The 71,289-nt window shown below is 38.1% G+C and overlaps 6 protein-coding genes and 1 pseudogene across 13 annotated transcripts in view; 3 read left to right on the top strand and 4 right to left on the bottom strand.

Moving 5' to 3' along the window:
* Positions 1-12,726: 12,726 nt before the first annotated feature.
* Positions 12,727-13,633, bottom strand: NFD2 (Ribonuclease III family protein). Its single transcript, XM_086598043.1, has 3 exons — positions 13,488-13,633; positions 13,357-13,421; positions 12,727-13,281 (listed from the first exon to the last, which is right to left on the bottom strand). The coding sequence occupies exons 1-3, from the start codon at positions 13,554-13,556 to the stop codon at positions 12,873-12,875; spliced, it is 543 nt and encodes a 180-aa protein (XP_086454169.1). The 5' UTR covers positions 13,557-13,633; the 3' UTR covers positions 12,727-12,872.
* A 370-nt stretch (positions 13,634-14,003) lies between these two features.
* LOC147523275 (NHL domain-containing protein) lies at positions 14,004-17,931 on the top strand. Of its 3 annotated transcripts, none has more exons than XM_086598035.1 (6): positions 14,024-14,191; positions 14,256-14,444; positions 14,543-14,707; positions 15,497-15,693; positions 16,927-17,033; positions 17,114-17,931. In XM_086598035.1, exons 1-6 carry the CDS (start codon positions 14,125-14,127, stop codon positions 17,181-17,183), a joined length of 795 nt encoding a protein of 264 aa, XP_086454161.1. In that variant the 5' UTR covers positions 14,024-14,124; the 3' UTR covers positions 17,184-17,931. The 3 variants fall into 3 exon arrangements, with proteins under 3 accessions (XP_086454159.1, XP_086454161.1, XP_086454156.1); XM_086598030.1 differs by having other exon boundaries at positions 14,026-14,191; positions 17,110-17,931; XM_086598033.1 differs by lacking the exon at positions 14,256-14,444 and having other exon boundaries at positions 14,004-14,191; positions 17,110-17,931.
* Positions 17,932-19,245: 1,314 nt separating this feature from the next.
* On the bottom strand, positions 19,246-22,777 carry LOC147523276 (uncharacterized). Its single transcript, XM_086598068.1, has 7 exons — positions 22,332-22,777; positions 22,165-22,245; positions 21,886-22,062; positions 21,075-21,245; positions 20,466-20,678; positions 20,288-20,376; positions 19,246-20,072 (listed from the first exon to the last, which is right to left on the bottom strand). Exons 1-7 carry the CDS (start codon positions 22,414-22,416, stop codon positions 19,407-19,409), a joined length of 1,482 nt encoding a protein of 493 aa, XP_086454194.1. The 5' UTR covers positions 22,417-22,777; the 3' UTR covers positions 19,246-19,406.
* Positions 22,778-24,248: 1,471 nt separating this feature from the next.
* LOC147523277 (putative alpha,alpha-trehalose-phosphate synthase [UDP-forming] 9) lies at positions 24,249-29,811 on the bottom strand. 5 transcript variants are annotated; one of them, XM_086598062.1, is made up of 4 exons: positions 29,633-29,811; positions 25,587-27,664; positions 25,199-25,472; positions 24,249-25,109 (listed from the first exon to the last, which is right to left on the bottom strand). In XM_086598062.1, the coding sequence occupies exons 2-4, from the start codon at positions 27,266-27,268 to the stop codon at positions 24,795-24,797; spliced, it is 2,271 nt and encodes a 756-aa protein (XP_086454188.1). In that variant the 5' UTR covers positions 27,269-27,664; positions 29,633-29,811; the 3' UTR covers positions 24,249-24,794. The 5 variants fall into 5 exon arrangements, with proteins under 5 accessions (XP_086454188.1, XP_086454174.1, XP_086454185.1 ...); XM_086598048.1 differs by having other exon boundaries at positions 25,587-27,667; positions 29,633-29,787; XM_086598059.1 differs by lacking the exon at positions 29,633-29,811 and adding an exon at positions 29,190-29,542 and having other exon boundaries at positions 25,587-27,667.
* A 14,116-nt stretch (positions 29,812-43,927) lies between these two features.
* Positions 43,928-44,269, bottom strand: LOC147523278 (uncharacterized). Its single transcript, XM_086570243.1, has one exon. It carries the CDS (start codon positions 44,267-44,269, stop codon positions 43,928-43,930), a length of 342 nt encoding a protein of 113 aa, XP_086426369.1.
* Positions 44,270-49,853: 5,584 nt separating this feature from the next.
* LOC147523279 (uncharacterized) lies at positions 49,854-50,360 on the top strand. Its single transcript, XM_086570248.1, has one exon. The coding sequence runs from the start codon at positions 49,854-49,856 to the stop codon at positions 50,358-50,360; it is 507 nt and encodes a 168-aa protein (XP_086426374.1).
* Positions 50,361-69,023: 18,663 nt separating this feature from the next.
* LOC147523280 (uncharacterized) overlaps positions 69,024-71,289 on the top strand; it is a 16,040-nt pseudogene continuing 13,774 nt past the window's right edge. The window contains exons 1-4 of the transcript XR_015200895.1: positions 69,024-69,284; positions 69,355-69,934; positions 70,047-70,148; positions 70,206-70,262. The product of XR_015200895.1 is annotated as an uncharacterized LOC147523280 (transcript). The remainder of the gene's footprint in view (positions 69,285-69,354; positions 69,935-70,046; positions 70,149-70,205; positions 70,263-71,289) is intronic.

Below are 71,289 nucleotides of genomic sequence, written 5' to 3' on the forward strand. Positions count from 1 at the left end.
AACTCATGATTTCACAAATGTTATAAAGGAACATAACATGCTCCAAGAAGAAAGCAATAATATTCCTGAGTTTCAGCCAGAATTCTTAACTTAAGCACCAGATAAGTTTGTTGTCTACCTCAACAAGAACAGTACATTGATCAGTAGTCACATTGATTCCGAGTCGAGTTAATTACTCAGTAGAATTAAGGGCATTTCAGGTTGGAGATCTAGACATTTCTTTTAGTTCGTATTAATTTATAATGTGTCTTTCCCTCTTGTATTCTTCATGTGCTCTTTTATTCATCAATAGAATAGTAACTTGTCAACCAAAAAAAAATAAAAGAAAAAGACAAAGACGAAAAAGAATAGAGTGACTCCTGCTGGGAAACTAGTGTCGTTACTATAGTGAATATAACTTGTCTGAACTAGAAGGTATACAATCACATCTCATCGCAAAAAACAAATATATACATAAAAAAAAATACCTGAAATAGAGACTGCCGGAATCCTTCGAACTTGGTTAGTTAGTCACCTTCAACAAAAACAAATGTGAAGAAGAAGATGTTAAAAGAAGTAAGTGAAGAAGACATGGTTAAAATCAGCAAAAAAAAAAGTTACTATTTTTATGAGAATAGTTATCTCGAGTGATTGAATAGTGAGGACGATGACGAGTTGATGTGAAGAAGACGAGTTGAGTTGTAGTTTTATAGGCACATAACAACCCCCACAACTAACTTTGCGATAATTCTCCCAAAATCTAATTCCCGTTTCTCACGAGATAAGCGAGACTTTGAAGTCTCGCTGAGTGTGGGAGTCCAAGTCTGATGGCAATTCTAATTCTAGCAGTTTTTTTATCCAAACGGGCTGTGAGAATGGTAAAACCCACCAATTTCAGTTACTGTGGGTTTTCTCACTGTTGCGGGAATCTTAAGAGTCGTAGAACTGTAGAAGTTGTGGGGAGAGACCGAGAGAATAGTGGGAATCCAATTTGAATGAGTTTCGTACGTGTATTTTTTTTTTCGTGTATTTGACTATTTGGCATAAACCACGGTAGAAAGTGGAAAATTTATATACCACTGTTTATGTTTAAGGTAGTGGGGATATGGAGTACTCTCATGCTAAAAAAAAACTAACCATGGTATATGGCCCAACTTATCCCACGGTTTTCATGTAATTGTGACATATACTAGTAAACCAATGACCAAAGAAGTTTCCGCCGTGGTATATAAGTATTTCCCACGGTTTTTGGAAGAACCGTGGTATAAACGTTCTTATTGACCGTGGTATATGTGTCATTCTGTAGTAGTGAATGGATCTGTTAGAGTCTATTCTGAACCAAGACCAGAATGTGGTACGTCCTCTCTGTTATCCTATTCTAGTTTGAGTCTAATACCTCGGGAATTTTCGCTAGAAGAAGTAAGGAATATAGGAGATGCAACACCTTATATGGTAGAACCTCAAGGGGTAGGCTCAAAATTTTACAGAGACAGGAGGGGTGCGGTCCAACCGGAGATAAGGAAGGGTGATGATCATACTAGAACGATGGATGTTACTGCAGTGGAGAGTAGTCTGTGCACTTGCCAAAACATAGAGGAGTTTGGTGAGTGGATAAAGTATATGGTTGTTCCAATTGAGAGAAATTTGGGACTTTTGTCGAGTTTGAATCAAGCAGGATTAGAGAAGTTATTTGGGGATTTGATTAAAAAAAATAAGAATTAATCAGGTCATATGGGCGAATTTGGTCATCAACAAGGAGTGTCACTAAGGGAGGAGGATAACGAACATGTCGATTAAACTAATCACATGCAATGTAAGGGGTTTGTATAACGCGGAGACTTGTAATAATTTGCGGGTGATTATGAATGAACACAATCCTGTTGCTCTTTTGCTCCAGGAGACAAAAATGGGGGTCGAATCTACTGCTTTTTTTACTGATTTGTGGTGACATCCGTGGAGGTTTACTTATGTTCCAGCTATGGGACGGTTAGCACTTTCTGGTGGGATTTTAATTGCTTGGAATTCTGAAGTAGTGGAGGTAACAAATGAATTACAAGGAGCTTATACTCTGTCACTGGTGTGTGTGCTTAAGAGCACTGGGTTTTCCTGGTTGATGACAAGTGTGTATGGTCCAAATGGTGACAGTAAAAGATCGCACTTTATGGAAGAGTTAGAGGATGTGAGGGCGTGGTCGATGCTGTCATGGGTGTTGGGAGGAGATTTTAACCTTGTACGGTTTGTACATGAGAGGGCTGGTGGATGTAGGGTCTCAAAGTATATGAAGATGTTTGATGAGTTTGTTACGAGAAATTCTCTTATTGATTATCCTTTACATGGTGCACCATATACATGGTCAGATAGAAAGAGCCTCAGCCGTATCGATTGCTTTCTTGCTTCTACAGAGTAGGATGACTACTTCCATCAAGCCAAGGAGATAGCTTAACCTAAGTATATATCTGATTATAGAGTTATTTTGTTGGACTGCTCACATACAAACAGAGAGCCGATTCCCTTTAGGTTCGAATTGATGTGGTTCGAGGATCGCAATATTATTTGGCTGATGGAAGAATGGCGGTTTTCGTTCTCTTTTGAGGCTATATTTGGTGGTGTAAGATGAAAGAGCTAAAATATAAGTTAAGGGTGGAGCAGCTTATTAGAAGTAAGACAAAAGAGATAGATGATCTGGACCGCCTAGAGGAAATTTCTTCTTTGACGTCAGACGAAGCTTATAGGGCCAGCTTAAAAGGAGAATTATAGGAGCTCATGAAAAAAGAGGAGATATCGTGGAGGCAAAAATCAAGGACCAAGTTTTTCAAAGAAGGTGATAGTAACACTAATTTCTTTCACAAAACGGCAAACGCGAGGAGAAAAGGCAATAACATTTGCTCGCTGGTTATTGATGGGGAGGAAGTGAAGGATAAGAATAGCATCAGAGAACATATTATGTCCTACTACACAGCCCTTTATTCAGAGGACCCCCCTGGTCCTGCCAAAAGTGGATGATTTGGAGTTAAACAACATCACACCTGACCAAGCAATAGGTTTAGAGGCAGATATCACAGAAGATGAAGTAATTTCAAGAGCTTACTTCTATGGATATAAGGAATAACTCGACCTTTATCACACTCATTCCAAAAAAGGTTAAGGCTCTTGAGTTAACGGGCTTTAGGCCAATAAGTCTTGTTGGTGGAATATATAAGATAATCTCCAAAGTCCTTGTGTCTAGAATTAAAGTGGTGCTGCCTTTTATTATCTCAATGCAACAATCAGCATTTGTGGGTGGTCGACAGATTTTAGATGCTCCATTGATTGCTAACGAGTGTATCGACTCCCGTTTGAAAAGCAGAGATAATGGCATCTTGTGTAAGGCTGATATATCCAAAGCGTACGACCATGTAAATTGGGAGTTTCTCGATTATTTGTTGAGCAGAATGGGGTTTGGTGTAAGATACAGGAAGTGGATCAAGCTATGCATTAGTTCTGCATCTTTCTCTGTTCTTGTTGATGGATCTCCAGCTGGGTATTTCCGGAGTGATGAAAGGGGTTTGCGGCAAGGTGATCCTATATCGTCATTCCTTTTTAATATTGTTATGGAGGCCTTAAGCAGACTGGTAATAAAAGCAAGAGATATAGGATATGTTAGAGGATTCAAATCAGCTGTAAACGGTCCAGAAGTTGTCGTTCTCCAATTTGCAGATGACACGCTGTTTTTGCTCAATGCTTTGGTGTCGCAGGTTCTTGCTATTAAAGCTATTATGTTCATCTTTCAGGCGGTTTCCGGTTTAAAAACTAGGGTTAACCAATATTACACCCCACTAGATGGGAAATTAGGGTCTCCCCCCTAAATACACACAAAAAAAAAAGTCAAAGTGGGTTGACCAAAAAAAATTTGTGTGTATTTAGGGGGGAGACCCTAATTTCTCATCTAGTGGGATCCTAATTGGCTCATCTAGTAGGGGGGTAACAGTAGTTCACCCTAAAAACTAATATGGCTAAGGCCTCACTGCTGGAGGTGGGAAAGGTGGAACATTTGGATTGTTTGGCTCAAATTATGGGGTGTGCTGTAGAAACACTCCCTTGCAAATATTTGGGTCTACCACTTGGGTCCAAGTATAAGAACCACAAAATATGGGATCCAGTAATTGAAATAGTCCAAAGGCGACTTAGAGGGTGGAGATGCAAACTGATGTCTAAAGGGGCTAGACTTATCTTAGCAAGTAGTGTTCTCTCGAATTTACCGGTTTATTTTATGTCCCTTCTCATTATTCCCAAAGGGGTTGCAACAAAAATTGAACGGTTAATTCATGACTTTATTTAGGGGTCTTCAGGGGAGCACAGAAAATATCATTTGGTGTGTTGGGAGAAAGTTTGTTCCCCAAAAGAAACCGGTGGCCTCGGGTTACGCAACCTGGCATGTATGAACCAAGTTTTGCTCGGACGTTGGTTATGGAGATATATCACAGGTGAAAGCTTGTTGTGGCGTGATGTAATATGCGCTAAGTATGGGCATGATGAACATAGGTGGTGGCCTAACCAAACAACATAGGCTCATGGATGTAGCCTTTAGAGAGGCATTATGAAAGCTCTACCTTTGTTCAGGCAGGGTATAAGCTTCACTGGTCGGATAGTTGGATTGGTGGAAAGTCATTGGCAGAGAAATTCCCAGAGATTTTCCAAGCCTCTAACAATAAAAGTGGCTTTGTATATGAGTATGCTCATACGCACAATGATCGAATGACTTGGAACATGTTTTTAAGGGGGCATAATACTGTTCGAGTTGTACAACAGTTGGTTGTTTTGTCCAAATTATTAGATACAGTGGTATTGAACACAGAAGTGGATAGTTGTAGCTGAAAATGGACAAAGAACAATGTTTTCTCTGTTAGCTCCTTGTACGAGGCAATTACTGCACAAGCCCGACATCCAGAGACAACCGTGACCACTTTTCCTTCAAAACTGGTATGGAAAACTCACTTACCTTTGAAAGTGAAGACATTCTTTTGGGAGGTTATGCTAAGGCGAATTCTGACAACTGACCAACTAATTCGCCAGGGTACTATCGTGTCCCCTACGTGCTCTTAGTGTTCTTTGTTGGCGGAGGATATAAGTCACCTATTTCTACACTATTCATTTGCTTTGGAAATATAGACAATCCTAGTACACCCTATGCTTATGGCTTTCCCTCTACTAGCTCAAGCAGAGACAATAGAGGAATTTCTTTCTTATTGGCCAAGACGGAGAGACAAATCATTTAGTGCGAACTTATGGAATATCTACCATATGTAGGGATATGGGCAATATGGAAGGCGAGGAACCATCATATTTTTCGGAGCACGGAGCTTTCAATTAGTAAAACTGTGCTGGAGGTAAAGGGTTTATGTTGGTTTTCGCTATCTAATATGGAGGAAAGACGTAACTTCCACTTCAGAGAACTGGTGCTAGACTGGACAAAAGTGCTTAGAGAACCCGAGGAGGGACAAAGGTGCTAGACTGGAGTTATTCGTTTTCTTGTTTTTTTCTATGTAATTCACACTGTCACATGTGAGTTACTCACTCACTCATGTACTTGTGTGTTTTTACACTCTTTTCCAATAAAATCAACTTGTAAAAAAAAAAAAAAAATCTTGCCTGCAGCCTCTGCTGCATATTCCTTTTATCTGAGAGTGTGATATTCTAGACTTATTGATCTGCCTAATTGCTCTCTTCCATCTTTTGCATCAAGCCAAGAAGGACCCTGTACCTAAGCAAGGACCATGTCTCCGTGAAATTCATAGCCAATGTAACAAATGATAAAGCTCATTATGGCGTTTGTTTATTTTTTGCTGGGAGGAATGGTAGGAGGAAAAGGGCCCAACTTTGGCATTGACAGCAGTTGGACACCACCAAAACTAGGACTTGCGTAATTCTCATATAGCACAGACTTTTTTCCTCAATCCATTGTCGTACATCTTGAGCTACACTTTATGATCACCACCACCAGCCCGGTAACCTTCACATGGAGAAACATCATTGCATCAGCTGTAATTTTGGGCTTTATGAACTTCCAACTTGAGTGACATCCTTGCTTCAGTGCTAACTTTTGCATTCTGATTGCAGTTACATGTTTGGATATACTACAAAATTTGGCCCCATGCACCAATAATTGTTGCCAATTTAACCATTGATGGGTTTGGTTTGGGTTTTGTTGGCCCAATACTGTGGATTAAACCCAAACACAGGCACACAACAATACGCCAATAATGGGACTTTAAATTTGGTTTACCGACCACGTCCAACCACTGCTTTGGGAACAAGCTGATCTAACTCTTGGAGGTTGAGAACTTGAGATTATGTTGGACTAGGGGAATTTCCTATTAAACAGCTCAATGCCCATTGGCGCCAGGAGAATGATACTGAGATCCTGAAGTCCATCCCAAAGTACTTTGCAGAATGGAAGTAAGACATGAAATGACTCACAACAGGAAGTCAGGTTGCAACACTTCTGACTATTTACCTACAGTACAAAAAACTATTTCTGATAAAGGTTGAGAATATGTCCGGCGTCAAGAGAAGAATATGAGTGCAGAACTTGTGCCTTAGCCCGTTTTGGACCATTTCTCGATTTCTATCAACATGCTTGTTTTTTATCTCTATCAATGTGTTTTTTGGATTGACAAATCTGTTTTAAATGAGATCGATCGGTAACTCTTTGATAACCCAAAAATTTTACTAACTTTGCTAGTCTCGGCACCTGCATATCTCTATCAATGTTGAAACCCATGGTATTAGTGCCTTAGTTGTCCTAACCTTGGTTAGTTGAATTCCAAACTTAGTTTAAATTACTAGATCACACAAATGTCAAGCTTGAAGCATGCAGATTGTTGAACTATCGTATGCGACTGCTGGCTAATGTTAGACTTCTTGAAAGTCCGTAACTCCGTATCATATAAGTACGTGGAATAGTGGATGACGGATAGAAGAACAGACATACTTGAGTAGAAATATTTCATAGAAAAAGAGTGATTTTGTCCTAGTCCTACTTAAAAGTTCAGGTCAACTAACCCCAAATACAATTCATAATCAAGAAAAAAGTTGAATTGTTTTTGCTTTTTACTTGCGGACATATTTTCAAGTACTCTCATTAGTCATGTTCTCTACATTACACATGAACCACCACCTCTATAAAAGCTCGTTTTTGCTTTCAGGTTGGTATTCGTTTGAAGTACTATTTATCTGAAGCGGCATTTCCTCCATGAGACGCATCTTCATGTTGCTTGCTGTGAACTTAATTTTAAACATCAGAACTGAGGAAACTGCTAAGAAGTCGGTTCGCGTAATTTGGTTTCGCTCCAAAACATTTACACATTAAAAAGGCAATGCTCATTATCTCTATTAGATTGTACACAAGAGACATGCTAATTAGATTACTTTTCTTAATGCCTTATTCGACTACATGTAACATATATAAGCTAGATAACCCAACTTGCTTAATAGGGAAGGGCGACCAGACAGGTTTTTGGCATGCTATAACATGACTGTTGGCATGGTAGCCGGGAATGCATAATATTGACCATTAGTCCATTATATTACATATCGCTTAAACGTCACCAAAATTCCGCATGTAAAATACAAGTATACATAACAAAAATGTGACCAAAATTATATTAATAAGCTACATATATCTCACCGTATATATCCAAATAACCTTAGAAAACTAGTCAATGTAACAATATAAAAGAGAAACAAGATTTCAAATATGATGTTCTATGATTCCCATTCTTCAACAATTTATCATTTTGGTATGACTTCAAAACTTCAAAAAATTCCTCCCCAAGTTTCAACACCAAGAACTCACTTTTCTTTATTCTACTCTCTACACAAAAAATTTACACTAAATTCTATATTCTTCATTATGAATCTCATAGGATGGTTCCTCAAACTAAATCCTCTCACGTGTTTGAATAGAGCATTTATCACCCTGCCAAGTTCCACAGTCAAATAAAAGCATGTTAAACAATACTATAAGTACAAATTCACTTGACCATCTTTAGTTCATAAGCTCTAAACATCTAGCAACAAAACTGCACTTGAAGGATTGAAAAACCTACTACTATTCATGGCCAATGTATTCAAGTTTTTTGGGTTTTTTCTGCTTGCTCTCTTCTTAAGTTCCATTCTGTTCATCCCCTCAATCCAAGCTCGACCTTTTAGTGTTTTAAGGGGTACTAGCTGCTTTGGAGAAATCTATGAATTTTCGGACAATTTTTGTTTAGGTGCAATGAAGCAATCAGGACCAAGCTCCGGAGGGAAGGGTCATCGGTCAATTGATGTTCAAAGCCTGGGAGGAAAGAAGGACTCCGGCCCAAGTCCTGGACAGGGGCACTCGTTCATTACGGGTGATCATCAGTGATTAAGAGCTGTTAGCCATTTTTTTTAATAGCGCAATAATGTGTGTGGTGCACGCAAATAGCATGCATTTTATATATGCATATATAGTGAAATTTCTCTTCAAATTGTATCCTTGTATAGTGACGATGGAGTCTGTGTAAACTAAATATACTCTTGTGTATCTCCATGTCCACAGATTTCTGTTTCAAACGCAGACCTTTCATTTGCAAGTTATGTAGTTATATACTCACTGTTCTTTTCATTTATTCTCTTAGTGAAGCAATATAATGGCTAGCATCTCATTCTGTATAGTAGCATGTTATGTCAGCGGTAATACACGTAAAATTCTGAAGTTACAAGACAAACTAAATAACCAGACTGTTTTAGTGAGTCAGGTGGTGGTGGAATCCAGTTGACAGAATGAGATATCTGCTGAGTGTTGGGACTTGGGAGTTGTATTGGGTATATTAAAATCAGCAAAGGAGGAGATGGCGTTACTGATTCTAGTCAGGGATGGTTACTCTTGTTGTGCGGACTGTTACACCTGTCCATCGAGATGTTAGAGTAGAGAAGAATACAGAATTTTGTCCATTCTTCATTCTACAGTGCTTGGAATTGAACTTGCTTGTGAATGTAACTTCGAATGGATAAAAATTTAGCCACAGCCATTTTGTGGTGTATAATATTTAATCATGCATGTATGCATTCTCATATTCTTTTCAAGCCACATCGGGCTTCAAAGTTCAAACCCGAGCTCAAGCAGATTAGCCAGTAGTGTACCAAAAAATTCCGACAAATTCAGGGAAAGACATTTCAAACCTACCTTCCTAGTAAGGCCATCTGGTCTCTATTACATTTCATGCGCATAATGATTTAATATACGATTTTAACATCATTCAATTAGGTCTAAACTCAGATTTGAAAGTGAGATTAATTTTGTTGACCAACAAAAAAGTGTTTAAAGAAGGGTTTTCATACGGTGGTTTCCCACACCCAAAACAAAACCAAACGGATTCTAAAACCAAATGGGCACCACTTGAAAATTGAATTGACACCACCTAAGATTTTTATGTTTTTATAAAAAAAAATTGTTTAATTTTGATTAGTTTGGTTTTATCTTATGTTCTATTGAATCAATGTACCTTTTCAATGTTGACAAATTCAAAATTTTAATCATCTTCTATAAAATTGAACAAATGGTATATTCAAATGCGCGATTGAATAATTTCATTAAAAGTTTTGTTTTGATTTCAACTGTAATAATGTGGAGAAAATATTATAGATTTGATTCGTAAATTATTATGAGACTTATTTGTTTTCATGTTGGGGTTCCTCCAAACTTTGATCAATTTTATAATTCAATCATTTTAAAATATATATATATATATATATAATAATAATAATAATAATAATAAATAAATGTATCTTCAATTGGAAATAAATTTTATAAATCTTTTTTGTTTGATTTTGAATATTAGAAAATTTTGCAAAAGAATAATTGTGTTTTGATTATTAATAAACTATTTTAAAAAAATTATTCTTTTCACTCCTAATTCTATGACCCATTTGTTTTGTGGTTAGCGTGTGGTGCCTTTGGTAAAATCAATAGTGTCTTTATGAAAACCTTAATGAATCAACACTTAAATATCTCCTGTCAATTTTATCTAGGAAAAGAAATATATGATATTTTTTTACTTGGACTAACCAAATGTTTTGGTTGATTCACCAAAACCATGCACTTGCCAATAAAATTGGGTTAACTAAACTATAATTTTAAGTTATTTCTACATGAGGTTTTTAATGTTTTTCTATTCTCTGTTCTTTACTTTCTCAAAAAAAATTCTTTTGGTTGGCAACGAAAATTCTCAGCTCTTAGGTCGGGATTTTAAAACCCGGATGCCGGAAATGGTCTATAATCTGAAGGCTCCTAAGCCGTTCTGTTTGAAACCAATAAATGATAAGATAAGTGATGCAAATCCTATTGTTCATGTGGTCCAAGACTCCCAAGTACCTTTTTTGTCTAGTGTACTGGTGTATGTGAACTCTCTATGTTTGGTTGCTATTAGTTAGGTGTTGTGTTGTGTTGTCTGTTTCTGGAGTGAGTCCACGTTCTGTGATAGTGGGAATGCCCACTATGGTTTTCTACTACTCAAGGCTGTAGTGCCAGTCGTGATTAGTTAGTTGTTCCCTGTGGCTGTGTGGTATTATCAGTACAAAGTTTTTCTTCAGTGGTCTTTAATAAACTGATTTCAATTCTAGTTCTCATTCTTTCTCTACAGTAAACCTCAATAACCGAGGGTTCCAACGAGACTAACTCTGAGACCTTTGCAAACGCTGGTGTACATCAAACCAGCTGAATTGTGTCGGGGGTTAGTTCTTGATCTGTTTCAATTCTAGTTCTCATTCTTTCTCTACAGTAAACCTCAATAACCGAGGGTTCCAACGAGACTAACTCTGAGACCTTTGCAAACGCTGGTGTACATCAAACCAGCTGAATTGTGTCGGGGGTTAGTTCTTGATCTGTTTGAGGATTTGATCTGTTTCAGAAGTCTTGTAATAACATTAATCAACCACGTTTTCTACTAAAAGCAGAATAATCGAGTCTTGAGCTCTCTGTTAATTGGCAATCTCTTGAGGGTGCATTGTCAGGACATCTCTTCTAAGGGCCATCTAAGAGCTTATAAACTTTAATAGGATTGGGAAAAAACACTAGACTGGATTGCATTTGGGAGAAAAAAAACAGGCTAAGCTCCCAATATAAACTCAACCAAGGACCCCAGTTTTTTGCAATAACTAAAAACGTTGCCCAGTATTGGAACTAAATTAATGCATTATATGATACAGGGAAAGAAGGTGCAGGAAGAATGCCATGACTATGTATTCGACTACTTGCAGCTATGTGGCACTCATAGGCGCTTAGCTAAGTTCCCTAATATATCTTGCATGAATATATAGAATAACAGAGATGTAAGAAAATGACAACAGCAAATAGAAAGAATATACACAGATTTATAATTTACACACTCGCGCACAAATTCCCACACTTCAGCTATACAATGAAGATCACGGTAAGGAAGCAAAGTACGAAGTACTTACCATAATTTCTAGCCCTTCTGTTACTGCTTGTTCTCCCTTGCCCTCTAGTTGTTAAACTTCATTCTCAGAGATTGAGCCCGTCCATTACTTTTTCTAAATGACGGTGATTACATAGGGTAGGAGAGTTTGTAGTTCAGTGATAGCCCCAGTGACTGATACTGATGCTAGCCACCAAAGTCATAGTTTTGCTAAAACTAATGCTCAGTTCAATAACTCAGTTCCTAGCCGTAAGGCACTAAACGTGACTGATTGATCGCTCTAACATCAAATGAGTCCAAGTCCAACTATGAAAATATTTCAAAATATAGAATATAAACATGTGGTCCAAAAACCAATATTGAGTAGCAAAAATACGAAGCTAAAAGGCTGTCACTACCAATATGATACCATTATACCAACTGGCAAAATGAAAATGTGCTCTCCATGCGGAAATTTTTACTAGGACATGGACATGACCACACCCTATGACCCTAACCCCCTCAAAGCCTAATCTTTAACGAAACTAGTCAAAATTTGCCTGTAACGTTTTGTTGTGTCTCAGTAGTGTGATCCCATCACCTAAGCAAACTAAGCTGAAAATCTCAGTAAAAAATTTCCAGGTACTACCAAACTAGAAAACCTTGGTCGTATTCAGCCTCCATGCTGATAACATTGAAACTATCCAGTTAAAGATGCAAGAGCTAGCTAGGCGCAGCGGCCGAACCTTAGGGGCTAGGTGTTGGGCCTAGGTGACAGTATGCGGCCTTAGGCGCGAGGCGAGAGGCACAAGGGGTTGGGCCTGTTGACTGCATATCATAGAAATGAGATTTATACCACTTCCTATTTACACCCTAAAACCAAATATTTAAAGGGGACAAAACTAAAAAGGACAAAATTCCGAAATAAAGAACCAAAAAACCCACCCGTTTCAAAACTGGACAATAGTTGACTTTTGTCCGAAAAGAGATAATAAGATTACCAATCTAAGATATCTTATCTTAGGCGCCAAACATCACAAAAGAAAATATTATGCACAAGTGTCGGTGCATACAACCTCTTGGTATCGCGAGGTATCCATAGAGAGGCCAAACATCAGGGGTTGGGCCTGTTGACTGCATATCAAACATAGAAATGAGATTTATACCACTTCCTTTTTACACCCAAGCCAAAAAATGTCCTTATCAATGATTCACCACCTGATAATGATATTCAGTAACGTAGAAAGGGTAAAATTGGAAAGTGTAAAATAAAAAAGTCAACCCAGCAAAAAATTTAAATATTTAAATCAGAATATAACTAGCAATCTAATGATAAACTTGAGGCATAGAAAACTTTGCACAAAACCCATTGTAATTCCAAATACATGTTTACTGTTAGAAAAACCTATCGCTACTTACTAATAACTAAACACAAACATACTTGGAAATCAGTCTTAAAGAAAAACCCGTAACTTACATAGCAGAAGCACCTCCACCACCACAACCATGATGATTAACATTCCAAAACACCTCCCCAGCATCATCAGCATTCCCAGCATCAACACCAATAGCACCAAACACGGCCCTAAACGCCCCGCAAACAACCGAAGGAACCGTAGAATTAGTCTTAGTGGAAACTCTAACAATTTTGTCCAACCCAAGTCTTGTTCCATCAATAGCACAAGTACCCACTTCCGATATCTCCTTAACTTTACGGCTCAACTCTTTGGGTGACATCTCAATATTCCTTTCCAAGCAATGTAGTGAAATCGAAGTCTCAATCGCATACAAACCCAAAATGCTTAACGCCCTATTGTTTTCTCCGGAGAACGATGGATGGGTCATTGCGCGTCGAAGCAGGTTCACAGTTTTGAAGTTGTACCTAGACAGAATATAAAAAGAAAAGCTTATATACTGTACAGAGTTGGTTTTTGAGGATGAAGAAAAAAAGACTTGCCCAAGTTGTTGTTGGAGAGTTTGGAGTGCAAGTGAGAATGGGGAAGTTGATTCCATGTTAGTTTCCTGCAGTAAAAAGAAAGTATTGTTACAGTCAAGTATTCGTCTACAAGAGTAACGAGTTTTATTTACCTTGGAACAACTGAGTGAAAATGAGGACAAGGAAAGTATCCAGAGAAGAAGGAGAAGACGGCCCTTCATTTTTTTTTGGTACTGCTTGTGCTGAGCCTGATATTTATGAATTTTGGCAACTGTGATTTTTCTGATATTTTGCCTGAAATAATTTCCCAAAATACTATATACACCGGGTCATTTTTTATTATTATTTTGTAATACGGGTATACTTGAATTTTCATTTATCCGAACCATTTTTAATTTCACTTCAAGAATATACTTAACTTTTCATCTATCTAGTGGTCTTTGTGAGTGATTTTGAAAGAGTTACTTTTTCCCCAATATAACTCCCGTAATGATACTAGTATACTGCGTGGCAGTGGAGAGTGAGCGGAGCTGCGGAGGGAGAGAGAGTTGGGTGATACCGGGAGAGAGAGAGAAAATGAGAGAGAAGGTGAGGAGAGACAGACAGAAACCAACCTCAGTATAGCCCCTCAATATATCCAAACAATGTACATTGAGTGTGTGCATGTAACGGTCCACCCAGGTCTGAAACAAATTTCTAAAATTCGATATCCTCGACATTCCGAATTGAAAGAGTAAAGTTAGAAAGCAGAAAAGAGTAAAGATTTGGTGTCTGTTCACGACTTGTTCAATGGCAGTTGCACTCTCTTTTCTGTTTCTCCTTCTCATCACTCTCTACTCTTCAACACAACAACAAGGTACGTGTTTTTTTCTCTACTTGTCACTGTCATTTTACATTTCCCTAACTCATTACTTTTACAGTATCAGCCCAACTCATATTAGAACAAGGCTACACTGTATCAACTGTCCTTAATGCCAACAAACTGCCCCATCCTATAAACCCTTCATCACTACTCCCTACACTTAACAATGCCGGTGGGACCCACAGTGTCTTCGTCCTCGATTCTCCCAGCAGTGTGTTCTACACTGTCCCCTTCCCCATTTCACAAGGTACTGCATGTATATATACTTGTTTATGAATGAGTCTACTTGTTATGGGTTTTAGAGGGGTGGTTTAAGGTTACACTTTTGTGTTTTGGTTTGTGTAGATGGAGATGTTAGGAGATATGCTGGTAATGGGAGTGCTGGATTTGTTGATGGGGAATTAAGTTTTGCAAAGTTTGATCGGCCGAGGAGTTTTGCTGTTGATTTTAAAGGGAATGTTTATGTTGCTGATAAGAGTAATCACGCTATTAGGAAGATTAGCAAGTCAGGTATATTTTCTGAGACATTTTGATTCATTAGTTTGCACGTTGTTGATTCCACATTGTACTGATCTATATAACTTGGTTATGTGAGACTTCCAAGACATGTCGGGGTTTGATGAGTTTCATTTTTTGTCTCTCCTGTGGTTGGAGTGAGGGAGTTTTATGGTGGAACTCTTGAAATCGCTTGTAGTAAATAATATCTCTATGCTTACTAGTGTTCTGAATCGATCAGTTAGGGGACTGTCAAATTATAAATGACTAGAAAAATTAGTCAGAGGTGTGTTGCCTTGTAGTTTTCTAATTGACCGGAGCAAGTTAGAAATCTGTTTTGGGGAACCATTGTCATGTATAATTAGAAGATAAGTATGAAGAACAGTTGTTGAAATTAGAACCATTATCTATTTTCGTGTAATAGATAATGTTGTTGAAATGGCTTGGGCTCAAGTTGTAATAGTCTAGAGTCTAGACCAAGTGGCTTCCTTCTAAAGGTCATCTCTAATCACAAGCATCCACTGTACACATTGACCTCCATCGGTTTTATTTTGAGTATAAACGAGCCACAATATTTATGAGAGTGGGATCACAAATGATTATTATGAGAAGAACTTTATTTGAAAGAAAGCTTATAACCAAATGATGTACATAGTTCTTTGTCATGTGAAAAACAGCCAACCACTGTTTGGAAGGAGCTTATTTTGCATGCATCTGAATATGAATTGTGTAATGGGAGATGGGTGTTACCTTTATAATTATATTTTCTAAGTAGTCGACTGATGCATTGCATTTCTATTTAAGGTGTGACTACAATCGCCGGAGGCCACTCAAGGAAGCCGGGAAATGTTGATGGACCTGCACAAAATGCATCATTCTCGGAGGATTTTGAGCTAGTATTTGTCCCTGGAGTATGTGCCTTGTTGATCACGGATCGTGGAAATAGATTGGTTCGCCAGATGAATCTCAAACCAAACGACTGCAAAGTGGTTCTTATTGGCGTAAGATATAGTACCTTTCTAAGTTCTACACTTCTAGTGAATTCAAATATATTGACCAAATTGAATGCCCTTCAACTGTTTTGCTTAATTTTCTTGTATTTAGCTTTTTAGTTGCAAGGTATAGTTAAATCATCTAAAGTACGTTATTCTTGGTTTTCCAATTATTTATGAGTGCTTCGGTGCCAGTAAAGGTGATAGGTTGCCAGAAATGGCGTGGATAGGTCCCATATACAGATGAGATTGCCAAAAATGGTGTGGACAAATTTGTTATGGAAAGATATTGACATAGACTCCTTACTAAGTTGTGACTGATGTAGCCGGTGAGTTTGAAAAGAATATGTTTTCACTATCAACATTAACAAAGTAAAAAACCAACAAACACTTCTTGTTAGATGACCTGACATTTGAGATTTTGGATACAAAGCGAGGATTATAATTGTCACACTTAGGATGACCATTGAAATGTCAATACAAGGTGATTCAAATTATCGTGGTTTGTCTAAAAGAGATGGGTGCAATAAGGTTATGACCTTCGATGTTATCTTTGGCAAGTGGAAGGGGTTCTGCTTGACACTCCAAAATGCGCTGCTTTGTGGGCCTATGATTGTGGACCACTGTTCTTTCTTTAAGGTCAACCTTGTGTATATCTGTATAAGGTGAAGCATGAAACTGTTTCTGCTCACAACTTAGAGACATAGTGATTGTCCTACGTATGGAATAAGCCACATTCAAGCTTTTCACGGTTTCCATATTTTGGGTCCAGGAAGGGGGGTGCCACTTTGTGCCTTGACCTGCATGTGAAAGAGGTGCTCGTTTAGATACTACAAGAAATAGATTTAGGTCTCTGTTGATTATGTTTCCGAACATCTTGGGAGGCATGTTGATGGGTTGAATTCACATAAGTGTATAGTAAAATTATATTACTGATAATAAAGAAGAATAAAAGAGAGAAACTGGAGAAAAGGATGGTACAGCCTTAGTTAGTTTCGGTCTTGTATTACTTCGATATATATAAGAAAATATCAGGGCTTTACATAATACAACCTTCCTATAAAGTTCGGATCTGCGCCCTATAGCCCCTCGGGAGATGCCCCTTACAACTCTAACGTGTATAAAGTTGCATAGTCAACTTGAAATAATCCAAGTTCCAGCCTTTTAAAGAGTTGCATGTCATTGCAGTATTGTATCATGCATATTTTTCTTTCATATTTTTATATTTCTGTTTCATTTCAGAACTTGGATCAACTGGATCTATTTGGTTGGGGGTTATATGCTTCATCCTCGGCTCCATCATTACCTTGGTTGTCGCCTTTGTTGCTTATCCATTCATCATCTCTTGTGTAAGTATCTCTATTTCCCTGTCATAGTAAACTGAAAACCCGATTTCTTGCACATAGTAAAAGGATGGCCTTGTAGACAGGAAATCATCGGCTACCACTGGTTCAGCGAGACATGGAAGCATTGCCAAATCAATCTGGAGAGACAAGTAGTGATAGTCTGCTCCGACATCAAAAGCGTAGTTGTTAGCTTTTACTTTTTGGTGGGCAGGCTTGTTAGGATGAGCCTGTCTCAGTTATCTCTGATGTTTAGGATCCCTAGAGTAGAAAAACAGTTTTTGTGCAGGGAGCCGAGTTCTTTGTTTAGTATGGATGGTGCAGTTAACCATGAGATAACAAAGCCACAGATATATGCTGACCAGTTGAAGGATATGATGAGTTTTGATGAAGACCTGGATGTGTCAGAAGAGACAGACAAGACTTTCAAGCAAGGGGATGAGGATCATGACAAAAGTGATGTCTCAACTTCTAGCAATGGAGCCATTGATGCTGCAATACATGCTAACTTTGTGGAGTTCGCTAATCAAGCCAGACAAAAACACCCAATGGATGGGCCTTTCGTTGGGAATTCAGGTTTAGTCAAGAGGAAATGAACAGAAGGTATCTTGGCATTTTTCATGTTAATGTGGTTCACTTGGTTTCTGTGGTGGTTTTTTTAGTGTGTAAATAAGTGATACGAAGTCATGGATATGTCGATCTCGAGTTTATGTATGATGCATCATCCATTTCGTTTCCGTTGTTTCTTGTCCAACTGTCAGCCGGCATTTCTGGTAAGTAAACCATGGATTAGATGTGTATATTAGTGGATAGAGTTGCTCTATTGACTCTCTTCGGAATGAATTGACATTATGTTTGACCCATTTTCCTTCATCAAATTAAATCCATGTTGTAGTTGGCATTACCTCGTTTTTTCCTACTATCTATTTTGAAATCACTGGATTTGATTTACTCGATCAATTGCAAAGTTAATGTATTGTGGCCTATAGCATCCTTCCTTTGCTACTTGCTAGTGTTGAGTTGTTGACTGTCGCCATAAATCAGATTCTCCCATTTAGACCCCTGGAGTATGACAGGTTATCTCCTGCCCCCATTTTGTTGTTTTGATAAATGAATATAACAGAGGGGTGCGCCTAACAAGGCAGAAAATCTGACAAGTTGGTGATAGAAAGATGGGTGAACTAGTGTTACCCCTACTAGATGAGCCAATTAGGGTCTATCCCTAAACACACTGTCAACTGGGTTTGACTGTTAATTTTCAAGTCAAACAACTGAAAATGACATAAATGCTCTTATTATTTTAAAAAGAAAATATTCAATTTTAATTAGGTGGGAGCATTTGTTATTTTCAATTGTTTGATTTGAAAATTAACAGTCAAACCAAGTTGACTGTGTGTTTAGAGAAAAGACCCTAATTTCCATCTAGTGGGGGGTAATACTAGTTAACCCTAGAAAGATTAGAAACCAGATAACGAAATAAAGAAACAAAATTATACTTCATAGAATCTTCCATCTTTAATTGCCGGCATCCACTTATGAACGGAAGACATGCTTAGCCTAAGACAAGCGTTTAGTTGCGGATCAAATGTACAAGTTGGGGCAATTAGCTTAGTTGAAGTGAAAAAGTCAATAACGTCTTGCCTTCATTTAGCTTAGTTTATAATGTATTCTTTAACAAACTAGTGCCCCTGCAGTTTCTCTTGTATTTTTGCTTCACTTCGATCCGTATCCTGATTAGGACTGGCCACTGAGATAACAAACGGATCACCACAATCCAACTGAGGCCACCCTGATCTCGTACAAATTTAGTTAGATAGCCACCAGTTATGGTTATGACCTCTAACAACCTGAATAAAAAATTTAGTTAGATAGCCACCAGTTATGGCTATGACCTCTAACAACCTGAATAAAAAATTTAGTTAGATAGCCCACCAGTTATGGTTATGACCTCTAACAACCTGAATAAAAGAAGTCATCACTACTTGCAGATTTCACTGTTGCTTCTGACGAGTCTAGCTTGTTGAAAGAATTGTACATACTTATATTCAGAACCGATTCGGAGCCGAGTCTAAACGTTATCATTGGTAAATTAATTGCTGCCTTAAGCATCACCAGACCAGAATATGGACATTCTCTTTTCTTTCGCAGATTGTACATCCCAAAAGTTTCGTACTATGGTAGACTTGCAGGGCACTAAGAAAAGTTGAATGTAAAGACATTTGGAAAGAGATAGACATCCATTTACTACGTATAACCGGAAATTATTTGTCCAACCAGTACTACAAACATCATCTGCATTCAAGATAGCTGACTTCCTAAACTTTGATGGGTAAATAACAAGTGAGGAAGACAAGGAACATTAAAATTTTCGTAAGGATATCAATAGCCAGAGTTGTATCCCATGTAATTAATTCTTGACCGGATGTTGTGATGGTCATACTTCGGATCACCATAGTCGACAGCCTTAATCACTACTGCTTCACGCCGTCCATCCTGTTCCTGAACTGCCCCAAAGACTATCTCATTGGTTGACTCACAGCTTTGTTCATAGTATGTTTGTGTGCCTGGAGAATAATGCCTCTGATGATGTTGTTGCTGCTGTTGGTGTTGCTGAAAGTCACCATTCCACCCATTGTAATAAGCTCGACTTTGCCGGAAATGATTTGTCCTCTCTGGTTCCTTGGCCATAAAGGCGTATGTTTTTCGTGGAGTTGGACTCCTGGTATCTAAAGAGGGAGGCTCATCTTCATCGGGTATCACAAAGCTTTCTTGCACAGGCCACACATTTGGACGCCTCTGCTGTTGTTGGTACATATGTTGGTTCTGATGGCTCACTGGTTTCTTTCTAAAACTAAACAACCCTCCAATAATTTCTGTCACAGCTGAACCCGCGTTGACAAAAAGCTTACCAAGTGAACCAAATAAGCCTTCTTCTTGCCTCTCTTGTTCATCCTCAGTTGGGATTAATGGCGGCCTTACTGACGACTTCACAGGCTTCTGATATGGGCTAGATGAAAAGTCTAATTTTCTAGGATTTAATGGATCCTATATAATCAAAAGTTAACAACTAATGTTAGCTTATTGAGCTGTGAATAAATCTTGCGAGCTCTTGCTATATAGAGATCAAAAGACGTAATCTTATGTTTAAAAATGCTAAACAGAATTGTGTAGGAGATAATGATAAAAAAAAAGATTGTGCATCTCGTGTGTGTGTGTGTGTGAGAGAGAGAGAGAGAGAGAGAGAGAGAGAGAATACTTACAATCTGGGATGAGAACATTCTACTCACTCTACGCTGCAACAACGCCATCATGTAACCAATGAAGCCAGCTGCTGCGAGCACTGCAACCCCTGCAATTCGACTGACATTATTCATCTTTTACTTCTCTGATATATGACAGCAAAGAACAAATGATATAAGCCGGACAAGTTTAGTTAACCTAGAGGGAAACCACTTTCATATTGGTAGGCACAATCATCATAGTGAAGCTGAATCTCTCGGATTGCCTGATTTCCTCTGTCTATGACCAGGAGCGAGCAACTGCTTCCTACGTAAACCACATCAAAATCGGTTGAAAATTTTGCGTCTTCGCTTGGCCCGTCAATATGTCCCCCTCCCTTTCCCCAGTTTCCTCCAGCAATTGTTGTAACCCCTGCACAGAGAAAGACCCATAATACGGGTCAGTTACACCAATAACCCATCTGCGAATTTAGAGTAAAAGTAAATCCACAAAAAAAATGAAAGAACATCTAACATGAGGGATGCACATACATGCTTACCAAAGATTCTGATCATGTTCTAGTAATGTAGCTAAAGTAAACTCAAAAATCCAGACTAGAATTAAGCAGAAGCACTTTAACAGTTGTGTTATATGGTTCCTGATGAAACAGAGCTTCGACACGGCATTTTCAGTTAAAAATGGTCTCTCGGACACGGGTATGGATTCACTTTGAAGTAATCATGCAAAAGAACTAGACAAAAGTAATACATAGCTTTCAGAGATTTTGGCATAAAAACATGTTTTTTTAATACCAAACTGGCTATTTACCTGTATCGCTGATCTTCCTGATAGCCATGTTGATAGTGTCTGCGATGTAGACATTTCCTCTATCATCCACTGTAAGCCCCTTTGGGCTGCTCAATCTGGCTTCTCTTTGCTTCCCATCTACATGCCCAGAGTATCCTTCAGGTGAACCGGCAATCAATTTCGGTCTGCTATCTGCACTTAGTGCTTACAATTTTAATAAAATATGACGGGGAGTGTATAATAAATTGAAAAGAAGAAGAATGAAGGAAAACTTCTTTGGACCAGATATGAGATAGTAATGCAGTTCATTTCATCATAGATTGTTCAATTTTAAACAAAATTGTACACCTTAGAGGAACTTAATTTCAAAAACTACATAAAAACGCTTTGCCATCACTTGAGAACAAAACAAATTTGGGAGAAACTACAAGAATACTGAAATGTAAGATACGGAAAATGAAAAGAAACTAAAATGATTGTTAGAGAATCTTAGTTTCAACAGAAAAGAGAAACAGATCACAGATTCCAATAAAAATGGAGTTGGATTTTGCAGGAACATTAGGTAAAAGGATCAATGTACTTCAAAAGTACACTTGTTCTAACGTTTCACACAAGCAAGTTGAACACTAAAGTTTATAAACATCAAATTGAGATCTATATTTCTTTAAACTATCAAGTCATATTGATTTCAGGCAAAACACAAACCAACACGTTATTGAAACAAACTAGAAGCTAGCAACCAAATTCATAACACAGTGTGAACTAAATCAAGACACTGAACCGATAACATTTCCAAGCTAATTAAACTTAATAAAAACAGATATACACTTACAAAGAGACAATGGCTGTGAGATCCTATAAAGATTACTATTAGCAGAATCCAAAACCAGAAGCTCCCCACTCGGCGAAACCTCAACAGAATACGGTTCGATTCCAAGCTTACTCCCATCAAAAACAGTCTCTACAATATACCCACTCTCATATTTCACCATTGAACTTCTTGGTACAGCTGAAAACACCAAATCCCATCAATCTCCACTAAACAAAAACTAACCACAAGTCTAAAACCAAACACAATGACACAATGTGATTATTAATATAACAAGTTTACCTGTTTTACTTGTAGCTTTCATTGACCATAGCCATTTTACTAGTCCAGATACTGCATTTGAAACAACCCCACCAACAATCCCTACAAAGTAAAGCCATTAATGAGTTATAACACATTAAAACTTGAAATTTAACTTTAACTAAAAAGAATGAAGCTTTATTACTTACTTGCAGGGGGAGAAGCTGTAGTTGATGAAAAGCCAGTAAACAAGACCATGAAAATGAAAAATAAAACATACCCATTTTTCCTCATTATTTCCCAATCTTTAAATAACAAAAAAAACAAGTTGTTTAGTTGTGCATTATTATCTAAGTAACCTTATGAGTTCATCATTAATGAAGAAAATGAATGAGGAAGGAAAGTGTGTGAAATGGCTAGAAGTTTGATGGTGGTTTTAAAAAAAAAAAGTGCTGCTGCTGCTCTCACACACTATCACTCTTTGAGCTTAAAGAGTAAAGAGGAGATGGAGACAGTAATTAAGAATCATATTCTCTGATTATGATGTCTTAATACTGCTGGGCTTTATTTTAATGAAAAAACAGAGGCACACTCTAAAATCTACTGAGTGCCAGTGTGTCCTGTATTTTTCTTTTTTCTTTTTCTTTTTTTGTCAGTATATACGCTTGTATTTTTATATTTTTTCTTTATGTATTTGATGTTACTATGTTAGTAGCCCTTTAGTTTCTAGGTAAGAGAAAACAAATATTGAATGTGAAAACAGAAAGGGTAAAGTAATAGAAATTGTAATCCAGAAGTACCATAAAATCCCATTTTATGAAGACATTATTCATGTGGAATTGTGGACTGTGGACATATGTCCCAGCTATACAGATTTTAATCGTATTTGTACGTATATGGGTGATTTGAATTGAAGTAATTAAGAGTTTGGAATAGATTGTTAAATATTTTAGATTGTGTACGATATTGTAGGTGCTACTTGTTAATATATTTCATTCAATCTTTGAGTTTCATGATCCTTCGAATTTCCTGATTTTTCTTTTCACATGGATGTCCGCTAAGTATTTATAATGTTTATTTGAGTTATTATACTTCCATGATCCTTGTCATGTACTCAGGAGATGGGAAATGAAGATTCATGGTGAAGCTTGTAATCAATCTAAACTCTAAAGGGAGATTTCATGCAACAATCTTATCTTAATTAAAAGTACCATAGTCCATGGAACACTTTGTGATTTGCAGCACAATATATAGTTTTATTGTTCTTTTTGCCATTAAAGATCTCATATGCATTTATCATGCAATGGTGTGCTTCTTTTTGTTGAATTTAAGATATATAAGACAAGTACTTTAGGTGTCGTAATGGAGGTTGTGATGATGGTGAGAATGGATCAGTCAATGATGTAATGGTTTTTTTCTTTTATTTGTTTTATCCGAGCAAAGAGAACTACTGCTAGGGATTCCATCACTTCTATTCTTCTTTTTGGGAACATCTTTGCATCCTGAGTAGTGTCCTCTAGGCCAGAATAAGTAAAGCCTGGAATCGGTTAGTAGATCCACTGATGGATGTTGATCAAGGCAAGGTGCTCCATGCTTCTCCTGTGTTAGTAGTTGATGGAAGGAGAACGTTTCTACCTAGTCAGATGAATTACCTAAACAATATTTCAACCGTAGTCTTGAGATTCTAAGATGGGATCCTCAGTCCTCAATTTAAAGTAGAGTAGGCATCAGGAGCACATGCACATGCATTTGTCTACACGAGAGTATTTCGAAATTGTGACTGTTCTAAAGAGCATACAGTGCCCTGGATTCAGACAACGGCATGTCTCAATTAAACCAACTAAATCAAGTATTATTTCCTCTAGCAAATGCATAAAAGCTGCAAAGTTTAGGGTTTGAGGTAAAGGACATGCGCAAAGGCTGGACTGGGAAAATAGCCAAGGGTTTGTTAGTAGAGGAATGCTAGCCATAAACGACACTATCAATTCAGCTGAAGCTCTCATAACACTTGGAGCAATCGTGTTTACGTCTGCTGCAGCTTGAACAAATAACTTCGGAGAAGGGAGAAAAATGCATGAGATATCAGTGTATCACTTGATCTTTTAAAGCCTACAAAAACAACTGAATCAACAGGGAAATTTTTGTGCTCATTTGCTCCTTTAAGTTAAAATGATTATGCATTAGAGTCAGTATGACTATACAAATCAATGAGAATCTTGAAGTAAGAATACCTATGAAGAACATACACTTTTGATCATCCAGACATAATCTGAATAGGATGAACTGCTCACTCTTGAGATTTATCAACGTTCACTGGTTGCAGAAAAATGTTAAATCCTCGTGTTGCCACTGCTCTTGCACCCTCTAATTCCCCATGTGCAACAAAATCACAACACAATAGAAGCCTACTACTTGAGAAGTCTAATGTGACATTGTCTATCTCCCAAAACGCAAAATTGTATCAACAACACCTCATGAAGTATCCAATTAAGTTACTATCAACAGCAAGCTTACTCCTACTTTTTCGCACAGCACCCTACAGAATAAATCCAAGGACATGCAAGTACACAATCCAAGGTATACTATCGGGCATGTGGTCTAATCCATAATATATCGACATCATCCCACTTGTACACAACTCAAGAACAAAAAGGTTGTGGTTCAGGTGCATTTCATACAACACTCTCAAAAGAGACTTGAGTATGAGAATTATATCTTGGCTTCTGACAGGAAGCTGATGCAAGTCCTTGAAGCATCCTCACAACCTCACCGGTATCATTTAAATAATATTTGGCCTTGCTTGGCTTCTGCCCGACTGTACATGCAAAGATTTCTGGAAGTGATGGATTAAAAGCTGCACTTGATATAGCTTCAAACATGTCCTCGTCAGATCTGTCATCTCCAAGACACATAATAAAATCAGGTGGCTTCCCACTGCTAATCAATGTAAAGAGAACCTTCTCTGCAACTAAACCTTTACTGATTCCCTGCAAGCCAAAAAACAATTTTACAAAAAACACTTAGCAACTAAATGAGGAGAAAGAATAACACGTTTATGTAAGAAGACCAGTCACACCTGTGGCTTAACTTCGACAATATGCTGCCCCTTCTTAACAGCAACAGGTTCATTTGCAAGTACACTTTCCAAATGATCCAATAGCTCCATGGCCTGACAGGACCCAAAATCCGGATCTGCATCCTGATGGTGCCAGACCAACGCACTCTCCTTGGATTCTATGCAAGATCCATCGGTTGTCTCTGTATACAAGCTCATCACAGGCTCTGCAATTCTTTTCCAATCAGTGTCAGCAACTAAGGGACTGGATTCCCAAGCAGATGCCTTGCTCCACCTATGGAAACAAAAAGATGGGATATGTAAATCCCATGTAACAATAAAAAGGCATTGGACACACCATGACAGGTTAAAAAACATATAGGTCCAATTAATGTACATATGCACATACCGTATGAAGTATCCGTGCTCAGCTGCTAGTCCCAGCCTATCGCATGGGGCAAACCATTCACTCAACGAACTTCTTCCTCTTCCACTAACAATGAAAACTGTGTTCTTTGGGTCGTTGCAAAGGTTGTTCAGGATGGAAATAATATCAGGACCAGGAGTTTTACTGATAGATGTTTGGGGCACAATCGTACCATCATAATCCAAGAATATTGCCCTTCTACTAGTTCTTTTGTATGCTGATACAATGTGGTCAACAGACAACTTCCTGAAATTCGGGGAAAGAGATATAACCCTGAAACTCAGACCGAAACCTATTCCCCAACTTCGTTTTGTATAATGATCTTTGCATGCTTTCTCCAAGTCCTGTGAAAAACTGCGAGCCCAATAAGCAACATCATGAGAACTAACATATCTGTAATGCTTCTCGTGTCGCAATTGTTTCTCTGCATCAGGCATGATAACGGCCAAATTTAAGGCATCTGCCACAGCATCAATATCCCATGGGTTGACCCTGATTGCTCCACTCAGTGACGGTGAACAACCTACAAACTCTGATACAACAAGTGTGCTTGTGCGAGGAGAATCCACCTTAATATTCATAGCCTCGTCCAACTTAGGTGTTCCCTGCCTGCAAACAACATACTTGTATGGCACCAGATTCATACCATCCCTCACAGCATTCACTATGCAACACTCTGCGACAGCATAATATGCAGTCTTTTCATGAAGAGGAATAGAACGGTCAATCAGGATGACTGGGCTGTAGCCGGGAGAACCATAAATCTTATTAATCCTTTTGGCAGTCAATTGAGTCTCTCTTATTGCTTCCTGGACATCTTTACCAGTGCTCCTAGCTGGGTTCACGATTTGAACCAATACTAATTTGCCTTGAAGTTCAGGATGCTGCCTCAATAGTTGCTCCACAGCTAGTAGCTTTAGACTGATCCCTTTGAATATGTCCATGTCATCTACACCCACAATCAACCTTTTACCTGCAAATTGTTCTTGAATCTCCTTAACTTTAACAGTCGTAGATGAAAGATTTAACACAGATTCAAGTCTACCCATATGAACACCGACAGGTAAAATTTTCAAGTATATTGTGCGACCAAAGTAATCCAGACCAATATACCCCCTCTTCGATGCATACTCAACGCCCAGCATCCTACTGCAGCATGAGAGGAAGTGTCGAGCATAGTCAAATGTATGAAACCCAATTACATCGGAATTCAGTAGAGCCTTCAAAATCTCTTCTCTGACTGGAAGAGTTCGATAAATTTCCGACGAGGGGAATGGGCTGTGAAGGAAGAAGCCAAGTTTGACTCGGTGGAATCGCTTCCTTAAGAAGGTTGGGAGTACCATAAGGTGATAGTCGTGGACCCAGACATAATCCTCCTCGGGATTTATCACCTCCATCACTTTATCTGCAAATATTTTATTTGCAGAAACATAGGCTTGCCAAAGAGAGCGATCAAACAGATCACCACGGTCAGGGGAAATGGGTAACATGTAGTGAAAAAGAGGCCACAACTGCTGCTTGCAAAATCCATGGTAAAATTTCTTCTGAAGGTCAGCAGGTAGAAATGTTGGGACACAACTAAACTTCTCGAGCAGTTGTTGAGAAACCTCTTCTTGTTCACCAGCATCTATATCCGCCATCCTCAGTTTCTGATGAAAACCCATCCTTCATTTGCAACAATATTGAGTCCTCGTCTAAAGTAAAACACCACTTTCCGGTTACAGCATCTCTTTGTGCATGCAATGGTAGCCGATTTGCAACTATAATTTTACGCTCACGACAATCAATTGAACAAATATCTGAATCTTCACTGTTACTTCCATCACCATCTATGTCAGTTATAACCCCAGGAACAGTCATCACTCGTGGAAGGGTTCTTCTAGGCGTTCTTGGAATATCAAGTAGATCCCCAGAAACCAAATCCAAAAAATCTGCACATGACACCATGCTTCGTACCAAAAGTTTTCTTGTCCAAATACTCAGTCATACAACTTCCAAATCAGTCTATAGACAGTACTAAGATTTCCAACAGAAATGACTTCAAACAGGTAATGACACTACTGCTGCAAGCCAAAGGAAAAGAAAAAAACATGTCAGATGATGTATGAGTGAGAAGCCACTAGACAACTTTCCAAACTGTTATGTTTGTCACCCATTTAGTACAAAGATGCACATGCGTTAAACTCAATGCATATTATAAGGGAACAGGGTAGAAAAATTGAGATGAAAAATGAAGAAATACACGCAAAATATGCAATTTGCATGCCTAATTCCACAACTTCTCCACGCTAAGAAAAAACAATGTCTTGAGAATTTTTTTGGTAAGCAATCCATGTGATACTATAGGACCAAGAACATCAGGAACTGTCATCAATAACTAGAGAGAGTATCAACCACACCCAGCTAATAAAACATTTTTCAGCAGTCGCATAAGACGAAGAACATCAGGAACTGTCATGAATAATTACACATTTATCGAGTCACACTATCTCTAATCAATTAAGCAAACTTAGACTACTTTTGTACTATGGCTGATATTCAGTCCAATTGCACTATGGCAAGAATCAATATGCTCCAAACATCAATCTTTTGTAAGACCAAGATTCGTCAAAAATTTCTCACTTATATCTACAACATCCTGAAGCAACAAAATTTGAAATGGATAAAACTAGCCTTACACAGAGACTCAACCCCAGACCTCCCTAATAATGAAACAGCATGTGTGTAATGAACTTGTAACTGCAGCTGACCTCAAAGAGATGTGGGACTTTAATGACTCAGGCCCCTTTTTTACTAGATTAATCCACTTCTACCAACTGAAATCCCCTTTTCCCCTTTCCACATTGAGGACAACTGGAATCCCCTTGTCCTCACTCCTCAATGTCAAGACCAGCTATCTCATTCTCCAGTTAAAACTATAAATGGACCTCGAAATACAGTAATCATTAGGACAAGATCAAAAGTTCTATTTTAACATCCTAGCTGAGTCTTGCGCACAAAGATTTCTAGGCGCAAATCTGTTTAACCAATGTTCATATACTTGCAATAGAAAATACTTGCCAAAGTTACTAATAAAGAGGATAAAACCCTAACATATAAAAAAAAACAAAAAAAGAAAAGTAACAAATTTTCTTTTTGTAACTTCAAAACCCATCTAGCACAAGAAAATTCACCTAACATTCCAATTCTTTACTAACAACAACAAAAATAATAAAAATAACAATAAATTGAAATAAGTTTATACACTATACAAGATCACACATACCCAATAGAAAATTTTGCATATACTCAAAACTCTCCAGCCAACACTAGTTCATAACTTTCTAATATGAGCATGCAAGTTACTCACAAAATCAATAAAAGTAAAAAAATTTACGGTTACTATCACAATTAATTATACAAAAATATATCAAACCAGGATTCTCTTTATATATTCCCACTTGATTTCTTTCCATATTTAGCTTGTATGATTTCAAAAAAGAATCAAACTTTAACTTTTAGATCTCTAATACTTAAATAATCAACCAATTTCCCTTCAAACACAAGATTAAAAAAACTGAAAACTGGGATCACAAAAAGGTTTACCGATGATATTTCGACGAGTTGTAACGGAATTCGATGAGAATGTGAAGTTTTTTCAATGTTTTAACGGCGCGAAAGAAAAATTGAGGAAGAGTCTCAAAAGATGGAAAAACAGAAGGTGTTGCAAATTGAGTTTATCTTCTTTAACTACGGTTTAGTGTTTGTGAATTTACTGAATTAGCCTTCTGTGTGTTGTTTGATGGGTGGCCTCAAGTCCTCAACATATATAGCTAAAAGAGTCATTCTTTCACGTTGAATGCTTCAAGCTCATTTGACGTTTCCTAATGTAATTGATTCGAAATTGGCAAAGTAATCACGATGTAACACATACCTAGCTACTAGTGACTTGGAGCTATATATTGTTATTTCAATTTTATAAATGATATACAAAGTAAATAGTTTGGAACTTGCTTAGAGGGTGAAATGAGTATATCAGAGTAGTTTACCTGCGTTAAGTTGCCGATCATCATTGAAGTAGAAATATTCATTGTATCTTGGTTGTCTTACACAAACAACATTATCCTAAGTCCGAACTTGAGGAAGTAAGTTTGAAATTCCATTTTTTTCATTAAGTCAACAAATTTATTAGGTCAAATGCAGGCAACTAGAATTTCAGACCCACTAAAAGTTGTCCTTAACAGCTGATTCCAACCCATAAATATGGATGCATGCATCCGTGTTTAGCCTTAAACGATACTTCTTAAATTAGCTAATCATATATTATCAACCCAGAGATTCATCATTCGTACCTTCATTAAATACTTTAAGCTCTATTAAAATAATTAACATCATCCCTCTTATCCTCTTAGGAATATATATACTTTGATCCTTAGTGCGTGGTGTTTAAAAAATTGACTACCAACTAAGATAGTTAGGTCTTTACCAAAACAAAAAAACTAAGATAGTTAGGTATTGTGATGGCCTTGGGTAGGTGCCCATAATTAGTTCAAGTTCAGCACTAGCCTTCAACTTATTAATTATTGTACTGATTGTTGAGATACATATTGTTGATGCGTCTACACTCCAGAGTCCAGACTACCAATGGTTACAGGTTGTTTAAGTAAATTCAAAATTGGTTCCTGAGTTTTAATTTCAGAGAATGCAAGAGAAATTATTAAAGTGTGAACGAGCCCAATGAGGCAGCACGCCGCACTATTGACCTCACCACGCCTTTTCTTAGTTGGACTGATTGGATAAGCATTTATCTTTTTGAGTGTTTTTTTTTAAGAATGCATGCACCACATCAACATTAGTGAATAATTTATGGAGTTGCTTTTTAAATGGAGGGCTACTAAAAACTTTCATAAGTCAAAGATTAAAATGAGAAGTTTGTAAATTTGAACGTTTGTAAAATTCACATGCATCAGAAAATACGTAGAAACCACAAACTTTATTGCAGTAATGCACAATCAACAAGTAACACCCAATTAATTGTAGCCTTAAAACCGAATAAGTACTTAAAGTTAAACAAGGGATAACGTCAACTGTTAGAGAAAGTATTGTATCAACCATCCATATCAGCAATCTACGGATCTAAATGAGCCACGTGTTTCAGTAGCAGAAAGCACGTTCACAATGTAAAAGCGAACAAGTGGGACCCATTTGGCTTTATCCAGTCGCCGCGGTTTACGCATAAATAAAATAGGGATTGTTGTTGTTCTGTAATAAAACAGGTGAAGAAAAACTGTTTGGTTTTCGTCCTTATCCAAAACATTTAAGTGGGACCTACTCTAACTGAATGTCTTCAATCTTAATAATCTTTTTCTTGGACGATGTTATCCTCATTCAACTTCAATTTCGTGTCTAAATTGATTTGCACGTTTGATAGAGTACGTACGCAATTACGCACGGCGCAGAATTGACATTTTAACGATTTTCTCACTTGATTGGACAATAGTAATTTGTAATTAACTTGCATTTCTCTTTTTTATTTTCTTTTTAACGACATAGAATAATAAATTTGAGACTTTTCATAGAGCCCTACTTGGCTACTCGGTCACATATTCATAAATCATAACTGCATAAAAGTAACTCCAAGAAATTCGCAATTGCAAGCTCGAAGGTGATAGATGGTGCAACATCCTCTACTCCATTATTTTCCCATGTACAGTAAGCTATACTGTAAAAAGCCCAGCCCAAATCCGCCGACTTAAAAAGCCCTACAGCTCAAATAGTCTAGACATAAAAAGTCCATACCAAATTGATTGGAACCGGGAAAAATCACTTGGGGCAAAACATATATACCACTTGTGACCAATATAACAGATTATTTGGGGACAAAAATGGTATTGTCGATATAAGGTTAATCACTTCGGGACTAATATTTCATTGATGATTTAAGGTGAGGAAGGATATTTTAAAAAACCAATATTTGAAGTTATCACTTGGGGGCAACTTTTTAATGGCAATATAGATGGATTAGTTGAAATTGGATGAAGAGCTCAAAATTTTCTTTTATCAAAAAATTTCATTTATCAAATCCTATTTCGAATTCAAAATTTTTAATTATCAAAATCCTAATTTTGAATTCAAAAATTCATTTTATCAAAATCAAATCTTATTTTAAATTCAAAAATTTCTTTTATCAAATTTTATTCCAAATTCAAAAAAATTAATTGTCAAAATCCTATATTTTGGATTCAAAAATTATTTATATCAAAATTCTACTTTAAATTCAAACTTCAAAATTTTCAATTTTTTTTAGTTGTGGAGAATCCTTGAGACTTTGAGAGTGCTCTACGCATCGTCTCCGATGTCAAAGAGCAATGTATGGGCAAAAACAAAATCCTAGCTAAAGTTCAAATTTTTTTGAGTTGTGGAGAATCATTGTGAATGCTCTATGTGTCGTCTCTCATGTCTTCAAGAATGACGTATGGCCAAAGGCGGTTGTTGAGGTATAACAAAAACTTTAGTTAGTTATGGAGTATGGGAGTGCGTTTTATGGGTGATTGGGTGTGCAGTGTCCAAAATCATCCTTATATAATTTCATTTTGTTATGCGTAAGATGTAATATTTGTTTTTTTTTTTTTTTTTTTTTTTTTTTTTTTTTTTGCTAAAGATAACATGCATTTAACATTTAACATCTTAATTAATGCAAAAGTAAAGCTAAGGCTAATTCCAATGGTTTGGTGCAGCAAAACACCAAACCACAATAGCACAGTGGATACTGTTAGTGGGATTGCGAAATCAAACCCAATGGTTTATTTTTTCAGCCGCCAATGATACTGGCGTGCAGCCCAAAATATTTAATATCGTTATTTGTTTCCAACAATAATATCGACTTTTGTTATCCGCCATCAGCAGTGGCGGGCAAGAAAAAAAAAAGGTTTTTTATACGCCGCTCCCATAGGTGTGTAGGTAATTATCTCCCCATTTTAGCCTTTCAAAAAAAAAACACAAAAAAAAAAAAAAAAAAAACTCACACTCACTCTCACTGTTCAACACCACCGCGCGAGAAAAATAGAAGTCCAGAAATTGGCGCCGAATTTTGGATTTTTCATCGCCACTTCCAACAAAAATGGCTGGAAAGAAAGAGGGAGGCAAAAAAATTGTAGCAGGTAATTCTACAAGCTTGTTTATAATACTCTTGTACTTTACACTGTTGTAAATGTGAATCAAGAAATCCCTTTGTTTTGATTTATAGTTGTTTTTGTGATTGCACACCAATTGTTTGTTCAATTTCCTTCAAAGCATGTTTTTATGGTTAGAATAGACACTAGCATGTTTCCTTCAAAGCATGTTCAATTTCCTTCAAAGCATATTACCACTCTGAAAGTAAAACATGTAGAAGAAAATAGACACTAGCAAAATAAAATGTAAATTTTGCTTATTTAAAATTTAAACTAATTTTCAAATCACAAGAATAGTGCAAAAATATCATGCTATTTAAGGGAGTGCATATACATTCTCTTGCAACATTGTACATATAAATGCGTGAAACTTGGGCCAACTTAAAATGAGTGAGTGAGTGAGTGAGTGCAGCTACACACAAATAATCACACCCCGTAAGTCGGAAGTATCAGTTCATTGCATTGTTTATGACCTTACTAAAAGTGGATGTTGTCACACCCCAAATTTCCAGAAAATTTAAAATAGGGAATTATCCACACCCTATTCCATATTCTGAAAATCCAGGATGAAACCAAACCCTAATAACCTATTATTAACCACGATATTAAAATATGAGATCAAATTAAAACCAAAAAAACAACTCTTAATGTACAAATTCAAGAATTTCGAAACAACTCTATTACATCTGTTTCAAATCAAGACTTTATACTTCACATAACTTATACCAGTAAGACTCCAAGAGCGAATCCAAATCAAGCGTCTTCATCCACTGCATTTTACCATCTATGTTTCCAAGAACACACCCACGTTGCAAAATAAAGCAAACATGGGTCATCAAATTGAATTTATGGTATGAGTAGTCCAACAACATAAAAACAATTCCATACTTTAATTATCTAAACAAACACTTTATATGTACCCATAACTTAACCATTCTCAGTTTGGAAGACAGGTAGTTCCGTCATTTCAACTGGTATAGTTTCTTCCCAAGCAAGACATCCATTCTATTAACTCATTTTAATAACTTAGTAATTGAATTAAATCTTACCGATATCCCCTTCTGTGTAAGGGTAGGACATCGTCCCTGCACAAAATATCATTAAGTCCTACCCTCCTGCAAAACAAAGTTAGGTTTCCCAAACCTAAACATTTAATTCATATATCTACTTCTCTCATAATACCTATGAAAATATACAATCTGACATAATATATCATCAATATTAACATTCAAGTCCAACAACTCGCTCATACTTAAAGCCAATATTTTTCTTAAAAAACACTCGTCTACTTATGAGAACGAGGAAATATATCACAACTAGGGAGTACATTCATCCCTCGTGAGTATTAAATCACACAAACCATGTATACATTTCTCATAAGATATCATGTACATCGTAATACATAAATATTCATATGCAATAACTCAGTCACATATAGAAATCGATATTTTACTTTGCTTATTAATTATCTCGTTGACTCATTTATTAAAAGACACAGCCTAACCTTTAGTTCCCACTCCACGAGTTGCACTACACACATTTGCCAAATCACACATATTTGTGTGCCTCACTCACACTGAGTACCACTATAAGACATATGTCCCAAGCGGGATACCGCCTCCAGGAAACATACTTTCATCTTGTAAACATAGCTAGTAATTCGCCGAATTATTCACGAATTATTCGCGAATTATAAGGTTTGACGAATAAAACGAATAATTCGGCGAATTTTTGAATGATACGGTTTAATTCGCGAATTGGTTGGGTCGGGCTTATAATTGCCGAATTATTCACGAATTATAAGGTTTGGCGAATAAAATGATATTTGTATTATTTTTTCATGAATAAAATTGTAAAAATAAAAATAAAAACGTTATATACTTATATATCAAAATTTTAAATGTAAAATATATAGCCGAATTTTAAAGAAATATATTCGTATTATATCCGTATAAAACACGTATATCGTATTTTTACCGTTAGCGTTTTATTGGACCGAATATTTAAAAGTATTATTGTTGAAAATTTCGAATCTTAGGCGAATAATTGACGTATCGAACTTTTGCCGTCCACGAATTTACTAGCTATGCTTGTAAACTCGTAACTTGTGAGTCACAGCCATCTCTGGGCTTCCATACACATAATCACAAAGCCTCCTTTGGGCATAACAAAATATCAGGTCATTCATGGCACATTCAATGAATACCTTGGGTCATTCCCGCCACATTCAAGGAATACCCATCATAATACTAACAGGTCATTCCCGCCACATTCAAGGAATACCCATCATATTACTAACAGGTCATTCATGGCACATTCAATGAATACCTTAGGTCATTCCCGCCACATTCAAGGAATACCTATCATAACACTAACAGGTCATTCATGGCACATTCAATGAATACCTTGGGTCATTCCCGCCATATTCAAGGAATACCCACCATAACACTAACAGGTCATTCATGGCGCATTCAATGAATACCTGGGGTCATTCCCGCCACATTCAAGGAATACCCACCTACATTCCCGTACATTCAAGGAATACAGCCAACCTACAAGGCGAATGCCTTAGTTCTTTTTTAAGACGGTTTTTCACATGACATCATTAGTTATAAATATTTCTTTTCATCAAAGAGGCGTGGAGAGATCTAAAGATGTGGGCGACACATTTAATTTTCACCGGACACTTTTATCCCGAATTTTAACACTCAAGAGTTCTCATTTATTATAATATTTTTATTATAAAACAAACATCGTCTCAAACAATAATTCATTACTAAAGATTCCAAACACAATAACTAATCAACTCACCTCATTATCAATTATATAAATCATAGATATCAAAAGGTTCAATCAAGAATAACACATTAGTTAAATGTCTCGTGAATACATTTTAAACTACCACAATCACGTACACAATTAAGTACTAACATTGTACACATATAGTTAATTATCACAATAACTAATAACTAATATATAATATATAATATAGTGTAGTGTAGTGGCTGCACTTTTGCTCAAAGCTGCCTATGTATCCAAATCTTTCAAGATTGGAATCAAGCCTTCGTAGTTCTTATCAGCCATATAGTCAATACTATAGTTTTTCCTACATTCATCCAAATGACATGTAACTTAAATATTTAGAAACTAAGGTATGTAGATATACCTTTTCATGTATAACTCGAAGTCCCAACCTCAGCCCATCTAGAAGAAAATTTAGGTCGAAAATAGTAAAAATCCTAATATTCAGCAAACTAGATTTCTGACGGACTATCTTCCGAATGACACAACTCTTTCCACAGGTATCCAAACGCATTGAGGCTTTTTGTGTTGAAAAGCTGACACACAAAACTTACTTTCTTATGTTTTACAAAAATACCCAATCTCATTCTAAATGTTCGATAACTAAGCTTGAACACAGTGCGCAGAAACTAATTTATGACGCACTGTTTTTTGCCAGTCAAACTTCCAAACATCATAATTAATTCCACGGGCCTCGGAATGCGATGAGGCCAATTGGAATAGAAAGAAGACTTCTAGATCTTACTCTTTTATGTTTTATAAAAATACTAACTCTAAATATAACTATTTTAAAACTGGACTTGAACACAGTGCGCAGAAACTGATTTCTGACGCACTATTTTCTATCAACCAAACTTCCAGGCATTAGATTTGCCACCACAGACCTCGGAATATGACGAGGCCAATTGAGTTAGAAAGAAGACTTATAAAACTCACATTTTCATGTTTTACAAAAACTCTAACTCTCCCCCTAGCTTTATGCAATTTGTGATCAAACCCTATGCAGAAAATTGTTTTATGACGAATAGAATTTCTGACGCACTAGAATTGTCGAGGTCATATCTTTTTCGTAACTCATCCAAATTAAGTAAGGCTCACTGCATCCGATAAATGACTCTCTAAGATTTTATTAGGTTTTGGTTTCCCACAAATCTACAAAGTATAGTGTCCTATACACTTTATACAATGCAACATATCCAGAATATGTGCACAAATAGTTATCATATATTGAAGTCAGTTTTCATAATCTTAAACATGAGTATGAACTCGGGTCAAAGTATGAGGTTGCTTCTCGATAAGTCTAGATTCTAATGGTTTTGGAATCAACACAAAAGAGTAAATATTTTATTTTATATGATTTTATTACTACAGACTGCTCAGTTTCAGTCCCAGTTTTTGCGTCAGACTTCAACTTAAATTTCAGTATGCAAAAACGACTAGATATAAAATTTTACAAAACACGAAAGTTGTAGATATGTGTGTCTACAGTAGACAGGCGTTGGATTCATATAAAAAAGATCAAAAACGAATTTTCTATGATTAAATTACTAAGAACAGTTCTGAAATTCTAAAAATCAAAACCCTATAACACGAATTCAATGACTTCACATCATTCAAAATAGTTGCAGGCCTATATAATACTACCAATCAATCAATAAACACATGGTTTACTCACTACCGTATACAAGTACTCTTGAACACAACAACACCTATATATCAAAGCTAAACTTTTGGTGCCAGTAACTCAATATACCGACAGTCTCTGATTAAACAAATAATTTCGATCTCAAAGTTCTATATCATTATAGAGAATTAAATACGCAACTAATCTAAACCATAGTAATAAATCAATTATATGAAAATAAGGTAGATTACTCACCCGAAATTGAATTTGCAAAAGAATATCCATATATGTTTCCTTTTCTCCAATCCCTTTTCTTTTTCTTCCCCTTCTTTTTATTTCTTTCAATCAAAAACATTATTTTTAATGGAGGCTAGGGTTTTGTTTTTGAATAATGACATTTTTTACAGAGGAAATTCGAAGATCTTGTTTATTCAATGTTTTAAATCTGTTTAAGTTAACCTATGGGCCTCAAATGGGTCTAAGAACACCCAAGGTCCATGCCTATATCAATGGGTACATTTTAACAATGTTTTCAAGCCCAGCAGTAATTCTAAAATACCTATACAAGTTCTAACAAATAATTCAAGTAAAAACAATTTTGAAAAATCAACAACAACCAGACAAATTCTAGAACAAGCTAGACTTCATAATATAATAATTATTTTTAATTCAAATAATGTAATCTATGTTGTTTAAAAATTGGGGTTGTTATAGATGTCAACTCCAAACAATCAAATCAGTCATGCATGATCAAGCTAAAGAGAACTCCCCAAACATATTATTCTCTTTTATTTCTCTGAATTATGCATATATCTAAGTGTTATAGTATGTACAATCAGTCATCTTTATGTGATAGCCGAAATGTTCAACTCTTATATTGTCTAAGGTATTTTTACCTTTGTATTGGATGAAAGACCATATGGTTCAATGGCGACGATCAAATCTTCAAATGTCAATTGCATATTTGTGTGGGGTGACCTATTAAAAATTTCGATGAATTAGGTCTGTGATTATGATTTATGATGTGAGCCTTTTCTTTTTGTTATCTTGTTGTAATGAATATAATTGATTTTGACCCTTTACCAAATTGTTGAAACTAATGAAACCATCAATACTAACATTACGGTTGCATTATAACACCCCCAATAAAAATGGCACACGTTTTTTTTCTCTCAGAGACTCGGAGTCTTGAGAAATGGTGATCTGGTTTTGCTTTTATTCCTAATTGCGACGTTCAGTTGTTCATCTGTGAACATTTCCATGTGATATGAAATTATGAACCTAGAACTCAACAGTTTTGAACTAGTATTTTGCATATTTGCAAGTGTAGGTGTTTGAGGGTTTCCACCCACTGAAGAAAGGGTGCAAATTTAGCGGACTTCAAATTATCAGGTTTTTTGTGTCTCTTTTAAGTAGAATTTCAAGATAACAACACCTTGGAAGTTGGAACATTTGTATCTACACTGAAATCTTTACAGTGTGAGCCTGAATGTCGTGTAAGCAAAATGGAAGGGAGAAACAAAATAGTTCTGTAGATTATATGCAACTTAGTTACTACTCTACTTTTCTAGTGAAACCTAGGGGAGGGAGGTTCGACTAAATTACGCTTTTTCAGGTTTCATTTCTCTTGTATTGGTATTGAATTAACTCCCTCTTTTTTTATCATTGTTACGTCGCAACCTTTGGTTAGAGTATCTTCTTCTCTGCAAATACCATTCATACTGTCCTTTAGGCCATATACTGTTCAATTTCAGATATAACACATTTTATGGTTAGAATACACTAGGGGGAGTGAATTCTTTAGGCCATATAGTTGCGTGTAGGGTGTTAGCCAATCTAGCCATATTCTAAAGATATGGCCGGGCAAAGAAGGTGTTAGGCCTTTTATATATTCAAGTTTTTGAACTTGCTACAATCCGCGTCTCTTATTTGAATCTATCTTGAACCAGTTGCTGCATCATAGAAAGAATTTTGGCAATGGTTATTCTAGTGGACAAAAATGAAGGTGATGAGATTGACAAAGTCCTCCTCATTGCTAGTCTATACAAGAGAGTGCGTGTTATGATTAGCTATTTAGGAGAGATATAAGGCCGACCTTTTAAAATTTGTTGATTTTCAATTGTTATTTATCAATATTTCACTTTGATGTTGTTCTCTCAATTCTGCTTTTATAATTTCACTTTCTTATCGTAGACAATTCTGCTTTTATAATTTGGTTAGATTTTCGTTAATTTATAATGATGTGTTATAAAACCATGGCAGGTTTCAATTGATGTGCTACAAGTTTTTGTGGGACAATTTAGTCACTAATAGCTTCCCTGCAAGCCAGTTCTTCAAGCATTTTGACTTGGATTCTCAATACATATTACCCAAATAAATCCAAGAGCGAGTTGCTCCTTCATTCGAAGCCAAGGTTATAAACACATTGTCTAAGTCTCAGCAATACGTCCACTTGATTTGGTAAATGATGTGTTAGTATCCTTTTGAAGGATAACTGGAGTTTTTCTAGGTTAAGGAGACTACGATTGTGTGTTGATATACGTAGAATACTATAGTGGTCTAGTTTTGTGTCATACCATCAGTAGAAAGAAAATGTGACACTTAATTTTATTTGTCGTAATGTCATATCATCTAGTTTTGTGCCATATCATAACTCGCACTTAATTTTATTTGTCGTAATGCAAGACCAATTTATTTAGTTTCATATTATAAATTATGTTTGATTTTGGTGTTAATTTATTTCTCACCAGTTACAATGTCTAGCATTTTACACAAATTCATAAGTAAGGGTACAAAGTTGAAAAAGTCAGGGACACCAAATAAATGCCCCAAATCCAGAAGATGCACGTGTAGGGACTTCTTATTCTGAGTTTGATCCTAGTTCTTATCACCGTGTTGTTGTAGAGGAAAGTACACACATATCCTTTACTCTTCGTGAAAGTGGTGGAACGAAGGAAAAAGTCGGTAAGAAAGGGACTTTGGCCCCTGTTATGGAATGGTTGAGCCAAGTGAACTTTGGAGAATTTCAATTGATGCTTCAGAATGTTGGTTTTGACGTCTTTGCTCAAATTGACATTGAAAAGTCCGATAGACAGTTAGTTGAAGCAATTGTAGAGAGATGGTGGGACTCTACCCACACATTTCATTTTCCATGTGGCGAGATAGGCTTTACGCCACTTGATTTCTCAATGCTTATGGGGTTGCGTGTTGGAGAAGGAAAGATTGTAGCTTTTGATTCAAAATATGAGTTATTTGATGAGGCTATCAAATATTTACCTTTTTTAACGGAGGATGAGATTTATATTGGCAACATCAAACTGAGTCATTTAGAGATGTATACAGCTTATGCAGTGCAAGATGATGTTAATGAAAGAGAAATAGGGTTTCGTGCTTTCATGTTGTATGTTATTGGAAATGTATTGTTAGCAAATTCCCACAGCAAGGTTCATTTGGGATATCTAGCTAGTCTTATTCAGATAGATGAGATCGATAGTTATGACTGGGGAGGAGCTACATATACACATCTAATCGGGTCTTTGGACTTGGTATGCCGTTTTGGTATTGGCAATGGTAGTAAAGCTGTGGTGGGGATGTGGCAAGTCATTGAGGTAATTAAAGTTAATTTTTTTTAAATGGATTTGATTAGTTAGTTATATGCTAATATATTTGTTTTTGTTCAGTACTGGTATTATTCCTATTTCAAAATGGCATGCACGTTCGGATACTTGAAGAGCCCGACCAATTTCCTGCTATAAATAATTGGGGTCCAACTTACCGTCATAAGGTTATGGGTGAAGCCTATTGTAATATAAATCTAGCGCGACAGCAGGTAGAGTCTCATACTCATAGTTCTATTGTATGGCTACCATGGGTAGATTCCACATGCATACGCATAAATCATCCATATGTTCGAAAAGCATTAGAGTTGACTAGTCGGTGATGCATCTTGTTTGGGCCGTTAGTAAATGTTTGGTATTTAGGAGAGCGTTGTCGTCGCCAAGTCACTGGCGTTCCTTCAGTTCCTTGTGATCCCCCTTCGTATATGAATCTTAACGGATGCCAGACTGATATATTGCTCCAATGGTACAACAGTGGCGGCATTTCTGTTGATGCCTTGATTAGACAGGTTAGTGAGCAGCAATACACTAACTATTGGGCTCGTGTCTCAGTAGGGATGCTTCTACCCCCAACTTATTGAGGTGTGAATGTGGACTTTGTTGGTGCATCTGGTATTAAGAAGGATGTAGGTATCTCACAGCCGATGGGGGCAACCCTTAATCGCTCATCATATCCCCTATTGTCACAAGTTGAGGCAGTTGTTACTCCTGAAGCCAATTGGGTTATCCCTATTACTTGTCATGATGGTGAAATCTTTAATTTACTTGTTCCACCAATTGACAAAGATTTGGTGCCACATCTCCCAATTGATGCCAACTTGACACCAGTAAGTAAATTAAATAGTTTATTTTATTTTATTTTTTGTATCAACATTTAATTTATTTAATTATGGTATCAATTTAGGCACAGTTGAAGACGATGTTAGAGGACTACATGCATGCCACGGCTTCTATGGCTAGTCTTATTTGCAAAATGAATAGTGGGTTGCACCCTAATAAGGATGATATATTGGAATATGCTCGTCAAGAATTGAATAGTCATGACATTTCATATTCTGAATCTGTTGAAGTAGAGACCCCATAAGTTCGGACTCGATGACATCTATCTCAAGGGAGGATGTATATGTCCCTCATTTTGCGGGTGAATCAACTGATCCATCCATGCGTTACTCTAGCTCACAGGGAGAAGGAAGTAGCAGTTATGGTTTCTATTAGTATTTACTCGAGCTCACAGGGAGAAGGAAGTAGCAGTTATGCGTTACTCGAACTCAAAGCTACATCCAATTTATCTCTCAAAGTTGCATATAATTTATCTTAGTGAAAGTTTGTTATTGAACATTTAGTTACTGCAATCTTCAATATGCATTACTTACTACTAATTTGTTTCCTGGAAATTTTATATTTTATTTTATAAGCAACAGGAACTTTTTCATGGATATAAACTTTCATAGTGCCTGCCATAGTTGCTCCTGACCTTGTACGGTTGTATTTGTTAACCTATACTATCATATATGTTGTATTGAACTGGTTATGTCATTGTCTTTCAGATGAAAGTAACACAAAGAGGATGAGTTCCCTTCTTAAGCCTGTTTTTACATTTTAATGTTGTTGTTGGATTGCATCCTTACATGGAAGTCATTCATAGTACTTGAAGTTCCATTTATGAAAAATTCAGAGCTCATATGCTAAATTTCTTTCATTCCTTACTTTTGTATGACACCTGATATTTTTCAACAGAACTAGCAATGCTCTGACATGCCCATTTTACTGGTTAAAGTTTCCTAGATTGGGCACTCAATAGCTAGCCACTGAGGGCCTAATGAATTTGGTAACTTCGATATTGTTTGGATGGATTTCTTACTGCCTCATGCTCTCCTCATTATTTCCCTTGTCAATCAGAAAATAGATTGCCTCAAGGAAGTTCAGAAGACAGAAAGGTAGGTTCACTTGTTGTATACCTGTATCTGAAGAGTTTGTGCTTTCCGTTTTAATGTATGTTGGTTACGTCATATACTTGAGGATCAAAATTGTATGTGTATGCATTGAAAAAGAGAGCTTCTGCAAATTCTGAAAGGTGTGCATTAAGGTTCAGCATATGGCCACGCCAGGCCAGGAGCAGCAATTTAATGCGTTCCAATGAGAAGAATTATGGAGTATGTACTAAAGTAATCAAGATGAAGCAGTGAGTTGTTGGAAGTTGGAATTCCAAGCAATTTTAAGACTTACTGCTAAAAACGGGTGCTAAAAACCTTGTTGCTACTTACTGATCAATTTAATTATGTTACTGAAAGTTCTTTAGATATCTCTTTTGCCCATTTTGTTAGCACATCTATTTAGTGCGTGTTTCAACCCAGACACCCAGTGTATTATCATTGTGGAGTATTTCTAATATCTCTAGACCAAAATTTGATAATAATGAGATGACGTATTGTTGCTACTAAATACTACCATTCCCATAAATGCACGAGTAAACCTACACTAGAAACATATAAGAAATGCACGACATAAAAACATCTTAATTCTGATCACACCATTCCCATAAATGGTTAATCAAACGCTGCTCTAATTCCACATGCTCGTGCCTATTATGCACATATGCCACGCGTTGCAAGACTCTGCGAAATTCAGTTGAATTGGGGTTTCGGTCGGGAACAATTTTTGCTATATTAGGATTTTCAAAGTAATCATGGTTAATAATAGGCTCAGAGTCTCTATAAACATAAGCGTTCAAATAGTTATGTCGTTCTTCCTCAACAATCATGCTATACAAAATAATGCACGCCGACATAACATCATGGAGCACATCTTTGTCCCACAAGCGAGCTTTGCCTCTAACAATTGCAAAACGAGATTGAAGACCCCAAATGCTCGTTTAACGTCTTTTCTTTAAGATTCTTGCATCAACGTAAAAAATTTATCTCTTCTTGATTTAGGATTCCTTTTCACCTACACTAGTGTAGACAACTGAGGATATATACCGTCAGCCAAGTAATAACCGACAATATAGTCCTTACCCATGAGAGAATAGTTTGTCGGAGGGGTTAAACCTAATGTTAGTTTGTGAAAAAGATTAGAGCGCCACAAAACATTAACATCATTATTAGTACCTGGTAAACCGAAGTAAGCATGCTATATCCACATGTCGAAAGAAGCAACTGCCTCGAGTACAAGAGTTGTTGATCCATGTTGTCTAGTATACTGTCCTGCCCATTCCACTGGACATGCTTGCCATGTCCAATGCATACAATCTAGACTACCAAGCATGCCAGGAAAACCTTTTAACTCAGCAACACGGAACAATCTGGTAACGTCTTCTTCATTTGGAGATCTCAGATATTGTGCACCAAATCTCTCCACCACATGTTTGCAAAACATTTTAACAAAGGAGAGTGTTGTTGACTGTGCAATACGAAAATATTGATCCATTGAATCAACTGGGCTTCCATTTGCTAGCATTTGCAACACACACATTATTTTTCCGCGTGACGACAAACCGGGTTTATTGGTTGCATCATATTTCTTCATCCAGAAATCACTATGTTCCTTAAGACCACTCCTAATCCTCGAGAATAGGTGGCTGCTCATTCTGTTGCGCTTCCGAAATAAAACTTCATCATATGTGATTGACACCGAAATAATCGGCCTTTAAGAAAGCATTTCCCGTTGCTCTATTACAGTTCCTATAAGCGCGTCCTGGGACAGACCCAATACAGAGAGTTGGTTGATTGGAGTTTTCAATGATATGAGCTACTGTAACAAGATTCATTTGAATTGCGAGTGCGATTCTTTGTCAACACTTCCCTGTTCATGCATGAAGTGTCTTTCAATCGCCATCTTCTCTCGGGAATCGAATCATAATCATTATCACTATCGAATTCATTTTGCTAGTAAATAAATTATGGAATAAAAATTGAAAATATTAAGAGTTGTGTGATAGAACAAATTGGTTTAATTTCTTACGGAGAGTTATGTTATATATGCTAGTGGAGGGCCAGGAGAGTACACATGCAGCATGCGTACTCTAGATAGATTCCATGCATTTCTTACACAATTCTTTATCTTGCACACACCCCAATAAATAGATTTCATGCATGCATGATTCATTTCAATCTTGCCCACAATTCTTTATCTTGCACACACCCCAATAATTTCTTACATAATTCATTACAATCTTGCCCACAACCCAATGACCCTAATCAATAACGTACAAACCACAAGAAAATAAAATCCAATAATTCAATCTGACCCTATAAAAAGACTGTCTTTTCCTCTCTCAAAGGCACATTCCCACAAACATCAGTAATATTTTATTTTTGTATTATCAATAATACTGTCTTCATCTCTCTCTCTTTCAGTAACAATGTCAAGCAGGGGATCATCATTTAGCGTTGATGAAGACCGCAAGATTATCACGCTAAGCATGGTTGGATAATTCAATTTAACCAATTACCGGAGCAAATCAATCAGGCAACATGTTGTGGGATAAAATTAAATAACAATTTGAGAATCAGAGGATGATACGGGGTTTTAGAGAGGCACGAACTATGAGAAGTGTTACATGTCGTTGGCAACTTATAAATAAAAGCGATTACTTTATTTAGGTGGATGTTTGAATCAAGGTGAGGATATGAACAGATCGAGGGAACTAACAAAATGGACATTGTAAGATATTTTATATATATATTATTTAGCTATAATATAATTGATTAAACTCAAACTATAACGAAAATGGCAACTTATATATATATATATATATATATATATATATATATATATATATATATAAATAAAAAAAAAAATATATATATATATATATGAGAGGCAATTTAACTATGAGAAGTGTTACATGTCGTTGGCAACTTATAAATAAAGCAGTTACTTTATTTCGTGGATGTTTGAATCAAGGTGAGGATATGAACAGATCAGGAACTAACAAAATGGACATTGTAAGATATTTTATATATATATTATTTAGCTATAATATAATTGATTAAACTCAAACTATAACGAAATGGCAACTTATATATATATATATATATATATATATATATATATATATATATATATATTATTTATCTAGAATATAATTGATTAAACTCAAACTAATATTTTTTTTTTCTTTTACAGATGGAGCAAGCAAGGAAGTTATATGTCACCAGGTCTTCAGATAATAAACCCTTCAAATTTGATCATGCATGGTTTATTTTGAAAGACTATGAAAAATGGGCGCGCCATTTAATTCCGACTACACCTAGTTTCTCTCAAACTAATTTTCATAACGGGTCTCCAGCTCAATTAAACGAACAAGATGGCATGGGGGGAACACCTGATTCTGAAATGCAAAGACCTGGTTCATCAAAAAGACCGGATTGTGGAAGAGACAAATCAAAACAAAAAAAAAAAATTGACAGTCAAAATGAAACTTCTCTCAAAGAATTAACACGACAATCTCAACGGGCGATGGAGGCCATTGAGGCAGCAACTGACCGTGGGAAAAAAATCTATGAAAGTGAAGCGTACTCTAATCCTTCAAGGATTAAACTTGTAGGAAAAAAAAAAAAGAATTCCATGAGACATTGGCATGGGAAAGGGAGATCATGAACACAAATACATCGACTATGACACCTTAAGAAAAAGAATGGTACAAAAACGCAAAGAAACAAAATTTGAAAGATCAAACTCTTCGCAATGCACGGACTCCTTCAAGAAATTTGCACTTTGAAGAATATGGAGAAAGCAATTGATTAATTTGATTAAGAATTTTAAATGTTTCGTACGTATTTGATGCATTTTTAATGTATTTTTTTTTTAATTTGTTGTTTTTTTTTTAATTTTCAATAAATGTTTTATTTAAATAATTAATTAAGTTGTTGCAAATCGGAATAAATTTAATCTTAAAATTGAAATTATAACAAAGAAATACAACTAAAGCAAAAAAAATTAAAAGGGTAGGATATAATGGTAATTGCATAAATTAAGTTATTAAAAAAACAAAAAAAATAGATAATTGAATTCTAACCGCTACTGGGAGTGGCGGGTGGAAATATTAATTGAATTCTAACCGCCACTGACTATGGCGTGTAGAGTTATTTCAAAATTACATCAAATTTCTAACCGCCACTGGCTATGGCGTATAGAGCATACGCTATAGCGTTAAAAGTGACTGCATAAATAGAGAAATTTATAACGATAGCGTTGGCGGTATAACGTTTTAACGTACCATTGGATCACATTTTAAGCGAAATTTAGTGTTTTGCCACACCATTGGACTTAGCATAAGAACCTTAAAACTGGTTTTTCTTCATAGCCAAACCGCCTTAGCAACTATCCAAGACAACCCTAATAGCAAATCAACCATAATGGCTCATGGCCAGCTTCAACACATGCCATAGGACAGACACTTGGCAGATTTGGCATTAGGCACATGCCAACGCACTTCAACATTACCAAAAAAAAAATGTAATTCAATGTAGTATTAGGGCGAACCAATGCACCTTGGTCAAGTGAATCTAGTCCGATTTTTTTGTCAAGTGAATCTAGTCCGATTTTTTTGTCAAGTGAATCTAGTCCGATTTTTTTTGATATATTGTCAACATGTATGTGTGAAATTAGTGGTCCAATATATCGTTCTCAGCAAATTGAAAATAGCAGGAATTTTTGACATCTTACTAATAGTTTGGAATATATCACAATATCACGAAATATTACGAAAAGCAGGACACGTAATGCGAAATCAAATTCAAAAAAATCATTGAAATATGAGCGGGATAAAATGAAGTCAGTGTGTTCAGCTTGCTCGCCACTATTGTAGAGCAAAAAGTTCAATCAAAATTTGTAGAAATAAGAAAAACGAGAAAGAGGAGAAAGAAAACTAAATTTGAGATCTATCATCAGCATTCGTGAGTTTTCTAACTGTATCAGCTAAATTCATTACCATCAGGATGACACGTCTCATATACCGAGGTAACTTAAGGTACAAGGGAGAGAGAGAGCATATGATCTAGTCCGCGAAGCATTGAAGTGACGTGGACTCCAGAGAGGCATAGTAGCAAGGAGTCAGGAGTACGGTATCCAGTCCGCGATATCTAAGGCGATAGGTGGACGGTTAGCAATCATGGGAGAAGGTGGTGGAGATCATGGAACCAGAGAGCAGTTAGCGGTTAGAGGAGGTATAAATAAGAAAAATAAGAAAGAGAGGAAGAAAAGAAAAGAGAGAGAGAGAGAGAGAGAGAGAGAGGTTGTAAAATCAAAGAATACATTTTGATCTTAGAGGTGGAAAATTTTGATAATATATTTGGCGCCGTCTGTGGGGACCGAGAGGCCTACAATCTAGTGATAAGAAGAGAGGGTGATAATATGGCAACGATAGCTAAGAAAGTAAGAAGGAGACCAAAAAAGGTGAGAGAAGAAAGCAGTGATGAAGAGACTCTAAGTGTGGGGATGGAAGAAACACAAGAGAAAGTTCAAGATGCGGCAGCAGAAGCAACCAGACTCCTACAGGAAGAGATAGTGAGACTAAAGGATGAGAACGATGGTCTTAGAAGAGAAAGAGAAACTACACAGAGACAGGAAGGGACAGGAGAGCCAGAGAATAGCAAGGTGGGAGGGCAGTATGAGGAAGTGTCTCATGGACCAAGAGGCGATCTAGAGGGAGGCATCACGCTAGAGATGGTCCAAGAAGGAGAACCAAGGGGCAGCGAATAAGGTGGTGGCAGAACTTAATCAGAATCCGCTAGCAGATTCTATTTGGAACTCTGAGGTACCTAAGAGGTTCTCGCAGCCAAGGTTCGAGAGATATGACGGGAAGGGTGATCCTGCAAACCACTTGCACCATTTCATGCAGCAGATGCCACTGTGGCAAGAGAATAAATATGACGGACTCCATTGCATGATGTTTCCCGCCAGCCTGAAAGGGGGGGCTTCGGATTGGTATTACCGATTGACATCACGAAGTATAAGTAAGTTCGAGGAGTTGGAACATGCTTTCATGGACCATTTCATTCATCAGAAACGGAGGGTAGTTGATATCGCGGACCTCTTTAACGTCAAACAGAAATCCACCGAGACTCTTAGGGAATTTTTGTATAGATTCAAGGAGGAGACGTTGAGGGTGGAGAATTTAGATGAGCACACCTCGGTCATAGCATTCCAACATGGGTTGAAACAAGGAACTAGAGTCCACGAATCAGTATCCAAAATCGAAGTCACTACGTTACATGTGTTGTATCCGAAGGTCGAGAAGTACATACATTATGAGGATATATTGCAGAGGAATACCAAGTAACCCAGGAAGGCAGAGAAATCAGTGCAGAGTGTAGGACAGGACGACCGAAAGGACAGAGGCAAAGATGCGACAAGAGAAGGGGGGTCTTATAGGGAAGAAACACACAAAGCCGAGAGAGGCAAAGACCAAGGTAGGAGGGACGTTCACGAAAGAAAACCATACCGTGACATAGAGTCAACTCCTTTTAATAAACCCTTGGAGGAAATCTTGCCGCTAATAAAAGGGATGCAGTATTATGAAGGTCCGAGAAATGTGCCTAGAGAATTGGAGGGGAAGTCGTTTTGCGCCTACCACCGAATCAGAAACCACAAAACCAATGAGTGTTTCACGCTACAATGGCTGGTAGAGAGAATGATAGAAAAGGGGTTGCTGAGGGAGTTTGTCAAAGAGGTACATCCAATCGAAGGAGCACCGACAATGGCTAGGATTCTAGGAACAATCAATGTCATATTTAGTGGAGAAATAGTGGGGAGGAATGTTCACTAGGACAAAGTAAGGAGGACGACCAGCGTACAACAGATAAATGAAGTTTCGAGTATGCCGCGACCAGATCAAGACAGCGGAAAAGGCACAAGCTATGGCAGAATTCCCCCCGAGGACCCTACTTGGGGGGAAGAAATGATTATGGAATAGGAGGGCGACACCAGTCACGACCCTTGGGATATGAGGAACGGATGGAGGGTTTTCCGCGGATGGGTCCGCTAACCGACCACGAGGAATGGAATTGGGGTGGTATTGGTTACACTAGAAAATAATCGTCTAGAATTGTCAATGAAGTTGGGGTTCGCAGCTTCGAATAATAAGTCAGAGTACGAAGCGGTGATAGCAGGGTTGGAGTTGGCCACTGATCTGGGAGTAAGTGAATTGATGGTGTATTCAGATTCCAACTTAGTAATATGTCAGATGAACGGAGAATTCGCAGCCCGATGCCTTAGGATGGCGAGATATCTAGAGGTATTACAGAGAAAAGCTAACAAGTTTGCTAAAATCAAATTCGCTCATCTGAGCTGTGGTGATAATAGACACGCTGACGCATTAACATATGTTGCGGCGGTCCTTCCTGGAACCGAAGGCAGATCCACCGAGATCAAAGTGTTGAGCAAGCCAAGTACCTCTGAGAATGAAGGGGTTTGGGAAGTCACTGAGGAAGAACTAGGGTGGATGGAGCCCATAAAGAGTTTCCTTTCAAGGTTGGAGATCAAGGACAAACGAGAAAGGAAGAGAATGGAACAGGTGTCCCAAAAATATACCTTAATAGAAGGGGACATGTATAGGTGAAACATCAGCGGACCAATGTTGAAATGTTTGAGGCCTCGGCAAGCGGAAGAGGTCTTGGGGGAGATTCATGAGGGTGATTGTGGGAGCCATTCAGCAGGTAGAACTACTGCGCACCGTTTGTTATCACAAGGGTATTTTTGGCCACACATGAAGAGAGACGCAACCGAATATGCCAAGAGGTGTGAGAAGTGTCAAAGATTCTCACAGCTAATACATGCTCCTGTGGAGTCCTTGCATAAAGTGTTTAACCCTTGGCCGTTCGCCATGTGGGCGCTAGACATTGTCGGCCCACTACCCATGGCCAGTGGCAAACGACGGTTCATGTTGGCCGCAACTGACTATTTTACTAAATGGGTAGAGGGTGTGGCACTGCAGCAAGTTAAGGAGCAGGAACAAGTCAAGAAGTTCCTATGGGAGAATATAATTTGCAGATTTGGGCTGCCGCATACCATAATCGTGGATAATGGGACTCAATTTACAAGGGGTAAGGTGCGAGATTTCCTCCAAGCGTTCAAGGTGAAGCAAGGATTCTCAGCCCCTTACAATCTAGAGGGGAATGGTCAGGTAAAGTCGCCGAACAAAACTATAATGGATAATTTGAAGAAAAAGCTGGAGGATAGAAAGGGGACTTGGGCAAGTTGAACCAGGTACTATGGGCATACGAGACCACGCCGCGGACATCCACTAGAGAGTCGCCATTTGCCATGGCATATGGAGGCAGTGATTCCCGTGGAGATGGTGGAGGCCACGACCAGAACAAGGGCAGTGGAAGAGGGAGTCAATGAGACTGTATTAGCCGCGAAGTTGAACCTTACGGAGGAACGGAGAGACATGGCACGCATCAGACTAGAAGAATATCACAAGAGATTGCAGAGGCAATATGACAAGAGGGTAAAGCCACGTCAGTTTAAGGTTGAGGACCGCATTCTGAGGCGAGTGACCCCGGCTACCAGAAAGGAAAACGATGGAAAACTGTGGCCCAACTGGGAGGGGCCCTATACTGTGGTTGAAAAGGGGAGCGCCGGAACCTATCGATTGCAGAACCTGAAGGGAGAAGACATCGTGAGGCCATGAAACATCAGAATGTCGAAGAAGTTCCATGAGTGATGTGTTGTACAGTTTTTTAATTAAAGAAACCTCCAGAGGTTGTTATTCGAGTGTATGGTGATATTTTGTGTTACATATTTTATCAACGAATAGAATGCAGCTTGGACCAAACGATATATTACATTATGTGCCGCAAATTATTGTCGAAATTGATTCAGGACGTAAGTTCCAACTCTGGGGCAAAATGAGCTGCCCCCATGATAAGAGCCCAAAACTGTAGTTTTAACCCTGTAACAGACATACCTTTAGACCAATTATGTGAGTAATAATTAAGAGTTAACACTGATTACGTGTTTTTATGTATTTCAGGCTTCAAAGTCCATTATGTGCGAAATGTGCCACTTTAGCGAGATAAAGAAGCAGAGGTCGGTTACTAAGGAGTTCCGTGATTAAAGGCCAAGTTTCTAGAAGACAAAGCCTTTCCAAAAGCCCGGTCAAAAGCTGAAAAGTCGACGTGGGCAGAAACAGCACACAAAGTCAGCAGAACTTCCGAAGGCCATATCTTTGGACTCAGACTTCGGAATGGAGCCTACCTTATGTCAAAACGACCGGCTCGGAAAGAGCTTTCCAATGGTCTAAGCCTTGATCCAATCAGAGGAGCAGAAGTGGATGAAAGTCTATTGAAGCCAACTGCAGCTGAAGAGGCCTTTTTGGACTGAAAGAATTGGGTTTTGGGCCTGATTCTCTGGCCCAAAACATGGCTCCAAGCCCATGCACGATTTTTGGATCTGAATGTATAAAAACAAAAACTTAGCTCTTTGTTATTGGTAGATCTTTTAGTAAAGAATAGTAGATTTTTAGGTTAGAAAATAAAGGTAGCTTAGAATAGAAAGTAGTCATTAAAATAGCTTCTAGATCTAGTTTTTCATGTAGATTAATTAAGTTTAGTTCCATTTCAATTATTGTATTAGATTAAACCTTTGAATCTTGTTCTTCATTTTGATTAGATCAATAAAGTAGTATTTTTATCAATTTCGATTTTGTCATTTCCATTTCTAGATCTAATTTCAATTCCTGTCCTTATTTCAATTGAGTCATTAAATTAGATTTCATTATTGTTTAATTAAGTAAATTTCAATTCTTTATATCATGTTTAGTTTAAATGTAATCGGTAATGATTGCATAATGATTCTCGGCTAAACCTCCATTAGAGGGGGTTGAGAAGCCTTGATGAAAGCTTGATTCCGAATATCGTAGATTCGTCGTAATTTCCTTTCCACTCTAGAAACGATTAGTTCACCATGAGAATGGGTTTAATCGTTCACATGCTAGTTATGAATTGGTAGGAATGCCATGTGTAATTAGGGATTAGGAAGAACCAATTGTTGTGCTTCGATTCAATTCGATTACTGACGATTAAATGGTTAATAGGATTAAGTCGAGTTAAGGTGGAATCAATCCCCTCTAACTCCTTATCATCGAATCAACGTAGCATTCCCTTAGTTATTCCCATCGTCGACTAGTTGCATTTAGGTGGGTAGTTGCATCGTAGTCTAGTTGCCTTTTTAAGTAAATCTCTCATTAGACTTTAAGTTTAAGAGTACTTACACTTGAGAACATAGCATCGCGGAAGGACTAAGAGTGGAACGAATCACTTTACTCCACTATATCTCATAGACTTGAGAGTAGAATCTTTGATAATATAGGCATTTAAGATTAAGTTTAGTTTTACTTGCGTTTAGAGTTCATCGCTTTATTTCGTAGGTAAGACTATTCATTTTATGTTTTATCAAATGGCGCCGCTGCCATCTTAGTTTCACTTTCGTATTGTTTTCGTAGTGTTAGTACTGTTCTTAAAGTCCCATTTCACCCACCCACCCTTGTTTGATTCATACCGTGGTTGTCACTTCGTGAGTTGAAAAATTCGGGTAAAATTACAATCGGCTGGCGCTGGCATCTTCTTTCCTGAGCGGCGACCATCTAACTCATCGGACCTCGAGCGACCCCGCCCCATGTGGAGCGACCACCATACTTCAACTCGGAATTCTAAAATACAATCGAAGCCCGATCACAGCTTCTTTGCAGCGCGACGGCGCCAACAAAAAATTTTTCGTTTCGGCGGTTTTGATTCGAACTTTGATCTTTCATATTTTTCGATTGTTCTAACCGCTATATACACCTAACAAAGCGTAAACAAGACGCTATTCATAAAGCCAAGCAAGGACGGGCCTCGGGTATTCCTTTCTTCCACACCTCGCATCTCTGTTAGAGGGTTTATACTAGTATATCGAAAATGTTTGGAGTGTTGATGTGTTTAGCTAAGTTTGGTTTTAGCCTTGTATGAGATTAAGGTATGGCGAACAAAAAAACACCGAACGTAATTACATAACAACGTCAACAAACAAGTCTATCTAGTATACCACCCACTACACCTCTAGCTACTATTTCACACACATCACGACACAATGCCCGACGAAGAAGAGGCCTCTCTCGACTTCTACAAAGCCTTGGCGATATAGCCCCAAATCTTGCATCGTTCTAGCGGACCCGGTGAAGTTTCGAATCCCCAAATATTTTAATTTGTTACCCGTTTTCATGGATTAGACCATGAAAAACCTTATCGGCATTATCGTAGGGATTGAACAAGTCCTAACAACATTCCACCATCCTACGGTTGGTGCGGAACAAATTAAATTAAGGGTATTCCCTTTCACCTTAGCCGATAAAGGCGCGTCTTGGTTAACTGCCCAAACGCCTAATTTACGTGGACTCGTGGGCTAAACTTGTTCAAATGTTTTATGGAACATTTTACCCACCCCTAAAAAGACGGATGAGATGCTTTCCAAGATTCATTTCTTTTCGACAAAATCCTCATGAAACATTTTCAGAGGTTTGGAATCGTTTCACCGATCTCCTTATAGAGTGTCCACATCATAACTTAGCGAAAACCGTTAGTTAGTTCGTGCCTTTTCAAAGGACTTCTACACCACCATAAAGAAGTCCTTGACATAATGAATGGGGGTAGTTTCTTAAGCAAAGGAGCTTGGGAGGCTTATAAATTTTTAGAGGACCAAACTAAAGCGAAATAACAACCTGGGGAGTAGTGGCGATTACTCCCCAGCTCGCTAGTTCTTCTTCAACAGCGATTAAGGCTACCAAGTATGTTTGAGGTTAAATCAGATCCCCGAGCTTAAAACTCTAATTGAATCCCTCACAAAAGGTAGAGGCCATTTACGTACAACAAAAGCCAATCCCCGTCATGAATGTAAATTCAAATCCATGTAGTTTCATTTGGAGCCCTAAGCATCCCGACTCACACCGTGTCCTATAGCCTATGAACATGCTTGTTCCATTAATAGTGAACCTAACCCCGGAGACAAAATCCCAACTTCGGTTGGAGAAATAACCAAAATGTCACACCCCCAAGGGGTACAATAATCAATATGTTAGGCTACGCATGGCTTTAACCAATCCCCACTACTACGACAAGGATGTGGTCGGGGATAATTTTAATAATTATAACAACCAAAAAGCAAAACTCGACAAGGTCAAGGTAATTATAATAATTATAATGCTAATAGAGGTATCGTTCCGTAAATAATAACTATCAAAATCCACCCATAAATAATTCCGTGAAATAGTTCCAATCCACCACCTGTGACTACTACACCCACACAACCGGATCGTCTTGACACCTTCATACAAGTGAGCCAAAAAACTTTTCCAAACCATGGCTCAATCTAACCAACGGCTTCTACAATCCGTTAATAATTTAACCAAACAGGTTAGCTCAAGATAAAGCCCAACCCAAAGGTGTGTTTCCGTAACGAAATACCTAATCCTAAAACAACAAATACAGCCTTTGAGGTAACCGATAATACTAGTAATGAGTATGAAAATATAGGTGAGCTAAAGGCCATCACCACCCTCCGTTCTGGCAGAATGGTTGATAACAAAGTAACTATGCCTATAGTTACCCCACCAGTAGCCCCTACACCTGCTATATTACTAGATACCGAAATAGAAACTGAAGAGCCTACCACTGTAGAGGTACCAGTTCCAACACAACCTAAGAAACAGGAAGCCACGGTTAAACACCCAGGTAATACCATTGCTAAATATAGACAGAAACCACCGTTTCCACAAAAATTAGCCATGTTAACTAGGGATACAAATTACGAGGAGATTAGGGATGTTTTCAAGAATCTAACTATAAACCTTTCCTTCCTCGAAGCTATAAAAAAGCTACCACACCATGCTAAGTTTCTTAAGAAATTGTGTACTACTAGGCGTAAGACCAATATACCAAAAGACGCTTTTAACGAATAATTCCCAACTCTATCGAACATAATGGAATTGTTAAGCATAAGGACCACAGTCGATCCTCTTCTGATCTGATGCACCTTAGGAGATTCTTATCTGACGACCCGTTATTAGACTTGGGGGCTAGTGTCAACTTACTCCCATTTTATTTGTATAGACAAATAGGTCTAGGCGATATGCAACCCACTAGAATGGCGTTGCAATTAGCGATCGGTCTATTAAGTATCCTAAGGGTGTCGTCGAAAATGTTACGTAAAAATTCAGGATTTTTTACTATTCGGTGATTTTGTCATCCTCGACCGCGGAAGTCGATTAACGACTCTGTCCCGATCATTTTAGGGCTGACCTTTTACGGCAACCGCCAATACGGCTCATTAATTGCCGCGATGGTTCAATGTCCATGTCTTTTGGCCATCTTGTCATTGAAGTCAATGTTTTAAAACAAAGACCGCGTTACCCGATTATTCGCATGGATGGAGAGGTTAGCATGATCGAGGCGTTGCTGCTCGAGATTATTTCAACAACACGTTCCCTGATAATCATATGCCCAAATTTCTTTCCTTTGGAAGATCAGACTCCAATATTTCCATCCCTACACTAGTCGATACACATATTACGGATGAGGAGGTGATAGATGACTTTCTCAAAGATATAGATGACTATCATAGTAACGAGGATATGACCAATCTAGATGAGCAATTCGATGAGTTTCTTCGAGCAGGTGATGAATCACCCTATCAAGAACTACTTTGCACAACATCCACCTCGATTCCCCTCCTTCCACCCTTTCAAAGGAATCCCGAGTTTGCACTCGATCCTGTTGTTTCTTCTGTGCTTAATAATTTTTTAAATTCACCTAATAAACAAATACTACAGAAGGACAAACCATTTGACACCTTCATTTTCAGAATTGAGACAGTACCTACACACAATGAATGAGTTTTGTGCTAAAACCACATCCTCATTGTTTACAGGTACGTCTTTTCTACAACTTATCCCTATCCACCATATTCTCCACAACCATTCACTTTTCCACACTTATTTACTAGAACACCCACTCATTCAAAAATGAAAAATAAGGTGCATGATAGGTTACATAATAGGGTTATCCGATTTCGTTTTCATTTCACTAGGTTGAGTCATGGGAAATCTTGGTGTTTGATTGTGTTTGGATATGTTTTCTGAGATATTTATTTATGGAATGATCCACAACTATTTCGGTTGTTGATATATGATAAACTGCATGTTCATACATATGTTTAGACAAGTCTCGAGTATCTGACTATAAACGACTCAACTTTTGTGTTTGGTGCATTTCCTTTCATTTCTATATATTGGTGAGTGCACCATTAAGGTAACCGGGCCCTCCTTATGGAGTGTGTGGTATGAAATCTTGGATCCTAAGTCCACGTTTAAACATAATTCACGTTTTCCACTCTTGCATGTTTTCTCGGATTTTTTTGAGTCATGTTTCTCTATGGGGTGAATTATGTCTTTATTGTTTATTGTTTTTATTTTTAAAATTAAAAAATATATATATATATTAAAGAATAAGCATAGTAACCTAGGAAGTCTCGAATCTGACTTTAAAAGACCCACTGCTAAAAACAAATTTTCTAAGCCGTTGTAAAAATTTGTTTGGGGGAATGAAGTGTTAAATGTTAATCGATCCTAAAATGTTTTATGCCCCATTAGAGTTGCTTAGGCGTTTTATTGTATTACGATTCGGGTTGACATAATCCAGGAATTTGGATTTCAATTGTTCGCATAACGTAAGTCATGCACGCACTTTGAGGCGTTTTCCACTATCTTATATGTCATCCACGGTCGGAATGGAGTGTTTTATGGATCATTGGATTGGAAATTCTCTCCTGATCATTTCCATATCTCATTCGCAAAAATCGGATCGGTAACGAAGCGGCAATTTTGATTTGAAGTTTCGCGAAAAATCGAAAAAATCACAAATTTCGATTTTGGGCTTGGGCCCAACCAGCCCACCGACAGTAGCGACCAGCGCCTTACCTTTAGCAAAGACTCGCGATCTTCTTCTCCATTCCGCCATTAACGCCAAGCTCCAAAACCTAAAAAACAAAATCAAAATAAAAAGAAAACGAGAATTAACCCAGCTTCAAAATCAAATCCCAACCCAAATCGACTCCAAACACCACCGACCACCACTCCCACCGATTTACATCACTAAAAACCACTGAAAATTCAAAATTTTGGTGCTGCCGCGCCACCACTCCACCACCACCACTGTTGCTTCAACCGGTCGATTAAAATCCCACCACTACATTACATTTAAACCCCCACTACATTCCAAACTTCCAATGGCTCAACAACGCCGAATTTTGCCGGAGCAAGCTTTTACCGCCGACTACTTCGCACAGTTTTACGGTGACGAGATGATCACTCGAGACTGGAGTAGCTTGTGGTACTCGACTGAAGCCTATTACCACGAGGACTTAGTCCGGACGGTTCTACGATCTGAGGGAGTTGGAAGGGACTAGGATTTTTGTAGTTGTGGCGAAGAAGAAGGAAGGAAGTGACGACGGGTTGTTGGTGAGATTCTAGGCATTCCGCCTAGAATCCATCTGAATGTCACCCTGCGAGTCCCATAATGGGGTAGAGCCATTGATGCGAGAGGCGATTATTGGAGGGGACTACAATGCAAGATCGCGTGTGTTCGACAGGCTTCCCTTAGGACCAACCCGGTGGCTCTGACCCGGTGGATTGGTCAGAACATCCAGGGGAAGGGGAAGGTCAACGATATCGGCCTGAACTGCCTCCATATCTTATGGATACTCCAGGAGTGGAAGTATGACTTCTGCATCTTAGAGTTTTTACTGAGCATGATTAGGGGAGTAGGGAGGTCTATTGCCCCTCTCCCTGTGTTGATAACAAAGATCATGCTCAAGTTGAGAGCGACTCGAGCGATCGATCGGACATACATCACTCTCCACCGTAACCCTCGCATCTATAAGGAGTGTGTCCAACGGGTTTGGAGATTGGCTGGATAGAGAAGAAGAAGAAGATGATGGAGGAGCTGAGAATGCCGAGGAGGCTGGGGACATCGGGATGCCTCCCGGGATGAGGAGGACTTGACCTGTTTTTGACGCGGATGCCTTAGAGAGGTGCCGGCCGGATCACGAACGCATGGGCTGTGATCCATCGAGGCATCGCGTTAAACTAACACTATCTGTGAAGACCTCCGGGACTCGACAGACAATGATGCATCCTGACTTCGAGCTCCGCATACCCGAGAGAGGATGAGAGGTGGGAACAGATGAGCGGGCGAGCTAAAAGCTCGGCGCCCGATTCGGGATGAGATCGACCGCGATTCCCACCTCACGGGGACTCTCCTTCCGAGGACACACCATCCGAACACGGCGTCATCGCCCGAAGGACCAATGGTCTTTGGCTCTTCGAGAGCTTCGGGAGCGATCTCGGGAGCATGTTCCCTCCGCCACCGATTCGGAGTAGCTAGGGATAGTATAGTTTGATGTTTGATGTTTTATTTGTAATTTCATTATTGTTATTTATTTTAATGCAAGTTTATTTCTGTAATTTGAATTTTGTAGTGTAATGTACTCGAATGAAAATTTTAATATAAGGGTTATTTTCAGTATCGTGGTTGTTTCATATTGATCCCACCTTCCCAACTTGTTTGGGGGTGGTTTTATCAATTCAAGCATTATTTTTATAACCCTCGTGTTAGAATTTATTCGCGAGTCAAGGTGAAAATATGGCCGTTTAGGCATATCTATGATTGAGTATCATTGTAGGATGAAATCTAGATTAAATAGGTACATTCTATTATAAAATCAACCTAAAAGATCTTGGGTTTGAATTAGAATCAAGGATATGAGTTGTTTCCGTTTTCGGGTTTGGAAATTTTAGGATTTCCTAGGGAAGCCCGTAATTAGTTTTGGCAACTTCGATCCATTTTAGCAACTTTAAACCTATATAAACTTGATACAATCTATCCTCACAACTCACACTACACCTAAACTCTATCACTCACCTTTCACTCCTGTGATTCCCTCGTTTTGGCTCATTTTCCGAGTTTCTGCAACTCCGAAAGCTTTTCAGCCCTATAGGAGCGCGCTTTCGCTCTGTATATTTTTTCTTAGTTTTGTCGAGCCGCTTCGGCGCCAAGCGTAGCGACCAGCTCAAACACTGGAAATTTCAATTTCTTGAGGCCAGCTCACACGCCTATCGAGGCTCGCTCATACGACTTCCGTGGACCAGAAAATTTCCGGTTTTTCCCGCGTAGTATCCGGATCATTAGCAGCTATTCCAAAGCATAATTTTGAGATGACATCTCCAACATTGATACCGAAACAGTCTTTGAAGATTTGTTCCAAAGCACTACTTATGGTGCTTGGTTTTGTAAACGATCACATTAAGTTGGGTCGGAGCCGCTATGGTAAGACCGGATCCACTTTATTCTCCAACACTAGCATCTTATTTTTACGATAACTGCATTTTCTTTGAAAGACCGGATGGAGAACAAGTGTTCTCCATCAACATTGATAATGAACCAATGGAAATTACCGGGTTCTTGCTAGCATTTGTTCTTGGACTTGCTATGCCGCTGAAATACAAGACCCATGGTGCTATTAGATTACGATAATATGTATGTCTATACTTACGAGTTTTGCATGAGTTCATTATGGCGGGCATTTTCTGTATTGAGGACCAAGGGGAATATAACGTCGCCTTTGGTAGCGTCCATGAACATAGGAACCTGTTATGTTTTGGATCATGCTAAACATTTTAGGGGAATGGCGTTTTTCTTACGTGAATGATGCCACTTGCGGCGTCTTCCTTGCTTTAGCCACGGGGACGTATGTGTCATGACCTTCCCGAACCTTGATGTCTAGTTTAGCTTTCGATCCCATAGCATGAGGCATAAGTACCTTCTTATGCCCGTTCTAGTTTCTCGTATTATGCTATGTTTCTTTCTCGCTTTTTGTACACGTTTCCGCGGATTGGATTAAGGTCGACATTAATCATGCGACCCACCAATAGTATTATTCGATCTTTCCGTGAAATGACTTGGCAAAGGGTGGAGGATACAACCTCATCCGGTTTGCACCCTACACCCGTCCGGACCAAGTGGCTCTTAATAGGTTAGCAATAATAGATGATAAATGGCGGGAAGCCCTCGGCAAATTATCATGGCATGGCGGAGGCGAAGGAACCTCACTTCTTTATGGAAGAAGAGAATGAGGAAGATGACGAAAATCTTGGGGGGATAAGGTAAGTTTCATTCTAGTTAGTGTCTACCGCTTATGTCCCCGAGCAATTTCATTCTTGTTAACCCCATAATGGGTAGAACTTCGTATAGAGTTGTGTCGGTTTTATTTCCTATATTAGATGCGTTCTAACCTTGTTTTACTGGATGTTCTGAATTTCCGCTGTTTCAATGGTATTTTTCCTACCCTCTTTATTTAATTGCTTTGAGGACAAAGCATGCTTTTTTGTTTGGGGGCATAGAAACACGTGTGATTAAAGGCATCTGTTAGGATATAGATAGAGTTAATATGCATTTGTTTTCTAGTTAAAATTTTAAAAATTCAAAAATATAAATAAATAAGTTCATGCTATACACTTAGGAATAGTGGTATTGTTTTCCTTCTCTATGCTCTTAACAATCTAGAAGTCTCAATTAGCTTTTGCATTAGAATAATTGTTAGAAACTTAGGTTAATATGTAGGTAATAATCTTTGCATCTATCTATAAATATATTACATGAGTATCTATGATTGTTAGCGATAAAGTTTCAAATCTAGGCTAGAGTACTTATTCTACAAATCCTGTGAGAATATAGCCTAAAAAGCCTTATATGAGCAAAACATTTGAGAAATAACACAAGGGAGAAGTAAAATCCGGATAGAGAAATCACACGTCCACTTGCTTGATCACTATGCCATATCCTAAGCGAGAATTTAGGCCCTTTTTTGGATCGATATAGCCAAAAATTCAAACCTATGAATTATTTCCGCTAATTAAGCCCCTCTGAGCCTTTCTTTAGCCTTCCCTAAACCACAAATCCTTTACCACCGTTACAAAAACAAAACAAAATTAAAAAAATCAACCCACCCAATTTAGAATAAGTCCGAGAATAGAATGAGGAAGAAAGAAGAAGAAAAAACACATTGTAAACAAAAGTTAGTTAATTGCTTGAGAAAATAAAGAAAAGAAGTTTCCATCCAAGGAAAAGAAAAATAAAAATAGAAATAAAGTAAAAACTCCAAAATATAGAATAAAAGGGAGTCAAAAGCCAAGGAAAAATATATATATATATATATATATATATATATATATATATATATATATATATATATATATATATATATATATGGCTAAGGATGGAAACAAAGTGTAGAAGCAAAAGTAAATAACAAGGTTTTCTCTAGTTACATAATATGAAGACTCTATTATCTCGGACTTGTCCTTTTTGAATATCCATTTCCTTCCTTCTTAAACCATCTCATAATCCCCGCAACACCTAATAAAGACCTCTAGCTCAATTAGGAATAGGTTAGTGTGATAGTAAGTTCAGGATGTGTTTGATCGACTCGGCTTCCTTGTTGTCATTGAGATTGTAAGGTAAAGTATGCCCATCACAAGACTAGAGTAGTGAAACTTGAGTGGAAAAATCGAGTGTTGTATCTTGACTATTATTGTGAGAACCTACTTAAGGGCGGCTATTCGAGGTTTTGAAACGGACCTGCTAGACATTTCATAGTATTACTCATTGTATATATGTTTATTATAGATGATTGATTATTATGCATATATTAGTTTAGGTTTTGACTTGGTTATTCTTGTTCATAGCTAGTGAGATGTATAGATAGTTTGGAGCATGAATAAGGAAACAATAGTTTTATTTCTTAGTCGTTGTAGTATAGATGAAGTTTGTGAGTACCTTCACTGGAAAACTCTCACGAAGTCTATAACTTCGTCCACTAGGAATTCCTAGTGGTTTAAAGGCCTTGTTGCATATATGGTCAATCTGTCCTCGCTTTCAAACAAACAAAGAGTAGTTAGGACTCTATTTTTGGTCACTTATTCTAATTTCTCATCTTTGCTTGAGGACAAGCAAAATGCTGTTTGGGGTGGTTTGATAAGAGCCCATAACTGTAGTTTTAACCCCTCAGAATGGACATACCTTTAGACCCGATTATGTGAGTAATAATTAAGAGTTAACACCGATTCGTGTTTTATGCATTTCGGGCCTCAAAGTCTATTATGTGCAGAAATGTGCCACTTTTTAGCGAGATAAAGAAGCAGAGGTCGATTACTAAGGAGTTCCGTGATTAAAGGCCAAGTTTCTAGAAGACAAAGCCTTTCCAAAAGCCCTACTAAAAAGCTGAAAAGTCGACGCGAAGCGTAAAATGCGAGACACAAAGTCGTGAGAACTTCCGAAGGCCATATCTTTGGACTCAGACCTCGGAATGGGGCCTACCTTATGTCAAAATGACCGGCTCGGAAAGATATTTCCAATGGTCTAAGCCTTGATCCAATCAGAGGAGCAGAAGTGGACGAAAAGTCTGTTGAAGCCAACTGCAGCTGAAGAGACCTTTTTGGACGGAAAGAATTGGGTTTTGGGCCTAATTCTCTGGCCCAAAACATGGCTCCAAGCCCATGCACGATTTTTGGATCTGAATGTATAAAAACAAAAACTTAGCTCTTTGTTATTGGTAGATCTTTTAGTAAAGAATAGTAGATTTTTAGGTTAGAAAATAAAGGTAGCTTAGAATAGAAAGTAGCCATTAAAATAGCTTCTAGATCTAGTTTTTCATGTAGATTAATTAAGTTTAGTTCCATTTCAATTATTGTATTAGATTAAACCTTTGAATCTTGTTCTTCATTTTGATTAGATCAATAAAGTAGTATTTTTATCAATTTCGATTTTGTCATTTCCATTTCTAGATCTAATTTCAATTCCTGTCCTTATTTCAATTGAGTCATTAAATTAGATTTCATTATTGTTTAATTAAGTAAATTTCAATTCTTTATATCATGTTTAGTTTAAATGTAATCGGTAATGATTGCGTAATGATTCTCGGCTAAACCTCCATTAGAGGGGTGAGAAAGCCTTGATGAAAGCTTGATTCGAATATCGTAGATTAAATTCGTAATTTTCTTTCCACTCTAGAAGCGATTAGTTCACCATGAGAATGGGTTTAATCGTTCACACATGCTAGTTATGAATTGGTAGGAATGCCATGTGTAATTAGGGATTAGGAAGAACCAATTGTTTCCGCTTGAAGCGATTCAATTGATTACGACGATTATTCGTCGTTAATAGGATTAAGTCGAGTTAAGGTGGAATCAATCCCCCTCTAACTCCTTATCATCGAATCAACGTAGCATTCCCTTAGTTATTCCCATCGTCGACTAGTTGCATTTCGTGGGTAGTTGCATCGTAGTCTAGTTGCCTTTTTCGTAAATCTCTCATTAGACTTTAAGTTTAGAGTACTTACACTTGAGAACATAGCATGCGGAAGGACTAAGAGTGGAACGAATCACTTTACTCCACTATATCTCATAGACTTGAGAGTAGAATCTTTGATAATATAGGCATTTAAGATTAAGTTTAGTTTTACTTGCGTTTAGAGTTCATTGCTTTATTTCGTAGGTAAGACTATTCATTTTATGTTTTATCACCCCACCCAGCCTCGTGGTTGATAAAGACAGCGGAGGGGCTGAGCCCTTCGCGGACGAGGAAGTCCAAAACCAACTTGGGGGCAAACTAAGCTGCCCCCACCCAGCCTCATGGCTGAGAAAGACAGCGGAGGGGCTGAGCCCTTCATGGACGAGGAGGTCCAAAACCAACTTGGGGGCAAACTGGGCTGCCCCACCCAGCCTCATGGCTGATAAAGATAGCGGATGGGATGAGCCCTTCGCGGACGATAAGGTCCAAAACCAATGTTGGGGCAAATTGAGCTGCCCCAACCTTTACACGGCCGACAGAGACAACGAGAGGGATGAGCCCTTCAGAGTGAGCGAGGTCCAGAACCAACTTGGGGGCAAACTAAGCTGCCCCCCAAGCAGCCTCGTGGCTGACAAAAACAACGGAGGGGTAGAGCCCTTCGCGAACAATAAAGTCAGGGGTCATTTGCAAATCGTTAAGCGAAATACAGATTGTTGAGCGGAACATTCACAGAGTTTAAGGGAAAAATTTCAAGCAAAATGGAAAAACATGTTCCCAACGAGACAGTAGCTAAAGTGCATCAAATCAAAAGAGTGATTAACAAAAAGTGAGTAACTTACTAGCCCGCTGGGAACACCCAGAAATACGGGACACATAGTACCGAGACAACATAGTATCAAGACAACAAGTTTGAAAGCGAAGCATATCAAAACATAAAACCAAAGATTGAACTCCAAGTCACTGCTCCCCAACCATCTCTTTCAGATTTTGGTCCTCTGGCATTTCTTTTATGGGTGAGCCTTCTGATATTTCCACCACCGCATCATTGGTCCCCTGGACCGTGTTGAGTTCTTCTTCAGGCGGCAAAGTGGAAGTAGCAGTTGGATCAGCGGCCTGAGCAGGAATAGAAGGGGGCGAGGGGAGGAGCCTCCCAGCAATAGTGAGTTCAGTCAGTTGGCGTTGGAGTTCCCTAGCAATTTTCTTTTCGGCCAAGTCGTGAAAGCGATCAGAGGCGGCTTTCAGTGATTGGTCAAGCAAGGTCTGAGCGGCGGCCTCATCTGCTACCTTCTCACTCTCCATTCTGACCTGAAGGTCAGTCAGTTGCTGGCGGAGAGCCACTTCCGCGGACTTGTGATCATTGTGAGCCTTGAGGGCTACGATACGAGAGTCATCACGCTCTTTCTCCCACCTAGCATATCACGCCTTCCAGCCTTCAGCCCTTAGATCTCATGCTTTACCGTGTCCAGAGTGTCTAGGGTGTTGGTTAAGCCACGGATAACATAGCCTATATCCAAGCTTAGCTGGACACAAAAAGGACGTTAGATATGTTACAAATGAAAGACACAAGCAAGAGAATCAAGACGAGTCCAACCTTTTCCCAACCAGTGTAGATAGTAGCACGATGTGCAACAAAGGTTCCAGAGTCACGATAGGCTTGGTCTCATGGGAGATGTGAGTTGAAAAACAGTGAGGCGGCCACCGCAATGTTCTCTAAGGCCGAGTCTCGAGTGGTGACCGCGCGATCTCTAGCTTTGAATTCGGGATGCCATACTTCAGGCCCAACGGGCATGAGATCTTTGCCCTGGCGACGGGAGGGAGCCACAGGCCGCGGTACAACAGCGGCTAGGGTGGATTGGGCTGCGGGGGCAGTGGTAGTTCCCATAGTTTTGCATCTTTTGGTGGGTGGCCCTTTCGCCACCAGGTCAGTGGGCTCATCTTCAGGGTCGTTGTCCCATAGTTTGAGCTTGTTGACATCCATGTCTTGCGAGGGCAGAGGGGAGTCAGTGCCTTCAAAATCGTCTTCCCAATCAGCAAGGGAAGAGTAAGAGCCAGGGACACTGGCTGGGATGGATGAGACGAGTGCAGTGGTAGGAGGGTTGTTAGAGGCCGGGGGCTGCGACTCTTGGGCGCGACTTCTTGAATGAGAGATCTTCTTTGTATAGCCCCTCTTCTTGGTCTTGGGGGGAGAAGGTTTGGGTAACCTCTCTTTAGGGGGAGGCAAACGGTAGAAAGGACCTTGGTACTTGCCAAAATCTTTGAGAGCAGGGTCTAGGAGAAGAGGAGTGCCTTTGTCAGGGTCGATATCGAGAATGTCGCACTGATCGCTTCCTAAACCGCAGAGCTTCTAGAAGATTTCAGAATAGACACCGGCGTATATTTGAGAGTGAGAGTCGGGCTTCCAACTTGTATCAGAGAAAGTTAAGCGCGACATCAATGAGAACAGTAAAAGGACGTATAAGCTGACCAACTACACTTACCGCTTTTGAGAAAGTGTAAATGCCTTAGAGAAACTTTAGAAGGTATGTCCGCCGACAGAAAGATCCCGGACACATATAAAGGATAGTGGTGCCACACTTTATCAGAGGTAGTGATGTTAAGAATGAAAGGACTTCTTTCGTGGATGACTACAAAAAGATTGATAGCCTACACTACCAAACTTAGTACTCTTTTTTATGAAGTAATGGGTAATTATATCGCGGAGTTGGATTTTGGGAGAATTTGTTTTGTTATAAAAGTTGGCAGCGTACATGACACGCCATAAATTGTCAATACCTTGACAAGGCAGAATGTTGAAATGATTACAAACTTATACGTCTAGTAATGACAAGGGAAATCTCAAGCCGGCCACTATTTGCCCGACTGTGACGACCAGACTTCCTGGTCGCGGATCCGACGAGGTAAGGGAAATGAGTCACTCCTGACACGTTTTCTAACACCACATCATCGGGGATGCCGTAAGCGGCCTTGACTGCATCTAGGTTGGGTCTGCGGTAGTACGAGGGAGGTGGAGGAAGTTTAAAGGGTCTCCCTGAGGTAGAGGGGGTAGCGGCAGGGCTTGTCGATTCGGAGGCCAGGGACTCCGACCCATCCGCGATGGAGCTCCTAGACCTAGAGGGTGGGGTCTCAGATCCCTCAGATCTGACGATAGACGAGGTCGACGACTCCGAAGCAGACATGAGGCACGCAGAACAGGTGGGGGATACAAGAAAGGCCACTGATTTCCCAAATATACAAAGGGTGATACAATAAAGCCCAAGAGACAAGGGAGAAATCAATGTTGATCGGAAACTAGTGAATTGAAAATGAAAAAGAAAGTAAAAAGAAAAGGAGAACAAACCTGACTTTCAGCGCAGCTGCGAGTTAAGAGAGAGAGGGCGTAGAGAACTGGAGCGAGGACAAGGGGAAACACCACCGGGAAAAGGAGCAAAGGCGAAGAACTAGGCAGATTAGAGAAGGAAAAGAGAAGGGAGATGGGGGATGAGGTTGAGTGAATGAAGAAGAGTGGAGAAATGAAAGAAGAAATGAAGTGTTCGTTTGAGCGGGATTCGAAGCATCAGGGGCAAGAGGGTAATTTTCTAGGTGCATAAACCCAAAAGCCAAGAGAGATGGACCAGAAGATGGGTGACACGTGGATTCCTAGGAACGAGGGGTCAAGTTCTGCAGGTAATCATGACCCGTGGGGGAGTGCTAAGTACGCATGGGGGAAGTAGAACGAGCTAGCACGTGTCAGTGGAGAGAAAACACACACCAACACGAAAAGGATACGAGAATAAGGGATCGCGAATCAAGTAAGCAGAAGATATCTCGGACCCCTGAACAGAGTTCTCCACGTGGTTCCGGGGGCTGAAAGGGGGAAAATGTATCAGCCAAATTCATGACCATCAGGATGACACGTCTCATATACCGAGGTAACTTAAGGTACAAGGGAAAGAGCGCATAGGATCTAGTCCGTGAAGCATTGAAGGGACGTGGACTCCAGAGAGGCATAGTAGCAAGGAGGGGTTCAATGAGTCGAGAGGATGCAAGATAATGGGACCGGAGTCAGGAGTACGGTATCCAGTCCACGATATCTAAGGCGATAGGTGGACGGTGATCATGGGAGAAAGTGGTGGAGATCATTGAACCAGAGAGCAGTTAGTGGTTAGAGGAGATTTAAATAAGAAAAATAAGAAAGAGAGGAAGAAAAGAAAAGAAAGAGAGAGAGAGAGAGAGAGAGAGGTTGTAAAATCAAAGAATATATTTCGATCTTAGAGGTGGAAAAATTTGATAATACACTAAATGTTATTCAATCAATCGTGAATCACATTTTTCAAGTATCTGATAAATCGTAATTGATATCAATAGAACGTTGATTGATTGTTTTGCTATGTGCAATTAATTTTCATGATTCATGACTACTTAATTAAATCAATCATGATTCAAATTTAACATGAGATTGATTTGTTTTTGTGACGTGTTCTAAGTTGTTCATCCTCATTATACTGATTCGTGGTTTAGATGTTTAGATCTAATAATTCTATATATATGCTATAATTATTCATCAAATTTTTGGTTTGGTTAAAGACATGTATTGTTTTGTATATAAAATCAATTTGTTCATGTATTATCATTGATGGATCCTTATTTTTCATAATACAATGTTTAGAACTTTGGATTTGGCATTTGAACACTGTGATTCAAGTGTTCAACGCAAATTCAAACCTGTTTAGATGAATTCCAAGATTAGATGTTTAGATTGGACATTTCTAATATATGGATGTTTGTTGAATTGGTAATATTTTTTATTTTAAGTGTATTGATGTGTTCTCATCCGATTGGGACTTGTTTTGTTCATTAAAGGTACAATGGAACACAACAAAGGGACTGATGAGTTTGAGCAACAGAAGCATAATTACATTATCACTGAGATCCAGTTAGAGATGAAGACAATGATGCAGTCGGATGTTTTAATACAAGAACTTGAAGATCATGAACATCAAGATTGGAACCGCCATAACTATATTCTCACTGGGGTTGAGCTGGAGATAAATCGAATAATGTTGTCAGAGAAGTTGATACAAGAACTTGAAGATCATGAACATCCGGTTTGGACTGATGGGGTTGAGGTACAAAAGCATAACTACATTCTCGATCAATGAAGTTGAGCTGGAGATGATAACAATGATGTTGTCATAGGGAAATCAGGAACATCGGCACTTGACTGATGGGTTTGAGCAATGGAAGCATAAGTATATTATCACTGAAGTTGAGCTGGAGATAAAGCGTATGATGATGTCAGAGACTTTGATACAAGAAGAAGATCATAAACATCAAGAAGAGAATTGTGGTTATATTCAGCTGGAGAGAAAGATAGTGATGCATTCACAAGAGTTCTTACACAAAGTAGAATTTCTGCATCATTGGGATTGGAAACGTGTGGCTCGTTACCAAGTAGTTGCTGATGAATGGAGAAACATGGTTGGACCATTGAAAGAAGAAAGAGATTCATGGAGACGAGAACTTTCTATTAAGAAACAACTGCTAGGACAGGGCGAACTCAGGACTTCTCATTCACCTCCCTACAAGACAGATCGTAATCGTATTGGAGTTGAGCATCCAAAACGCTTTTGCAAAACCTCGTTGACCAACCCCGACTCGCATTGTGGGGAGATTAAACATTTGAGGGAGGACTTGGAATATTTGAGGAATATACGTATGGACTCTCTATCTGTTTCTGTTGCTGCTACTCAGTCTGACTTAAGGCTTCAAGCTCAAGGTGATTAATTTTTTGAACAAAATTATAAATTAAGCATTTGGTGGTGATTTGGAGTATATGGTCTTTGGTGCATACTAAAACATAGTAGTGATGATTTTACTTTTTCTTGTAGGGGTTACATTATACCATAATCCGGATTGGGGGCCACCTTTTCGACCGGGTAAGCATACCATGGGTGGTCGTGGCCTGATTCATCCTTATTGGGCAGCTCAAGGTAGGATATGTTAATTGTAAATGTTCATTCTGATGTCTGATTTTTTTATTGGTTTAGATGTTACGGGAAACCTTCCGTTCACATTACATAAGATGTATCCACCTGCGTCTATATGTAATATTTTTTTTCTTTTGAGAGACAAGCAGTGACCCGTGATCTAAGTAGAAATTCTTAGTCGAAGAAGGTGCGCGCATTATAAGGAGCGGTCGCCATTAAATAATGGAGGGGTATTTTGGTAATCTCCACTATTTAATTAGGTCAATTTTTTTGTTTTGAGTTTTTTTCTTACGGTTTGACTCGGTCAAGACAGAAGTTGAAAATGTGGGGGCATCGCAAATGATCTTCAAATGTGGGGGGTATCGCAAAAGAGATCTTCAAATGTGGGGGGGTATCACTAATTCCCCAAAAATAAAATGACTCATAAGTAGGGGTGCCAACGGGTCAGGTTTTAGCGGTTTGGGTTTGGATTTTAGTATTTGCGGTTCTATCGGCTTCGGTTCTTAACAGTTTTAGTATGAGAATTATAGAACCCAACCCAAAACCATCAAAATCCACGGTTTTTTTTTTCCGGTTTCGGTTCTAATTCGGGTATTTATTATTTATTATGATTATTAAATAATTTCAATCATTTAAACACTAAAACTTGTTTTTATTTTTATTTTTTTCTTTTCCTACATGATAATATTTTATGTATAATTAGTGGTGTATCAACAATCACATCAATCTATGAACATATATCAATCATACACCTTAAAATATTTACCATTAATGTGATAATTTCAAGCTTTGATATAGAAATTAAAATAATCAAATATCTAATACCAATTTTTTTTTTTTTAACGTGCATACACATATATTTGTTTCATTGTACCCATGTACATGTGCAATCACATATATTTGTTATCTTGATATATTTTACGTGCATACACATATATTTGCACACGTATATTAACTCACATTTTAAATCGAACATGCGAGTACATATGTCTTACAATTACATTTTATCACTAATTTTTAACATGAACACTATATATTGGTTTATAATAAGTGCGTGTACCACAATATATCAATCATGTGCATCATATTTAAATATGCATGTGCATAAGTTAATAAATATAAAATGTATTAGTTAATTCATAAT

The sequence above is a fragment of the Coptis chinensis genome, chromosome 1 (genome assembly GCF_015680905.1).
Source record: "Coptis chinensis isolate HL-2020 chromosome 1, ASM1568090v1, whole genome shotgun sequence".
NCBI lineage: Eukaryota > Viridiplantae > Streptophyta > Magnoliopsida > Ranunculales > Ranunculaceae > Coptis > Coptis chinensis.

Bases quoted from the DNA above. Each gene is read 5' to 3' on its own strand.
- NFD2 (XM_086598043.1), bottom strand. From the start codon at position 13,556: ATGAAGGGCCGTCTTCTCCTTCTTCTCTGGATACTTTCCTTGTCCTCA. The intron at 13,422-13,487 runs GTAAATAAAACT...TTTTTACTGCAG, and splicing joins TTTCACTCAGTTGTTCCAAG to GAAACTAACATGGAATCAAC. The intron at 13,282-13,356 runs GCAAGTCTTTTT...TATTCTGTCTAG, and splicing joins ACTCTCCAACAACAACTTGG to GTACAACTTCAAAACTGTGA.
- LOC147523275 (XM_086598030.1), top strand. From the start codon at position 14,125: ATGGCAGTTGCACTCTCTTTTCTGTTTCTCCTTCTCATCACTCTCTAC. The intron at 14,192-14,255 runs GTACGTGTTTTT...TTACTTTTACAG, and splicing joins CTCTTCAACACAACAACAAG to TATCAGCCCAACTCATATTA. The intron at 14,445-14,542 runs GTACTGCATGTA...TGGTTTGTGTAG, and splicing joins CCCCTTCCCCATTTCACAAG to ATGGAGATGTTAGGAGATAT.
- LOC147523276 (XM_086598068.1), bottom strand. From the start codon at position 22,416: ATGAGGAAAAATGGGTATGTTTTATTTTTCATTTTCATGGTCTTGTTT. The intron at 20,679-21,074 runs GTAAATAGCCAG...TTCTCTGTGCAG, and splicing joins CAGGAAGATCAGCGATACAG to GGGTTACAACAATTGCTGGA. The intron at 20,377-20,465 runs GTTAACTAAACT...GTCGAATTGCAG, and splicing joins TGAAAGTGGTTTCCCTCTAG to GGGTTGCAGTGCTCGCAGCA.
- LOC147523277 (XM_086598062.1), bottom strand. From the start codon at position 27,268: ATGGGTTTTCATCAGAAACTGAGGATGGCGGATATAGATGCTGGTGAA. The intron at 25,473-25,586 runs GTATGTGCATAT...TTGTTTCCATAG, and splicing joins GAGCACGGATACTTCATACG to GTGGAGCAAGGCATCTGCTT. The intron at 25,110-25,198 runs GTGTGACTGGTC...TTTGGCTTGCAG, and splicing joins TTGTCGAAGTTAAGCCACAG to GGAATCAGTAAAGGTTTAGT.
- LOC147523278 (XM_086570243.1), bottom strand. From the start codon at position 44,269: ATGTGTGTGTTGCAAATGCTAGCAAATGGAAGCCCAGTTGATTCAATG.
- LOC147523279 (XM_086570248.1), top strand. From the start codon at position 49,854: ATGAAGTTGGGGTTCGCAGCTTCGAATAATAAGTCAGAGTACGAAGCG.